This window comes from Macrotis lagotis, chromosome X (assembly GCF_037893015.1).
Source record: "Macrotis lagotis isolate mMagLag1 chromosome X, bilby.v1.9.chrom.fasta, whole genome shotgun sequence".
NCBI classification, from domain to species: domain Eukaryota; kingdom Metazoa; phylum Chordata; class Mammalia; order Peramelemorphia; family Peramelidae; genus Macrotis; species Macrotis lagotis.
Genome location: NC_133666.1, coordinates 327,947,206 through 328,019,294, shown reverse-complemented (window position 1 = coordinate 328,019,294; position 72,089 = coordinate 327,947,206). Strand labels below are relative to the sequence as shown.

General features: G+C 35.6%; 1 pseudogene; it reads right to left on the bottom strand.

Moving 5' to 3' along the window:
* Positions 1-25,822: 25,822 nt before the first annotated feature.
* Positions 25,823-58,093, bottom strand: LOC141499083 (corrinoid adenosyltransferase MMAB pseudogene; annotated as a pseudogene).
* Between the last annotated feature and the right edge of the window lie 13,996 nt (positions 58,094-72,089).

The window sequence follows — 72,089 nt, the reverse complement described above, 5'->3', positions numbered from 1 at the left end:
AGAGGAATGGAGGGAGAAAAAATTTGGAACTCAAAATCATAAAAAAAATCTTCCATCTTTTCTTCTCTACTGCTTGCTTCCCTACTACTTACAAATGTAGCTATATTTCTCTAATGTCAAAAATAAATCTTTACAAAAAATGTAAACAGCAGGAGCGGCTAGGTGGTGTAGTGGATAAAGCACCGGCCTTGGAGTCAGGAGTACCTGGGTTCAAATCCGGTCTCAGACATTTAATAATTACTTAGCTGTGTGGCCTTGGGCAAGCTACTTAATCCTATTTGCCTTACAAAAACCTAAAAAAAAAAGTAAACTTAGATGGCATGACAATTAACTCAAAGAGGTAGAAGATACAAAATTTTCTGTGCTACTTTTGCTCATATAAGCACCCTTTTGATTCAATAGAGCAAAATACCTCTTCAAGGCCTTCATCCAACATATCTCTTTTGTATGTGTCAATCATTCAATCAGTAAGTTTTTCTATGCTCCAGGAACTGTGCTGAATAATAGAGGAACAAAGGGCAAATAATAAACAAGCAAATAAATGAATGAATATGCTATTCCTACTCTCAAGGAGGTATTGGATTATATAAGCTTCCTTGAAAGATGTAAAAAGAGATAAACTTGTTTGAGAAGCTTTTGACTATCAACTTCAACCAAAATATAAAATAGGAGAGCATAAATTCACTTAGAGATTTTTTACTAACAAGTAGATATAAAAAAGTCCAAGTTCAACAGTGGTTCCCTACAGATGAAGGGCCCTTCCCAATGCTCCTATTTACAGATGATATGCCAATTGTATCAGATCCCAGAATACTGTAGCATCTCAAAAATAAGATCCATAAGTATTCTAAAAAGTTTCATCTAATTATTCCCATAAGAAAAACTAAGAGGACAAAAAAATACCTATTGTCCAGATTGTGATTTGCAATTGAAATCATCCATTAATAATTATCTCTTGGACAAACCTTTGCAGTGTCAAGGAGTTGGGCCCAAAATTGATCAAGTGAATGTGAGAGGGTTGATTTGCTTTGGGGAAATTACAAAGTTTATATAATTATCTCAAGTCTCTTTTTTGAGACAGAGATATCTTTTTAATACCAATATTCTTTTGGCAATTTATAGCTGTGAGTCATTGAAAAATAGATTTCCCCTTCCATCATTCCCATCCTCTCATTTATCTTCCATCTTTTCTTCTCTACTACTTGCTTCCCTATTACTTACAAACATATCTATGTCTCTCTAATCCCCCAAAACCTTCCCTTGATCTATCCATTCCCACTTGCTGTTATCCCATTTAGCTTCTCTTTTTTTTTGTGACTAAATTCTTTGAGCAGACTGTCTTGACTTTCTTTCCTCAGTTTTTTTAGTTTTCTACAGTATGGCTTCTGACCTTATCATGTACCTCAAAATGCTCATTCCAAAGTTCCAATGATTTCCATTGCCAAATAGAATGAATAGTCTTTTCCCAGGCCTTATCCTGTTGACCTCTGATCTTCTGACTTTCAGACTTGAATGTTCAATTACCTCTCAGACATTTCAAACTGAAAGTATTATGACCATCTTAAACTCAACGTGTCCAAAACTAAGCTCCAATTTTCCAAAAATCTTTGTCTTCCAAACTTTCCTATTAGTAATCAAAGGTTTTATCATCCTCCCCATCACTTAGGCTTGCAACCTAATTGTGAACCTTGATTCCTTTCTCTCTTACCCTCCCCATCCCATTCAATTTGTTGCCAAATCCTGTCAACTTGACCTTTAAAATTTCTCATGAGAATATCCTTTTCTGTCCTCTGATACTACTACTTTAGTATGAGGCCTATTTTCTTCACACCATGTCTATTTTAAATAGCCTTCAGTTAGGTTACATTCCAATCATTATCTATGGTCTGTCAAAGTGCTCTTCCTCATCATGTCATTGCTCTATTCAATAAACTACAGTGGTTCATTATTATTTCCAGTCTCAAATATATTATCCTTTGGAATTCAAAAGGTTTCAGCTCTTCTCTTGTATCACACTCTCATCATCTCTGATAGACATAATCAATGATTCAGTGACATTGGCCTCCTTGCTATTCCTTGAAAATATGAACGTTTTCACTATCCCCCATGCCTAAAACTTTCTTCCTCCCTATATCCACCTCCTGGTTTCCCTGACTTTCTTAAGGTCTCAAGTAAAATTCCATGTTCTATAAGGTGTTCCTTGATCCCCCTTAATTGTTACTGCCTTCTCTCTTTTATCTCCAATTTATTCTATGCATCTTAATTGTTAGCATGCTGTCTCTCCTCTCCATCCATGAGTTCCCTGACACAGGTACTGTCTTTTGTCTTTCTTTGTAACTGCATTGCTTTGTGTCCCCAGTGCTTTGTATCTCCGGGCACTTCCTAGGCACAATAAGTCTTCATTAATTGATAGACAAATTGAAGTTGATGATCCCCCAAAGAGCAAGAGAGAAGGAGCATGGTAGGTGTGAGCAATTGTAACATATTGATGATGATAATGTTTGTCCTTTGTTCTCTGTATATTTTAGAAATGAGTCCTTTGTCAGAAACATTAGTTGTAAAGATTGTTTCCCAGTTTATTACATTTCTTTTGATCTTGGTTACAGTGGTTTTGTCTGTGCAAAAGCTTTTTAATTTAACATAGTCGAAATCATCTAATGTCCTTTGTTCTCAAAGAAGGTCAAGAAATCAGGGAGGTGATGTCATGACATGCACATTGGATTGGGGGGGGAGGGGGCTGTGCTAAGTCACTAGCCTTATTTTCTCCTCCAGAGCCCTCTGAATCCAGTGGCCAGAAATGAATTAGAACAACTGGAGATGACCCTGGATACAAGGCAATCAGGGTTAAGTGACTTGCCCAAGGTCACACAACTAGTTAAGTGTCAAGTGTCTGAGGCTGGATTCAAATTCCTATCCTCCTGATTCTATCTATTGTGCTACCTAGCTAACCTAACAAGAAGTATTGTAAATGATGTCATCAAAGAATTATATGATCAAAATGTTGAACTGTCACATAGTGACAGGAAGAAATAGCCAATGGAAAGATAACCTGTGTGCTTCACTGGCATCTTCATGACATCTGGAGAATCTGAGGATATTTGGTGCCTTCTTTTAGTGGTCAGCCTATAGGAGGATATGGACAAGGGTCTCATGGAATGAGAGGCTTGAAAGGATGTCTAGAGAATACCCAAAGAAATGAGACCAGTGATCAGCTGGAGTATTGAGCTATTGAAGCATATAGTTGAATGGATGGCCTGTTGAATTAATCCATCATATCATTTATCTTTGAAAAGCACTCCAGATGCATAATGAAGTACTTTCTGTGTGTCATGTACTGTGTTAGGCATTAGAGATACAAGTATTAAAAAAAAAATTCACTAGTGACATGAAGCTTGCCTCCTAATCAAATAGGCCACAAAATCTTATGAAAATGTATTCAATATAAAATTAACAAATATATACACATATGTATGTATGTATACATATATATATTAGATGAATGACATATATATTATATCTACATATACAAAGTAGCTAAATACAGGGTTGTTTGGGTGAGAGGACCTTAGCAATTAGGGAATCAGGAAAGGCTTCATGAAGAAAATGGTAGCACAGCATTTTAAAGGAACAGAGGAACTCTGTGAGGCAAGGTAAGGAGGAAGTACATTTCAGGTATGGAGTATGGCAAAGACATGGAGACAGGAAATGAAGTGTTTTGAGTGAAAAGTAGAGAATAAATTTTAGCTGGATCACTGAGTGCAAGATGGGGGCAGGCATTCAATGAGAGGAGAAGGGTAGGTTGGTGCCAGGCTGTGTAGGGATTTAAAAACTAAATAGCAGAGTTTTTATTTTATTCTGGAGGCAAGAGTAAGTTATATGATTAGACCTGCACTTAAGGAAAATTACTTTGGCATCATTGCACAGAATGGACTGAAGTGACGAGAGGCTTAAGGCAGGATTATCAATTAAGAAGCTGTTGAAACCATCTAGGGAGACAGTGTTGAGGGACTGAACTAAGATGGCAGCTGTGAGTGGGAGAGAAAGGGTCAGGTGTGAGAGATGTTGTGAAGGTAGAAAAGCCAGCTTTGGCAGCTGATTTAGTCCAAAGTTGAATAGAAAATAAAGCAGGCTGATACACTTAGGAAATTTCATAACACTTAAAATGTGCTCAACCTATTTCCTATCTCAAAAACCCTCATTTAGTATCAGAATTTACCAAGTATGGGGTGGCTAGGTGGTGCAGTGGATAGAGCACTGGCCCTGGAGTCAGGAGTACCTGAGTCCAAATCCGCCCTCACTTAATAATTACCTAGCTGTGTGGCTTGGGCAAGCCACTTAACCCCATTGCCTTACAAAAACCTAAAAAACAAACAAAAATTCACCAAGTAATATTATACTTTTGCAAATCATGAAATACCACTTTCTCAAAAGATCAGAATTATAGGTGACCCCAAAACAGCAGAAAAATGCATAGTAGGAACAAGTGGGGTGCAGCATATTGCCATCCATGAGCTACATGTAAAAAGTAATGTGAAATACATTGCCAAGGACACGTATGACTAGAAGAAGTGTGTCTGTAATATAGTGAGAACAAGGGATAATAAATGGACAATTACATTGTACAAATATTAGAACCCCCCAGAACAAGACTTGAATCAAAGAAGTAGATTTATACAAGGAGGTTTATTGAAAGTCAAAGACAAGAATTAAATAAGATGAGTAGTAACAAAATTCATCTGGAGCAACAAAAGGGCAAGAATAGCAAGGGAACTAATGAAAAAAATGTAAAGGAAGGTGACCTAGCTCTATTAGATCTAAGACTATACTATAAAGCAGGAGCCATCGTAATTGCCTGGTACTGGTTAAGAAATAGAGTAATGCATCAGTGGACTAGGATGGGTTCAAAAAGAACTGCAGTAAATGACTAAAGCAATCAACTCTTTGACAAACCCAAAGACATCAGCTCCTGGGATAAGAACTCACTATTTGACAAAAATTGTTGGGAAAACTGGAAAATAAATCCACATCTCACACCCTAGACCAAAATAAAGTCAAAATGGGTACAGGATTTAGACATAAAGAATGATACCATAGATAAATTAATAGACCAAAAATATATATATACTCTATCTGACCTATGGAAAAAGGATAAATTTATGACCAAACAAGAATTAGAGGATATTAAACTACAAAATGAATGATTTTGACTATTAAATTAAAAAGTTTTTCCACTAATTAAATCAATGCTTAGAAGGAAAGCAGAAAGCTGGGAAACAATCTTCACAACCAGGAGTTCTAATAAAGGTCTTATTTCTAAAATATATAGAGAATTGCATCAAATTTATAAGGTCACAAGTCATTCACCAAGTTAATAAATGGTCAAAGGATATGAACAGACAATTTTTAAATGAAGAAATTAAAGCTATATACAAGCATATGAAAAATGCTCCAAATCACTATTGATTAGAGAAATGCAAATTAAAACAACAATAAGGTATCATCTCACACCTATTAGATTAGCCATGGTGACAAAAAGGGAAGATGTTCAATGTTGGAGAAGTTGTGGAAGGATTGAAACATTAATGCATTGCTGGTGGAGTTTGAACAGATCCAACCTTTCTGGAGAGCAATATGGAACTATGCCCAAAGAGCAATAAAACTGTTTATACCCGTCAACCTAGCAATTCCAATTCTAGGTCTATATCCCAGAAGGAAAAAAAATGGGAAAAGTCCTACATGCTCCAAAATATTCATAGTGGCTCTTTTTGTAGTAGCAAAGAACTGGAAATTGAGGCCAATCAATTGGGGAGTGGTTAAACAAGTTATAATACATGAATACTATGGAATATGATTATTCTATAAGAAACCATAAATGGGGGGTGGCTAGGTGGCGCAGTGGATAAAGTACTGGCCCTGGAGTCAGGAGTACCTGGGTTCAAATCCAGTCTCAGACATTTAATAATTACCTAGCTGTGTGGCCTTGGGCAAGCCACTTAACCCCATTTGCCTTGCAAAAACCTAAAAGAAAAAAAACAAAAAAAACATAAATGGTCAGAATCTAGAGAAGCATGGAATGACTTACAGGATCTGATGCTGAACAAAGGAAATAGAACCAAGAGAACAACAACATTATGAGATAAACAATCTCAAAGGAAGCAGCTTCTCTCAGCAGTCCAGAGATCTAGGACAACTGTATAAGACTGACTATGGACTATGTTATCCCATCCAGAGGAAGAAAAACAAAACAAAAGAAAACACATACACAAAAAAAAAAACCCTTCTGAACCTGATGAACTTTATAAAAAATTACCTCTTCTGTATCTCTTTCCCTTAATCCTAATTCCTCATGCTGAAAATTACTAATTTGTAAACATGTTTATCAAAACATGTATGTAAAATGCTAACCTGTTTCCTGCTGAGGGGAGGGGGGTGGGAAGGGAAGGTGGAGGGAAATTTTGTAACTTGGAAATATGCATATGGATAAAAATAAATAAATTTATAAAAATTAAAAAACAAAAACAAAAAATAAGATGAGTAAACATAGACCAATGATAATCTGTACTAATGCAGGAAGAAATCACTCTGATGAAATTATGAATCCACATGGTTATCCACAGTTCTCATCAAAGAACCCTAATTCTGGGCTCAAGCAAACTGAATTCAATCCTGAGGAAACCTAATGTATAAATGGAGATTATGCTTTACTTATATTATCTGACTCATTGAGCCCTCACACCAGAATCCTGGGGATATTGCTTTAATAAAGCTTAAATTCGACTCATTTGAATAAAATTGGTTCCCCACAATAGGGATTAATAAAGTGGATCCCTTCTAGGAAAGTTACTCAAAGTACAAAGTAGTAGATTATCAGGTACAGTTATAGGATAGTTATTTATTTCCATTATAAGAGAAATGATTAAAATATAAAAGACATAAATACATATTGAAAAATACTTAAAACATGAAACAGAAACAGTAACTCATATATTCTCCTTAAAAGTAATGACTCCTGAGAAACTTGTAAGATTGATGAATAGGCATTCTTTTCCCCGATTTTACAGTGTGATATTTGCTTCAAAGATATTGCAAGATAGAAGTATAAACATTTCTTCATTCTCTCACCTATATAAGATCAGTTCCTGAGTGGTATAGATACAGATTTATACAGTTACTGTTTCACATATGGCCCATCAACTTCACTAACAAATGTAGCATAACTAAGAAGTTGAGTCCCTATCTCTTCTACTACTACCAAGGAGGTCACTAGGGCCTATTCTTTACCATTTGGCTTCTGATAAATTTGAATGCTGACATGAATTTTGCCTCATCAAATCAATTGTCTTTCTCTCCTGACATTTCAAAACTCACAATCATAGTCACATTAAAACAGGAAAAGACAAAGCAAAGAGGCACAAGACAGAAACTCATAATTATAGGTCACTTATAGGCCTCAAATGGAGCATTCCAAAGACCACTCCCTTTACACCATTGTCATTCTCATGGAATGCAGGCTGGCAAGAAAAAAGAAGTGACCAGTAAACTGCCTTTTGAATACACTCAGTGTATTCACACAATCCACTCTCATCTTGGTTCTAAACTGTCTGAGCAACTCATTCTAGATCCTTATCATTTGGCCATTCAAATATACATGGCTCTTCCTTCTTCTGGAATAGTTATAGGTGGTATCTCTCATTGATAATGAGCAACTGATCTGCACAAACTAGGAAAATAAATCTCAGGATCATTATTCAGTTACCTGTGCTCAGGAAAAGAATCCAGATAGAAAAAACAGAGAGTTAAGAGCAATCTTAGATTCATTTGGACCTTCAGAAAATCCAAAGGGAAGGAAAGGGAAATATCCTCCCCACCATCTTGGAAGAAGTCTAAAAGAGAACTGTCAGCATTCAGAGGACTATATATATATATTTTTTAATGGTAGAAGAAGGGGAGGAAGAAAAAGAAAAAGAGTAGAAGTTCATTCTCTTTTTAACAGTCAGAGGCTCTTTCTGCCCAATAAATCTTTGGTGTTTTTTGGTGTGGGCTTTTGTTGTTGTTTTTTTTTTTTTTTTTTAGGATTTTGCAAGGCAAATAGGGTTAAGTGACTTGCCCAAAGGCACACAGCTAGGTAATTATTAAGTGTCTGAGGTTGTATTTGAAATCAGGTACTTGTGACTCCAGGGCCGGTGCTCTATCCACTGTACCACCTAGCCACCCCTCAATAAATCTTTGACTCAATCCCCAGGGGATCAAGTAGGAGCTCTGGTTGCAAATGTGCAGGGGTCCAGAGAAATGAAGGCATCACCACATATGCTACATGAGATGTCACCTGTTATTAAAAAGGCAAGTCATTTAGCTCTAAACTGTAGCTTGTCTCTTCCCATGAAATGAAAAATTTAATCCATGGATTTGTCTCTGTTAGAGAATTCTCAAAGTAACTCACTGATCCTGCTGAAATTTGATATTGTATAAAGAAGTTTTCATTCAATTTTGCTTTACTATTCTCCAATTTCTCCAACAACTTTATTGAATTCTATTCAATATGAATGGATGTATCCAAGAGTGATCTTGCTATCCTGTACTCTTTGGTTCTATTTGTACCACCTATTCTATTCCATTAACTTAAATTTTCTCTTTTTTGTTCAGTACCAGATAGTTTTAGAAAATATTGCTTTATAGTATGCTTTGAAAACTGATAGGGCAAGTCTTCATTTATTTTTTCATATTTCCTGATATTCTTCTCTATTGATTTTTTCATATAAATTATCTTAACATTTGATCCATTTCTATAAAGTATCTCATTGACTTTTTTGTATTGTATGCATAAGTTAATTTTGAAAATATTGACATTTTATTATGCTGTAGCATAGCAATCACCTGCTTTCCCTAGTTGTTCTTCCTTTGTTTCCACCAGACTACTTGTAAATCATTTTTATAAATGCCCTCTATGCTGAGTTAATAACTAAATATTGTTTTTGTTATCATAAATAGTATATTTTATCAATCTTCTTTGTCCTCTATAAGTAATATGTGAAAATATAATTTTATGGGTCTATCTTATACCTTGGTAAAGTTGTTTATTATCTCAATTAATTTTAGTAGGATTTCTTAGATACTCTAGGAATATAATTATGTTATATGCAAATATCTCCATCTATTCATTATTCATGATTATTCTTTTCATTTTTTATTCATTTTTTATTGCTAGAGCTAGAACTTTTAAAACAGTAGGAAATTAAACTTTCTGAGGTAAAAACCCTGCTGCATATCTGTTTCTGATGGAAATGTTTCTCCATGATATATAATATTGCCTCTTGGTTTCAAATAAATGGTCTTCTAATCATACTAAGGAAAAATCCTTCTATTCTCATATTTTGAATTTTTTTCTCTTCAATGGAGACTATGTTTTATCAAAGGTGTTTTCCCATCTACTGATAGAATCATATTATTTTCATGATTTCTCTTGTTCCACAGTTCAATAAATCAAATATTTATTCAGTATTTATTGTATGCAAGACCCTGGGGATACAATAAGAAAAATGAAGAACTACCCTTGACCTCAAGAAACTTACATTTTAGTGGGAGAAGAATACAGCCCATACCCACATAAATAAATGAAAAGATAATTCAAGGAAGGTGAGAGCACTAACAGCTAGAAATATCAGGAAAGGTTCCAAGGAGGAAGCAGCACCTGATATCAGTTTTAAAGGAAGTGAAGGACTATAAAAGGGAATGGTTAATAAATTATACCTTTCAGCAAAGAATAGCCTGTGGAAAATTGAATGCTGTGTTCAAGGAATAGCTATTTGACTTGAAGCAGGTAGGTGGTTCAGTGGATAGTGTTGGACTTAGTGTTAGATGAGTTCAAACCCTACTTTTGATACTTGCCAAGTGTCTTATAAGTCTCTTAACGTCAGTCAACCTTAACCTCTCTCATCTATAAAAAGGACATGATGATAGAACCTCTCTAGGTTGTCATACCATAAATAAAATATTTGTAAAGTGCTTTGGAAACCTTAAATCATGACATAAATGCTGGTTATTATAATAATAATTATTATTAAGTGCTCTCTGATCTTACATTCCCTAAATGAAGTTGGCAATATCTCCCATCTCATCATTCTAGAGATATGACTGAGTAAGTAGTTGGGTATCTTTTATCAAGTTCCCAACCTAAACCCTCATCCTTCTCTTTAAAGACACCTTGTAATTTCCTATCTGGCTATAAATTTCCTCACTCCAGGTACTCTAACTCCCTTTTTATGCATTGTCTTCTTTCCTTTGATTGTGAGCTCCTTGAGGGGAAAGACTATCTTTTGCCTTTCTTTTGTCCCTGATAATTAGCATAGGGCTTGGCACATAGTAGATGTTCAATAAATGTCTATTGACAAGCTGATGTAGTTCTTCCCTTCACCCACTCTTAGTCACCATTTGGTGATTAATGCCTCTGTTCTATTTAATCAATTATCAAAAAATTAGTTTTTGCAATGGTATATTTGCTTTGAAGGTATACCAAGAAGAGAAGCAAAACATGATCTACTCCCAGCTACATTTTCCCCTATGTTGCGTCAATCTCTAAGGAATGTGAGCTGAAACCTAAAGCAGTTTTTGAATGGTCATGGTCTCATCAAATTCATCTCCAAATTCATCATCAGTTCTGGATGAACCCTTGTTGCATCTACTGCTGGTCTGGATCCTAACTCCTCATCCCTGGAGCTTCAAAACTGAGTTGATTCCAGAATCTTCCAGGGATTGACTTTTCTCCTGGACCTCTTAAAACTTCAGGTGATTCGTTCTTTTGACCTTTTGAAACTCACAGTCATAATCATCTCCAACAAACCCTGTGTTCACAGATCATATGTTGGTCTGGAATAGGTAGAATCTTAGACCTCTCACTTAATGAGTGAGCACCTTCTGGTAGGAAGAAGTCAAAAGATAGAGAGGGATGGTATCAATTAGTGCTATTTGAATGCATCCTCAGTTCCTGCTATGTAACTGGAGTCAATCAAAGAAGCTCTTATTTCTCTACGAGGTTAGCAGAATGTCTTCAAAAACTCCAAAATCCATGTGGTAATTGCATCATCCAGGCTCTCAGCACAAATCTATAATAACTGATTCACTCACTAGTCAGTCCTGCAACACTCTGAGGTTCTGGTTGGTTTAAGATAAGAAGAGACCAAACTGACCCATTTGCATCTCAGATCAAAATCTTATTTAGTTGTGTTAAGTGACATATATACATATATTGCTATATTCCTTTTTGCTATTCTTTATTATTTTTATTATTATCTTGCTATTCTTGCCTCTGTCTTTCTGTAAATTCTCCATATGGTATTCAACCATCACATTGAAGGTCTCTTGTTCTTAATCTGAAAATCTCAGACCTACTAATATCATATTCAGGATGTCTTTCTTTTGTTCCTTGATCTCACTATATGACTAGTCTGTCTTCTTTCCTGGTCATAGGATAATGGGATGGATAGTGAATTTTTGATTTCATTGGTATAGAGAATTCTCAAATAAAAAGAATCTTCTCTGCAACTTGTAGTCTGTAGAATTTAAGTATCTTACCCAGAGTCACATAGTATGTGTCAGATTTGGGATATTAAACTGGGTCTCCCTGACTTGGAGTCCAGCTTTCTATTTGCTATTCTGTGCTGACTTTCTCTGTTGATGTATAGCTTAAATATGTCCTTTGACATACTTCTCATTTCCAAGTGATCATTTGTAACATGGCTTGGCTTATTTACATTTGCCATGTGTTTTTCCATTGTCATTTGGGCTACCTGTAATTTTAAATTTCGTGAGGCTGTAGAATTCCATGATCCACAGCTATATAACATCACTGGGAGAATATCAATGTCGAAATGATGGATGGACTTTGATCACAGTGGACACTTTGGCATAATTAAAAGTAGTGCATAGTTTCTCAAATTCAATGGAGTCTGATCTCTTTGGATTGCTCAATTCTATTCCCAGTATTTGTCCCTTATTGTTTTTATCTATCCTTCATTCTCAAAGAGGACAATGACATCAGGGATGTGATATGATGTGTAAATGAATGGGTTCTAAGTGGGGGAGGAGGAGTGGAGGGGGCTGGTCAGTGTTGTGTAAAGTCACCAGCCTCACTTTCTCCTTTGTAACCATCTGGGTCCAATGACCAGATATGAATCAGGAAGGCTGAAGATAGGAGTTGGGGACCTTGGACTTTTTAAGCTAAGGACTTTAACAAGTCTCACTTTCACTTGTCTCTTATAATCTGGATTGTATATATCTCATAGATATACCTATGTACATATTGTACTTCCCTCTTTTTGGTGGAATGTAAGCTCCTTGAGGGGAAAAAAATTTCTTTTTTGGTATCTTAGTGCTTAACTCACATATTTTTGATTTTGATCCAGATCTATTGTTTTCATTTATTTGGGTAACTACCACAAATGCATTATCAACAGTGAGAATACATAGCCTAAGAAAGATTACTAGATTATGTGATTTGCCTATGTTCATGTGTGTCAGAAACAGGACATGAACCCAGGTCTCCTAGTATTCTTAACTCAAAGAGTTGACCTATATCTACTATGCCATAATGACTGGGGTTTTTTTGTTCTTTTTTCTTAATAGATGATATTTAGTAAATGTTTGTTGAATTAGTAAATGAAGGTAAAAATAAAAAAAACTGATGAACTAAGGATGGACTCCCAATCCTATTGTATATTATAGTCTGTGTAATACCTGTTCTTCATTCACTTTGTCTTTCTAATTGAGTCTTTTGTATGTTGTGGATTTACTTAGAGAATTTTTGTAGTTTGCTGGATCTCAGGGATTTTTACAGTGTTGTCAATGATAGGAATATTTACAGAATTCTATCACTGAAACTAAATGCTTCTTTTGGTGAAATACAAGGGAACTTCCATAACATTGGCAAATACCTTAAGTAAGCATATGTTTCTTTTTTGTACCTTGTTTGATGAAAATACGTGGTAGATCATTAATAAAGTTATATTTGTTACTAAGTGTCCATCATAGTGATATAATTTTAACATGTATGGGAGCTTCTTTGCAGGAGAATTTTCAAGGCTACATTTTATTCTTCAAACAATAAACAGCAGATACATTGGAAACCTTTTATTCTCTAAACTTTTCAAGCAGTTATTTGATTGTAAAAATGTTGGGTATCTAGGTGGCTTAGAGTGCCAGGTCTGGAGTCAAGAAGACTCATCTTCATGAGTTTAAATGTGACCTCATGTGTTTTTCCATTGTCATTTGGGTTATCTGTAATTTAAAATCTCTTGATTTGGCAAAGAACTGAAAATTGGGTAATGGCTGAACAAATTGAGGGATATGAATGTGATGGAATACTATTATCCTGTAAAAAATCATGAAGGCTATTTGATCTATATTGATAGCTAGCTATCACTGAAACTAAATGCTTCTTTCACTGAAATACAAGGGAACTTCCATAACATTGACAAATACCTTGGGCAAGTCACTAAACTGTTTGCCTCAGTTTTCTTACGTATAAAATGAACTAGAGAAGGAAATGGCAAATCATAACAGCATCTTTGCCAAAAAAGAAAAAAAAAAACAAAACCCAAATGGAGTCTTGAGACATAACTGAAAGCAATTGAACAAAATTTTTGGTACCTTTTAGGAGGATAAAGTTTCCTTCCTTATCTCTTTTAATGCTATCTATTTTTGCTGCTGCTTTGTCTGAGATAAGGATTGCTACCCCTGCTTTTTTTACTTCAGCTGAAGCAAAATATATTTTGCTCCAACCTTTTACCTTTACTCTATATGTATCTCTCTGCTTCAAATGAGTTTCTTGTAAGCAGCATATTGTAGGATTCTGGTTTTTAATCCACTCTGCTATTTGCTTACATTTTAAGGGAGAATTCATCCCATTCACATTCAAGGTTATGATTACTAATTCTTTATTGCCCTCTGTGCTATCTTCCCTCTGTTTGTATTTTCCCCCTTTCCCCCCTTTTATCCATATTCCCCAGTATTTTGTTTCTGAATACCACCCCCTTCAGTGTGTTTGCCCTCCTTTATCACACCCTCCCCTTTCTTCCCCCTTTCCCTTTTCCCCTTTTCCCTTCCCTTCCTTTTGTTATTTTCCCTTATTTCCCCCACTCCCCTTTCCTTTCTCCATCCCCCCTCCCCTTTTCCCCTTTTAATACTTGAAAGGTTAGATGTTTTATAAGTTAACTGAGTATGTGTAGGTTGACTTTAAGCCAAGTCTGATGAGAAGAAGATTCAGGTGTTTCTCCTCTGCTCCCTTCTTCCTCTCTATTACCATAGGCTTTTTGTACCTCTTAGTGTAATGAGATTTGTCCCATTCAATCCCCTCCCTCCTCCCATCTCTTTCCTGTCCCCCTTTTTAGGGAGGTAGTGTATTTTTAGATCATTCTAAGTCATAGAAAATTCTGAGTGTCTGTCCCTTCTAGTTCAGTATATTCTATTGAATAGAGTCAAAATTCCTGAGAGTTATTAGAGTCTTTCTCCCAAGTGGGGTTAAAGCCAGTTACATCCCATTAGCAGTCTCATGGATAGGTCATGAATGTCCATCATTTCTGGCTAGGTGTATTCTCTCTGCTAGAGTTACATTTCTCAAGATTTATGAGAATCTTTTTCCCCCCATGCTGGGATATAGCCAGTTTCAACTTACTGGATTGCATTTTTTTTCTTTTACTGCCCCCCCCCCTTTTTAACCTTTTCATGTGTCTCTTGAACCTCCTGTTTGATGTCCAAATTTTCTGTTTAGCTCTGGTCTTTTCATCAGAAATTTGAACAAAATTTTAAAAAAATGGCATGCAGTAGAAAATCATTTGTAAAAGCCCACCTTGTTTCTTTCTAATGTTTTTATCAAGGATAATTTTGATATGTGTGTAGACCATTCTCATATTGATTTTGTTGAAATGTGAAGTAAAAGTCTTAGTAGCTAACATCTTTCTTTTCTATTTATTGCTTCATTAAGTTTATGTTATCTTTCTGACTTTATCTTAAGTGCCAGTTCCATTTCCTTACATAGTACTTTAGGTAACAAATGTCAAACTACCATTGCTAATGAGAATAGAAACACTGTGGCTATTGGTTATCTCATAATTTTATCCACAGATTTTCCCAGTGTTGGATTTAAAGGCTAATGGACTCAAAAGGCAGTCATGCATAGAAAATAAAATGGGTTTCCAGCTACTTGAAATTATTAATTACTTCAAAAATTATAAAAATGTCAAAATGTTCCTTTCATTCTTGTGAACAAATTTTGGGGGATAGAGATACAAGTCAATTCAACTCAACAAATACTTGTTAAGCACCTACTTTGTGTTAGGCACTGTGCTATTTATTAAAATTACTATTGAAATATGTTATTTAAAGTAACTTTTTTATTGTACCTTTGTCAGTGATATTTCCTTTTTTCTTTTAATTATACATGTAAAGATAGTTTTCAGCATTTATTTTTGTAAGCTTGTGAGTTCCACATTTTTCTTCCTCCCTCCTTTTTCCCCCCTCCCCATAATAGCAAATAATCTGATATATGTTATACATATACAATCACATTTAACATATTTTCATGTTAATCATGTCATGAAAGAGGAATCAGAATAAAACAGAAAAACATGAGAAAGAAAAAACAAAAGCAAATTGTAACATTGTAAAAAATGAAAAATGCTATGCTTTGATCTACATTCAAACTCCATAGTTTTCCCCTGGATGTGATGGTGTTTTCTATCACAAGTCTTTTAGAATAGCTCTTGATCACTGAACTGCTGAGAGTAGCTGAGTCCCTCATGATTGAGCATCACACAATTTTGCTGTTAATGTATATAATATTATGCTCACTTCATTCAGCATCAGTCCATGAAAGTCTTTTCAGGTTTTTCTGAAACTTGTTCATGATTTCTTAGAGAACAATAGTATTCCATCACATTCGTATCCCTCAGTTTCTTCAGTCATTACCCAATTGATAAGTATCCCTTCAATTTCCAGCTCCTTGCCAATAACAAAAAGAATCTGCTATAATTATTTGTGTACATGTGGGTCTTTTCCCCCTTTTTATGATCTCTTTGTGATACAGATCTAGTAGTGATTATGATGGATCAAAGGGCATGAACAGTTTTATAGCCCTTTGGGCATAGATCCAAATTACTCTCCAGAATGGTTACAACTCCACCAATAATGCATTAGTATCCCAGTTTTCATATATCCCCTCCAACATTTATCATTTTCCTTTTATGTCATATTATCCAATGTGATAGCTGTGAGGTTGTAACTCAGAGTTGTTTTAATGTGCATTTTTCTAATCAATTATGCTTTAGAGCATTTTTTGTAGGATTATAGATAACTTAAATTCTTTATCTAAAAGCTATCTATTCATATCCTTTGACCATTTATCATTTGTGGAATGACTTATATTCTTATTAGTTGACTCAGTTCTCTATATATTTTAGAAATCAGTCCTTTATCATAAATGCTAGCTATCAAAATTGTTACTCAGATTTCTGCGTTCCTTCAAATATTAGTTGCATTGATTTTCTTTATGCAAAACTTCTTTTAACTTAATGTATTCAAGATCATCCACTTTGCATTTTATAATGTTATTTTTTTGGTTTGGTTTGGTTTTTGCAAGGCAATAGGGTTAAGTGACTTGCCCAAGGTCACACAGCTAGGGAATTAGTGTCTGAGGTCAAATTTGAACTTAGGTCCTCCTGTCTCCAGGGCCAGTGTTCTATCTACTACATCAACCCCTATAATATTCTTTATCTCTTGTTTTTGGTCATAAACTTCTCCCCTCTCCAGATCAGTGGTATTTTAAGCACAATGTTGGAAGTTCTATAAGTAAGGATGTTATTTTACTAGATTTTTCTCTCTGTACTCTTTTTTTTTAGCACAGTCTATGTTATGAAGCAAAAGCATACATATACAGTACTTTGTATATTAAAAATTATAATTTTAAAAATTAAACTTCCAATATGGAAGAGTAGAGACCAAAATCTTTGCAAACTCCCAATGCTGGAGAAAGTACTTTACTTAGAATTGAGATACAAATTCTCTGCCAATATCTTTGAAAAGAGAAATCCATAAACACCTGGAAAAACTTTAATACTCATTCAAAAATTGTTTCCTATCTTAAGGCATTAAAGAGGAATGATGGATTCATAATCCTTTTCTTTCTGATATGAGCTGTATTGGTAGTGACCTAGCCAAAGATGAATTTGTTATAAGAAACTTAGAATTTAACTCAAATTTAACTCAAAAAGCTAAAGAGAATTCTAAAATTTCTTGAGAGGAGCTTAACCTCACCTTGTAAAGAGAAATATGGAAATTGTAATTTCATTTTAGTGACAGATCTTTGCCTCTTGGAATTAGAACAAAAAATCAAAATCAATTGGATGTCTAATGTTGATATGCATGTTACCTTGTGAAGGATTGCCCCATGATTTAATGTGCTTATTCAAACTAACAATAACATTTAAACTAATATTTTTAAATTTACATTTTACTTATTATTATTTATTATTTAATTATTAAAAGGCTTTTAAAAAATAGTCATAAGAATAAATGTAATCCTCCCCCTCCCAAATAAGAATTTCATGAGAAATAAAGTGAATAAAAGAGGAAAAAAATGTGCTTCAATATGTGTTCTGATAACGCCTACTCTGCCTCTGGGGTGGATCATAATTCCATCAGAGATAAACTAATATTTTTAAAATAAAATTTAAGTTTAATTTGCCTATATTTTAAATGTTATCCTATTATTCAATTGCTCATAAATAAGAATACATATTATTATATCACAAATTTTAAAATATTTGATCATTGTATTTTAATATAATTAGGGGTTTTTGTAATTCTGTGTATTTTATTTTATTTTTAGGTTTTAGTTTTTGCAAGGCAATGGGGTTAAGTGGCTTGCCCAAGGCCACACAGCCAGGTAATTATTAAGTGTCTGAGGTCAGATTTGAACTCAGGTACTCCTGACTCCAAGGCCAGTGCTCTATCTACTGCACCACCTAGCTGCCCCTATGTATTTTATTTTATGCATTAAAAACATAATACTGAGAATAGTGCCACAAAGGTAAGATCAGACTGTCAAAGAAGTCAAATGTTAAGGACCCCTAATTTCAAGTGTTTTATAAGCAATAAGGAAAGAATTCCAATGGTGCTATTCCTGAATGTCTCCATTCTAAGTCATAATAGTCTACAGGACACAAAAAGGATAAGAAATTCAGGGAAGTGCCTTGAGGTGTATAAGGAGAGCAAAGCTTGAAGAGTGATAGAGATTTATTGTTAGTAAATGGGCCATAACAGGGCTTTAGTCTAATTTAGCAATGAATAAATCAAAAAATGAACAAGAATTTATTAGTTAGCTAATAATGTTTTGTGTATAATGACCTTTTATTCTTTTCTTAATGTCTTTTATATTTGTTTTAATTTACCATACCTTATTTCTACTACTGGCAAAATGAACTATTTCTTTAAAAAAATAAATTTGATAATGGATTTTAAATTATATAGGTTTTTGAAAAGTTTATTTTTGTCTATTTTATGTCAGTTGTTCTTTTGGTTCATATATTATTATTTATTGCTGTAGTTCAAATATCACTCTTTCACTCTCTTTTGGCTTATTACTTTGCAATCTAAATTTATTATGTTTTTCTCCTTAATTTTTTATCAAGATAGTCTACTAATAATGCTAATTTAACTCTGAGAACTTCTCTGGCTTAATTCCACAGATTTAAAAAAAATTATATTATAGGGATTAAGAAGTATTAGTTCTATTATTGTAATTATATTCTTTCAGGCAATCTGTTAAACTTTTATGACTTTTTTCTTTAGTCAAGGTAATATTCTATAAATAATAGTTTAATAAATATTATCAAGAAGGCTACAGCAACAAATTTAAAAGATAATATATTATGACTTGGTTTTATTTATACCAAGATTTCAGCATTAGTTCAATATTAGGAACACCATAAATGCAATAGACTATATTAATATTGAAGGCAATAAAATCATATGATTCTATCAATAAATACAAAAAATCTTTTAATAATACAATATCATTTATGTTAAGAATACTAAAAAAATGAAAATTATTATTTATCAATGTAGTAAACATTATTTACCTAAAGCCAAGAGTTAATATTATCTACAATAAAGAAAAACTAGAGACTTTTCCAATAAGAACAGGCACTCTCCATTGACAATATTTGGTATAGTTCTAGAAATGCTAAGTATTAAAATATGACAAGATAAAGAAATTGGGAGATAAATACAAGCAAAGAAGAAACAAAATTAAAACTTTTTCAAATGTTATGATGGTTTAAAGACATCTAGAGATTCAACTAAAAGTTAATTGAAGTCATTCACTAAAGTAGAAGGATGTAAAATAAAGCCACAGAAATATTCTATCTAAACTTTTTTTTACCCAATTTAACAGAAAGATATAAGAAAAAAATTCACTTCAAGATTATTATATAATAGATAAAATTTTCAAAAATATGGTTATCAACAGACAGTAACTAATTGAATAATAATATAAAAGATAATTTAAAGAAATATAGATTAAATAATTGAAAAGATAATAACTGTTAATGGATGGACAATACAAATATATTAAAATGAAAATAAAACCAAAATCAATTTATAGATTCATCAACATACCAATCAAATTTCCAATGAATTATTTATAGAAATAGGAAAAAGCAGTAATGGAAGTCATCTGGCAGAATGAAAGTCAAGAATCTGAAGGGAAATAATGTACAGAAGGTAGAAGATGGGGAAGGACCTAGTAATAGTAATATCAGATCTTAAACTTTAGCATTAATATTCCAAACATATAATGTTTAAATGTGTTGGTCTCAAGAGTTCTTTACACTCTAAAAAATTATTGAACATCCCAAAGAACTTTTGTTTTTTGTGTTATATCTATTGCCATTTTAGAAATTAAAAAATTTTAGTACAATTATGAAAAGTTTTTATTTTTTAAAACTCCAGGGGCCTCTGGACCCCACTTTGAGAACCATTGATTCAAATTATTTGGTACTGATTACAAAAAACAAAGAATGAGCTGTAGAACAGTTTAAGATATAAGATCCAGAAGAAATCAAGCAAGTAGCATTATTCTGGATAAACCCAAACACTCCACCTGCTTGGGTGAAGAGACTACATGACAAAAATTGTTAGGGAAATCAGAAAGCAGTCTGGCAGAAATTGAGTTTAGACTAACAACTCATTATATTCTAAAGCTCCAAATGTATACATAAACTAGATATAAAAGGTCATATCACAAATAAATTAGAGGAATATAGAAAGGGAACCTTTCAGAACTATGACTAAAGGAAAAGCTCTTAGAGATAGAAATGATCAAAAAGATAAAATGGATCATTTTGATTGCATAAAATTATAAAGCTTCTGCACAAACAAAATCAGTATAATTAGAATTAAAAAAGAATTAAGTGGGGAAAATCTCTGTAACAAACTTTTGTAACTGAGATATCTAAGAAATTTAAATGGACATTTAAAGTAAAAGAGAAACTGGGCAGCTAGGTGGCACAATGAATAGAGCACTGACCCTAGAGTCATGAGGACCTGTGTTCAAGTCCAGCCTCAGACATTTAACAATTGCCTAACTGTATGACCTTGGGCATGTCACTTAACCCCATTGCCTTAAATAAATAAAATTTAAAAAAAAGAAAAAGAGAAACTCCAATAGAGATATATGCAAAAGATAAGAAAGGCAAACAACTACCACATGAAAAACATTCCAAATTACTAAAAATAAGAGAAATTAAAATTAAAACAACTCTGAGATTCCAGTCAATGCTAGGCAAACTGTAGGAATTTAAACAAATATTTATTCAGTGATTAAAATGTGCCAGGCACAAAGTGCTAAATATTAAAGATTACAAAGAAAGGCAAAAAAATTTCTCTCAAGAAACTCATGTTTAAATGGAGAAAACAACATGTAAATCACTGGGTACTGGGTATGTGTGAGAAAAAGAATAGCTAGGTGGAAGATCACCAGCAAACATGATACGAAAAAAAAGAAGGAAACAAATTTATTTATTTATTAAATACCTACTATATAAAAGGCACTGTAATAAATACTTTAAACCTATTATTCAATTTGCATCTCAAAACAATTCTGGGAGATATGTTCTATTATTATTGTCCCTATTTTAGAATCAAAGAAACTGAGGCAGACGGATGGACAGATGTTAAGTGACTTGCCCAGGGTCACAGGTTGGATCTGAACTCGGTTCTTCTTGATTCCAGGCCAAGAGCTCTTTGCATTGCACTATCTACATGCTTCTGGTTCTTTTAAAATCTGTATTTCAACCTCATTAACTCAACTGAACCTGCTTTATCAAGATTTATACAGGAGAAATGTGAAAGAATCAACAGAGATCAGAATCACTAAAATTAAGAGAGATTAGGAATTAAATTAGGAATAAAATTAAGGGAGATTTCCTAGAAATGGTGAGATTTTATATTTCTTTTATGAACATGGATGTTCTTTAGAGAATTTAATGAATAACATTTGTTTTGTATGTACTTAAAATTAAATTTGGGGCATTTTTTCATTTTAGAATAAAATGCTACTTTTATCTATCAATGTAATCTGTGTGATTCAATTTTTATCTGCTAAAATTGCTACTATTCTGATTTTTTTTAAGGATGGCTATATATTAGACAAACTTTTCTATTTAAGTATGTGCAGATCTTTTAAAAAGGGTTAGATATATAATAAATAAAATATTTTATTTTCAAAATATTTCATAACTTTGTTTCTTTTTACAGGGATAATTCCATTTATATACTTTTATAATTATTAGATTTTCTCCTATATCATTTTTGTTATATTTATTATTTATGTTGTTAGAAGACAATGAAAATACTTCATTATAACTATTTTTATAACAGGGCAACACAATGAAATATAATTCTGATATTCTGTAATTTTCAAATACCTTGAAAAATTATGGAAGTTTTACTTTTGAATTTTTAATTCCTCCTCTTTACCCTATCCTAGTTTTATTACCTGTTCTTTGGTAAGTCATTTTGATTTCATATTTACATACTGTATTCTTTTTTCTCCTTTATTCACCTTTTTTCTTTTTCAAATCCAAATGTAATATTCCATTTTTAAAATCAATACAATACTATATTTCTAAATCTTTTTTTAGTGGTGTGTATATTTTACATTAAGATTTCAACAAGGAATGTTACCAAATTCTAAATTTTGATTCTTCTGTTGGGTTAGTTGTTGTGTTAGCCCAAATGACCTTTGTAAATAGGACTTTCTACAGTAGTGTGGTAGACAAGTAAAACAGGAATTTGGTTTGAGTCCTGGCTCTGCCATTTACTAATTTACCACTCTGGAAAAGCCATGTAACCTCTTTAATCTATTTCAGTGATTAATCTCTATTTCTTTTTTTTTTAATTTTCCTTTTTTGAAATGGTTTTGATTTTTGTGGGTTGGGGTTGAATGGTCAATGGGGTTGAATGACTTGCCCAAGGTTATACAGCTATTAACTATTAAGTGTCTAAGAACATATTTGAATTAAGGTCCTCCTCACTCCAGGGCTAGTACTCTACCCACTGCACCACCTAGCTGCCCCACAACCTCTATTTCTTAATCAGCATATAATCATCTTGATAATTATTGCTTTGTTCTATATTTGAGATCTGGCACTACTAACACCCTTTTTTTTCATTATTTCCCTTGATATTCTTGACTTTTTCCCTCTAGATGTTCCAATGTAATTTTTATTTTTTCTAGGTCTAAAATATAATACTTTAGCAACTTTATTGGTATGCTATTGAATAAGTAGATTAATCTAAGTACTATTGTCATTTTTATGATAGTGGCTCAGTTTACCTATAAGCAATAAATATTTCTCCAAAAAAGAATTTTGTAGCTTTATTCATATAATCCTTATGTGCTTGAGCTCCCAAGTATTTATAAATATTCTATGATTATTTAGCATGAAAATTTCTCTTTTTGTTAGATTTTGATGGTAATATTCAGAAATGTTAATGATTCAAGTCCTACAATGATTCAGTATTCTGAAACTTTGCCAGAATTTTATTTGAATTAAGTTTTAATTCACTTTTAATTTTCTCTAAGAAAATTACATTATCTGCAAAAAGGTGATAATTTTGTTTTCTCTTAATCATGTATATTCTCTAAATTTCTTTTTCATGCTTTATTGACATATCAAATGTTTCTACCTTTTAATAAAATAGTAGTGGTCATAATTCACATCCTTACTTTACCACTGATCTTATTGGAAAGAGTTCTAGTTTATCCTTAGTACATAAAATACTGAATCTTTTTTTTAATTACTACTTAAAATTAGGGAAAAGAACATTTATTCTTATGTTTCCTAGTGTTTAATGGAAATATGTATTATATCTTGTCAAAGGAATTTTCTTCAATAATTGACATAATCATTTAATTCTTGTTCTTGTTACTAATACAATCTACTATTTTTACAGGTTTTTTTAAACATTGAACCAAGCTTGCATTCCTGATATAAATCGCACATAGTCATAGTGTTTAACCTTTGAGAATTATTGCTCTAACTTTTCACCTAATACTTTATTTAAAAATTAAACATCAGGATATTGATGTATAGTTTTGTTTCTTCCTTCCTTCCTTCCTTCCTTCCTTTCTTTATACCTTCTCCTCTTTCTTACTATTCTCTTCCTCTTTTCTTTCTTCCTTCCTCCCTCATTCCTTCCTTCCCTCCCTCCTTCCCTCCCTCCCTCCCTCGCTCCCTCCTTCTCCTCCTCTTTCTTCCTATTCTCTTCTTCTTCTTCCTCCCTGTTCTTTTTCTTTCCTACCTATTTGTACCTCCAGGGAAATTAAGACAGGGAAAGTGAAAATAAGTTGTACTTCCACTTTACTGATTTCAAGTGTGGAATTATTAAGAAAAAAGTCAGTCATACCACACTGAACAATCAGACTTTTCTAGAGAGGAAAAGAAATATGAAGAATACTTCCTTCTTGGCTAAAAAATACTTATACTTTGCTTCCTACTCTCTTGGCAGCCTATTGTATTCTGGCTTCTCTTCCACTGTACTAAAATTAACCATTCAGATCACCAGTTACCTTTAATCACAAATTACAGGAATCTTTTTTTAAAAGGATTCTTCATTATTGACCTCTTTAAACTTTTGACTCTAGCCCTCATTTTCTTACTTGCCTTCAGACATCACATGCTCCTCTTTCTCCTGCCTCTCTAATCTATCTTTCTTTGTTGCCTTTGTTTACTCTTCCCATAACATTTGTGTCCCTTGTCTCATTTCTTCCTACAATCTTTACCTATGTTTCTACACATTCTTTCTCTTTTAATTGCATTCAGTCCTATGGTGTCAACCACATCCTCAACTCAGATAACTCTCGAATTTGGATCTTCAGCCCCGAACTCTCTCAATTTTAAGATGCATGTCTGCATGTCTACAGGATTTCACCAGTACCTAAACCTCATTATGTCCAAAATACAATGTATAAATTTTCCTCTTAAACTTGTGCTTCCTCTGACTTTGTCTTGACCTGTCTCCCATGTTCAAAACCTTGAGATTATCTTGAATCTTCCTCTTACTTTTCATATCAATTCAATTACCAAGTCCTTTTAATTCTACCTGTACATCTTTCTTGTTTTTTTCCTCATTCCCACTTTAATCACCCTAGGATATGCTCTTTTTTTTAAAGAAAGAGTTTATTTATTTTGAGTTTTACAATTTTTCCCCCATTCTTGCTTCTCTCCCCCCACCTCCCACAGAAGGCATTCTGTTAGTGTTTACATTGGTTCCATGTTATACATTGATTATAGATTCTTTTTACCAGTCACCTGGATAAGACAACAGGCTTCTATTTGTTTTTCCTATTTCAACTCCCTCCCCTCTCCAAACTATCCTTTATGCAACTGCCAGAACACTAATTTTTATGTAAGGTCTGGTCATGTCATACCAACTCAAAAATTTTCAATTGTTTCACTTTATTACTTCTAGGGAAAATTCAAATTCCTTTTCTTGCCCTGGAAGGCCTTCCATGTTAACCTTTCTCCCCCCACAGATTTATTTCATATTCCTTTCCTTTCAATCAGTCTTTACTCTAAATTTATTGTACTTCTCAACACTGTTATATGCATTGTGGTATAACTCCTAATGTTCCCCTCACCTAGAATATCATTTAGCTCCCCTTTGCCTATTGAAATTCTAACTGTCTTTTGGTTGATTTTTGTCCTTCATTCTTGAAGAGGACCAAAATGACATCACTATGTTGGGATCAAGGTACAGTGTGTCCAGCTGTGGTTGATTAGTACACAAAGCTCAGAATTATCTGCCACAGGTCAGATACAAATAGTTATATGAATATTTGGGATAAGGATGTTTCTAAATTTGTGCATATCATGTTAGATTTTTTTATTGAGCTACTATAATTCTGCTTTGCTCATAGAGAACCTGGGTGGTCCAGGGCCAGTGTGATCCATATCTCATAACTGAATCCAAAATTCTTTTTTTTTTCCTCTGGCATTCCTTTTATTCTCTGGCCACTTCAAGTGTCGGATACTTCCGCTTTCAGAGAACTGGGCTTCCCAATCTTGGGGGGGGGGGGGGGTAGGGCACTGGTCGCTCACAGAGTCAATGAAGGTGGGTCGTGGAGGGGACCAAGAAGCAGCTTCAAGTGGATTTGAAGTAAGCCGGGGTGAGGTGAAGGGGTAGGTGGTTCAGGCTTTTCCACAGAACAGTCCTGGGTCTGGCCGTGCTGTGATGTGGGGAGGAGGACACCAGCCTCACTCTTTACAGGCTTTCCCTAGCATGCCTCTCAGTGCTCCAGCTTAGGGGCAGGGGTCCTGCCTGCGGTAAATCTTTTCTTCCTCTCCCTCCTTCATGGCTGTATATCGGGCCAAAGTGAAGAGATAGTCACTGAGTCTGTTCAAGAATTTAGCCACATTTGCATCCATCTGCCCGGCCTGGACTAGAAGAACCACACTTCTCTCGGCTCTGCGGCACACAGCTCGGTACGGGTGGAGGGCCGCACTGCTCTTGCCTCCTGAAGTCAAAATGAAAGCTGTGAGGGTTGAAAACTGGCTTGTGTACACATCTATCCAGCGCTCCAGGTCCAGGATGGCGTCCTCACTGAATGCTGTGCGCTTCAAATGAGCCTCCCTGGCCGAAGCCCGCGGTGTCGCAGTGGCTGAGCCGGCATCCTGCAGCCTGCACTGGATTTTCTCAAGTTCCTGCACAAATGGATGGCCTTTTTCCTGTCAGGACTTCGATGGCAAGCCCGATAACTGAACTTAATTCATCAGTGGTTCCCAAAGCATCAAATACTTGGTCATCTTTAAGTCTCCTTTCCCCAGTGAAAGTGCTGGAAAAACCTTGGTCTCCCGTTTTGGTGTAAATCCTGGACAACCTTGTGTCGTCTCTGATGAAGGTCGCCCCCTCTCTGCGCTTTCCCCGAAGCCATGGCTCTGCCCGCGGGAGCACCGCAACCCCTGCGCGCAGGCCTATAGCCAGGCCCCAGCCCATTGGGCCGCCGGACTCCAGAGAGCCATCGCCCAGAGCATGACCCTTCTCGGTTCCCCTACGGCTCCCTGAATCCAAAATTCTTAAGAGTGTCTTTGTATCACTTCTTCTGGCTTCCATGTGAGTATTTACCTTGTGTGAGCTCTCCATAGAATATTCTTTTAGACATATGTACATTTGATATTCAAACAATGTGGCAACCCATAGAATTGACTCTCCCTGAAGTAGAGTTTGAATGCTTGGCAGTTCAGTTAAAAAAAAAAAAGACCTCAGTGTCTGGTACCTTTTCTTGCCAGGTGATCTTCAGAATCTTCCTAAGAAAATTCAAATGGAAGCAATTCAGTTTCCTGGTATGGGAGATTTCAGAGGCATACAACTTTGAGGTCAGCACAATGGCTCTGTAGACCTTCAGTGTGGTAGGCAGTCTAATATTTCTTCTCTCCCACACTTTTCCCCCCAAGTCTCACAAACACGAAGTTATCCTTTAAAGCCTAAAACAAGTGTCAATTCTCCTGTTAAGTGTTCCTTACTCTCCCCTTGTCAGTAAATACTTCATCTCCTACTATAAACTCCATGACACCCTAGCTTTTTCTTTCTATTAATCTTTTTCCTTTCAGTAATAACAGATATTCTGAGTTCAGTCTGTTACCCTTTTAATTTAAATTTTATATTTTCCCAAGAATCCACCACAGTCTTCTGCACATAGTAGTTACTTAATAAATGCTTTTAAAATAAATGACTATAAATTAAGTGGTTTTTGTTTGTATCTTTTTAGAAAATCCTTTTGGACCTGTAATAAGGATAAAAGCTTTCACTCAAGTAAACCATTAGGTGGAGAGAAGGAAAAAAAATCAGATACAATCTACCAATCAATTTATACTACCCTTTCAAAATCATTATCACCATTATCTACAATTCTCTTAGACCCACTTCCTCATTCTTCAGTGACGTTTTTCCCTTTCATCTTGTCCTTTGCTATAATTATAGATACTGTGACCTCACATTTATCACCTTTCTCTACTTTACTAACTTTTATCTCCACTTACTCCACATCATTCAAACACTAATACAAACACTCCTTGGGCTTATTCATCACACAAATTTTTTCCACCTCTTTACATCTTAAACTTGTTGCTCTCCCACTCCAACTACAATCTTCACTCAATGGAACTGCTCTAATTTTCCTTGAAGGACTTCAGTCATTCAAATCTTACTTCATTTTGTCCATTAACTCCCTTCTAGTTATATTGAAGACTATGCCTAGGAAGGTGTGGGATTCAGTACAAACCACTGCATATATGGCACTACCCTCTAGCTCCCATAATTTCCTCTCACAACTTGAAATTTTTTTTATGAAATCTTTTTGAAATGAGTATCAAATACAAGGTTAAAACATAGAGAAAATAAAAAAGGGCAGCATGAAGAAGCCTTTCCTTATTTCTCTCCCCTCCGGAAACTAGTGCTTTCTTACAAATTACATTGCATTTATTTTAGATGTATTTTTATGTAAAGCTATTTTCACCCTTGTTTGCTTGTAAGATCTTTGAGGTGTGCAACTATTCCAATTTTCTTTTTGTATGCCAAGAGCCTATCATAGTGATCAATAAATAATGCTTGGTGACTTATCAGGAATAGTGCAGAAGAAAAGAAGCATTTAAAGATAGTGGGGTAGTTAATCAATCAACAGGTATTTATTAAGCCCCTACAATGACTGGGCACAGAGTTAAGGACTAGGTGCAGGGGACAAAAAAAGCAAAATCAAACAAACATAAAACAACAATTCTTCTCAAGCTCAGTCCAGTGGTTGAGATATAACTATGTACAAACAAGATATATACAGGATAAATTATATACAATTCACTAACTTTATGGAGTTTCAGGAAAGACTTCTTGCAGAATATGGTGTCTGAGCTTAGACTTAAGGGAAGGTGATAAAAATCAGGAAGCAGAGATAAAGAGATAGAGAACTCCAGGTATAGGTGATATCCAGTAAAAATTCCTGGAGCTGGAGCTGATAGAGTAGCTTTGCAAGATCAGCAAGTAGACTAGTGTTACTGAATTGTAGAGTATATGGAGTGGAGGAGGTTGAAAGAAGAAAGGAGGGTGGGAGTGGTGTGGGAGGCAGGTTAGGAAGTGAAGGATTTCATATTCTTCTAGAGGTTATAGGGAACCAATAAAGTTTATTATATATATATATATATATATATATATATATACACATGTGTGTGTATACATACATTATATATATATGTATATATATATATATATGAGACATGTTTTAGGAATATCAATTTGATAGAAAAGTAGATGATGGACAGAAGTTAGGACAGACTTGAGGGAAGAAGGTCAATCAGAAAATCATATAGTATATAGATAGGTGGTGATGAGAGCCTGCACCAAGGTGGTGACAATATCAGAGGAGAGAAAAATATCTTAAATATGAGATATCTTATAAAGTTAAATTCAACAGGACTTGACAAGAGATTGAATAAGAGAGGTAAGAATCAAAAATCGATGGGGGGGGCGGAGCCAAGATGGCGACAAGAAGGGATCCAGTCTTAGGAGCTCTCTGATAAAATTCATCAGCTAAGGACTCTAACTAAACTTTTGAGAGACAGAACCCACAAAGAGACCCAGTGAGGCAGTTCTCCTACTCAAGGTAACCTGGAAAAGAGCAGAAAGGCTCTGCTCCCCGGGATCGGAGAGGCAGCCTGCCAGAGGGGTGGCCCGCCAGAGCAAAAGAACTTCAGCCTCCCGGAGGCAGCCCCAGGGCGCTGGGAGTCTCAGCTCACAGCAGCAAGGGAGTCCCCTGAGCTGCACCCTGAGGAGCACTGGGCACAAAGTGGGGGAACAGCAGGGGACCTCTGCCAGAGCGAGCACATGGAGCCCAGCCCTCAGGGCACACAGCAAGCAGCATGGTCTTTCCCCAGCCCAGATCCAGGAAACAGAAGCAGGCGGAGTCGGTAAGCAGGAGCCCCCAGGGCATGAGCCCATTGAGCTGAGGGAGGGGAGTGAAGAGAGAGAGAGAGAGACTGCTGAGTTCTGTCCTCTGCCCCTGGAACAGGACTCTGGGGCTCTGACCACATTCAGATCCTGATCACAGTCTAGGCCCCCCCATAGAACAGCAGCCCCCCCCACCTCGGCCCTGTGGCAGAGGGAGGTGCTTATGGTCATTCACAGACCAGGAGGGAGGACAGAGCCTCACCCAAAGAGACCCTTGTGGGAGTGTCCCAAAAGCTCAGGAAGCACCCCCAAACCAGGCCCAGGCCAGGAAAATGAGCAAGCAAAGAAACGAAAGGAAGACTATTGAGAAATATTTTGCAAATGAGCCCAAGAAGGATCAAAATACTCAGTCTGAAGATGAGGAAGCACAAGCTCCTGCATCTAAAGACTCCAAGAAAAACAGAAATTGGGCTCAGGCTATGACAGAGCTCAAAAAAGACTTTGAAAATCAAATGAGGGAGTTGGAAGAAAAACTGGGAAAAGAAAGGAGAGAGATGCAGGAAAAACATGAAAATGAAGTCAGCAGCTTAGTCAAGGAAATCCAAAAAAATGCTGAAGAAAATAGCATGCTAAAAACCAGCTTAGGTCAAATGGATAAAACAGTTCAAAAAGTTAGTGAGGAGAAGAATGCCTTAAAAAGCAAAATTGGCCAGATGGAAAAAGAGATAAGAAAACTCTCTGAGGAGAACAAATCCTTCAGACAAAGAATAGAATTCAGGGAGATTGATGAATTTACCAGAAATCAGGAATCTATACTTCAAAACCAAAAAAATGAAAAATTAGAAGAAAATGTGAAATATCTCATTGAAAAAACAACTGATATGGAAAACAGACTTAGGAAAGATAATTTAAAAATTATTGGAATACCTGAAAGTCATGATCAGGAAAAGAGCCTTGACATCATTTTCAAAGAATTACTACGGGAAAATTGCCCTGATATTCTAGAAGCAGAGGGCAAAATAGAAATGGAGAGAATCCACCGATCCCCCAGAGAAAGAGATCCCAAAAAAACAACCCCTAGGAATATTATAGCCAAGTTCCAGAACTCCCAAGTCAAAGAGAAAATATTACAAGCAGCCAGAAGGACACAGTTCAAATATCATGGAGCTACAGTCAGGATCACACAGGACTTAGCAGCAGCTACATTGGAAGCTCGTAGGCTTGGAATACAATATACCGGAAGGCAAGAGAGCTTAGAATGCAGCCAAGAATGAACTACCCAGCAAGGCTGAATGTCCTCTTCCAGGGAAAAAGATGGACTTTCAATGAACCAGGGGAATTTCAAATGTTCCTTTTCAAGTGGCCAGAGCTGAACAGAAGGTTTGATCTTCAGATACAGGACTCAGGTGAAGCATAGAGATTGGAGGGGGGGGGGGGAAATATGAGGGACTTAATGAGGATGAACTGTATGTATTCCTGCATAGAAAAATGACACTGATAATACTCATTTGAACCTTCTCAGTTAATAGAGCAGGTAGAGAGAGCTTTTACAGTTGAAGCACAGGAGAAAGCTGAATTCGAAGATAAAATATGGTGTAAAAATGGAGTCAATAAAAAAAAGGGAAATGGAATGGGAGAAAGAAAAAGGAGAGGGGGAATAGTCCAAGATATTTCACATAAGATTTTTTTTATTACAATGAGCTATTGCAATGATATGGAAGTGGGGAGGCAAGGGGGAATGAGGGAACCTTTGCTCTCATCAGAGATGGCTAGGAGAGGAAACAGCATATATACTCAATGGGGTATAGACATCTGGAGTAAGAAGGAGCGGGGAGCAGGGGGAAGGGGTGGGGATGTGAATAAAGGAGGAGAGGATGGACCATGGGGGGAGAGTGGCCAGATATAACACATTTTCTTTCTTACTTCTTGCAAGGGGTTGGGATTGGAAGGCCTGCCCAGGACCACAGGGCCAGGTGGATTCTGGGCCTAAGGGGTGGTATGGGGGCTCAGGGCTTCTTGGCCCTAGGACCAGGAATCTGTCTGCTGCGCCACTCAGCGACCCTACAGCAGAGTCAGAGTGAAAGGAGAGAAAAAAATATAGTACATGGTAGTGGAGAAATAAGAAAGGAGGGAGTTGTGATCAGCAATGGCAAGGGTGGAAAAATATGGAAATAACTTTTGTGATGGACTTATCATAAAGAATGAGATCCACCCATGACAGAGTTGTTGGTGTTGGAACAAAGACTGAAGCACATTTTTTGTTATTATTATTTGGGGGAGGGTGCAGGGCAAGTGGGGCCGGATGGCCTGCCTGGGGCCACAGAGCAGGGTGATCTTTGGGTGTCTGGGGCGGGATTTGGACCCAGGTGCTCCTGGCTCAAGGGCCAATGCTCTGTCTGCCACCAAGCCACCCCTACTATTATTACTATTTTATTTTATTTTGGGTCTTTTTTTTCTTTCTTTTTTTTTTGGTTTTTGCAGGGCAATGGGGATTGGGTGGCTTGCATGTCACACGGCTGGGTGATTGTTGGGTTTACGAGGCTGGATATGGACTCAGGTGCTCATGGCTCCAGGGCTGGTGCTTCATCCATTGCACCACCTGGCCATACCTACAATTATTACTATTATCTTTTTTATCTTAATTTTTTTTCTCTACCCTTTACTTTTTTTCATCCAAGCAAGTCTATCTATATTCATGGGGGAGGAGGGGTATTTTGCTTACTTGTAAACAAGAATATTTTATTAATGTAAAAAAAACATTTGTACAAAATGAGAATAAAAAAATAAATTAAAAAAAAAGTATCAAAAATCTACCTAAATTGTGATCTTGGGTGACTAGGAGGATAGAGGTAGCTTCCACAGTAATAGGAAATTTAGGAATGGGGAGGGCAAAAATGTTGATTTTGATATTTTGGATATATTGAGTTTAAGACGTCTATGGGATATTCCATTCAAGATAATCCAAAGCAGAGGTTTGAGTTTGGCAGTTTGATAGATTAAAGCCTGAGGGAAGTCAATAATTAGGAAATGGAAGGGGAAAAAAGGAAAAGCCAAATAAGATGAAGAATTAAGGGTTGAACCAAACTAAAGTGATGTAGTGTTGTGAGGAATATGGCGGTGTTTAGGTTCCACAAGAATGTGAAGGGAAAATTGTTAGTTTACATTACAAAAACTGGGGTCTGCCTATATTGCTGCCCATGGGCATGTACTGAGTTAAAACAAAAGATTTAGTCTCAATCTGATCAAACACTGAGATTAGGCCAGGTTTGTCCCATCTAGTTCTAAATTAACCTAGGCTCTTCAATCTTTTCCTTTGATCATACTCAAGGAGATAGCTGTTCTTGCTCATTAGTATAATGAGCAGGGTGGGGGGAAACATATGGGGACCAATGTACCAATTAGAGTATGACCCTAGCCTATGATTGGCAAAAGAGGCAGGAACAAAATCTTTCAAACTGCATATAAAACCTAACATTTCTGGGATTCTTTGCCCCTCCCCCCTTGAGAGAGGTGTGTGATTTATTAATATGTCTTAATAAAAAAAGTTAATCATTCTGGCCTAAGTATTCATGAGCCATTTATAACAGTGTCACAGAAACCAAGAAAGGAGAATTTCCATGAAAGGGTTTGTTGACATTAAAAAGAGCTTTGAAAAATCAAGGAGAAGGAAGACAATTAAAAATTGTAGGTATGTTAAAAATATCTTGCATAAGTCTTTTTTAAAATTTTATTTATTTATTTTGAATTTTACAACCTTCTCCCAATCTTGCTTCCCTCCCTGCCACCCAGAAGGCAGTCTGTTAGTCTTACACTGTTTCCATGGTATATATACAATGATCTAAGTTGAATTTGATAAGAGAGAAATCATATCCTTAAGGAAAAAAATAAAGTGTAAGAGATAGCAAAATTACAATAATAAGATAACATTTTTTAAAAAATTAAAGGTAATATCTAATTTAGAAAAAACTGATACCATATTGTCTGATATTGCTATCTCTTATATTTCAGATTTCTTCCTTAAGGATATGATTTCTCTCTCATCACATTCCATTTGGATCAATATATACCATGGAAACACTGTAAAGACTGGCAAATTGCCTTCTGTGGGGAGTGGGGAGGAAGTAAGATTAGGGGAAAAATTGTAAAACTCAAAATAAATCAAATCTTCATAATTAAAAAATTAAAATAAATTAAAGGTAATAGTCTTTGGTCTTTGTTCAAACTCCACAATTCTTTTTCTGAAATCAGATGGTATTCTCCATTGTAGATACCCCAAAATTGTCCTTGATTGTTGCACTGATGGAATAAGTCCATTAAGGTTGATCATCACCCCCATGTTGCTGTTAGGATGTACAATGTTCTGGTTCTGCTCATCTCACTCAGCATCAATTCATTGCATAACTCTTTTATGCATGGTGGAACTATGATCACTACTGTTACTTTTGTTTGTTAATGTGTTCAGCAAAGATTGTTACATAATAATGAACTTGGTACCAAAAAAGTGGGATGTATTTCAATGTTTTCTGGACTTGACATCAGAAATGTCTGGGTTTGAATCCTGCCTTTGATAACTAGCTGTGTCTCTTAATCTTTGAGCTGCAGTTTCCTAATCTGTAAAATAGAGATAATGATAGCTGTAGTGTCTACCTTACAGGGTTCACAAATACAGTAGCAGTAAAGTGCTTTGCATATCTTAAACTACTTTATAATTGGAGGGTTTTTTTAGATTTTTCAAGGCAATGGGTTTAAGTGGCTTGCCCAAGGTCACATGGCTAGGTAATTATTGTCTGAGGTCGGATTTGAACCCAGGTACTCCTGACTCTAGGGCCGATGCTTTATCCACTGCACCACTTAGCCACCCCTTATAATTGGTTATTAATACAAAGGTTTCACATAAGAAAGTTACAAACTAGTTAGGGGTTCCCAATCTATGGACTTTGGACCCTGGTTTAGGGGAAGGGGTTAAAAGGAAGAGATGATATTACAAATGGTCCACAAACTCATATGTGCAAAAAGACTTGTAATTTTTGTTTTCATATAGTACCAACAAAATATGCAATGTGAATAATGGGTATTGTGTTAAAAGTTTTATATTGTCTATATAATAGGAAAAAGTATGTAAGACCAGTCATCAAAGGTACCTTATATGTCTCCTAGCTACATATTCATTCTGAGTACACAGAACTATCTGATTGTTGCTGCATAATAATGTCTTTTCCTAATGCTTTTTCCTACTACTTATGTCTGTGAAAGAGTGTTTTCTGCACTTGGTGCATTAATCTGAATAAATGAAAGAAGTTAGAGTTGCAACTACATCTAGGTTGGAACTTTCTTCATTTGATCAGAACTGAAAATTATGAAGCTACAAAATACTACCAATTGCTCATTCAACAATTAAATAAGCAATGTAGATATGGTACTCCATCTCATTTCCCTCCATTTGCACTGGTTGTTCACCACTGCCTGGCACACTTTGCCTATGATTTCCTACTAGATTTATGTCAAATCCTATCTGACTTTTCCTGGTTACCACAACTGCAAATGCTTTCCCTTTCTAAGGAACCATCTATCTTGTCTATATGTGCCTAAATATTTACATGTTGACTACCCATCAAAATGTGAGCTCTAAGAGGGGAGGGACTTTTTTTTTGCCTTTCTTCACTCTACTAACCCTTAACATCAGCTCTGCCATAGTAAATACTTATTTGACTGATAAGATACTTAGTATTCTAAACAAATCTTCTGTAGATAAAATGTATCTCGCATGTATAACATTACTATTTTTCAAGTCTATATAGATATTGTCAAACATATACTTATTCAAAAGTATTACAGAATTCATATTTACCTTTAACCATATATTTATTGAATCAACAGATATTAATAAAACAATTAATATGGAGGGAGAAAGGAGGTCACAAAGTTTTTTTATGTTAAAAAGAAACTCATATACTGGAATAGAAGAGGAAACACTGAGCCATCTAAAAGCTAAGACTGAGAGTTGAAGATTACTTCTCCCCGGAGACAAAGAAAAGCAAAACAAAGGAGAGAACATTTTAATACTAATAGAGGAGCTATTCCTAACACAGAAAGTTAGATTTTGAAGATTTAACCTGCCTCCAGAATTTCCTTGGGGTATTGGCTTGAGATTTAGAGAAGAGAGGACATGAGAGGAAAAGAATTGAAAAAGTAGCAGCTAACTCCTTTCATAAGGAGAAAAAAACTGAGGTGATTCAGCAGGACAAATTGTGTTTTTAAAAAGGTTGCTTAATGTTGCAGTTAGGTGGCTCAGTGGATAGGGAACCAGGCCTGCAGTCAAGAGAACCTGAGTTCAAATCCAGATTCAGACACAATAATATTCGCTAGCTGTGACACTCAAGTTACTTAGCCCCAATTGCTAGGGGTGGGAGGGGTGAGTTTTTTTTTAATTAAATGTGAGACCCCATTTATCTTAGGGAGAGCAGTTGCTGATTTGCAATAGTGGAGTTTCTATACTAGGATTTCCCAACGGAGATGAAACTACAGGGATCATCCCCAAATAATCATTACTACCCAACACAGTCCCAAGCACTTAGCTAATGAATTGATTTGAAATTTTATGACATTTCATTTTTCTTGAGGAGTGGTAGAAAGACTCCCACAGGGTTATTGATCACTGACCAGTGTGTATGGGGCTTATAGTATTTTTTATCATTTTGGCTGTTTCTTTGGACAGTTTATCAGTCAATATGCAGAATGAGACATGTTTGGGGGCAATGCCAATGTGAGAATTCGTTTTACTTGATTATATGCTTATTTGTCATAAAGGTTTTGATTTGTTTTATTTTTCCAGTGGAGGAGAGGAAAAGAAATAAACGCTTGTTAATTGAAAAAAATAAAATCATTTAAAAAATTTTAAGAGTCTATCTGAGCTAGTGGACACCTTTGAAAATCATTTTATCAGTATACCTTTGAGAACTGGAGTCCCTCCTCAGGACGTTTTTTTTTTTAAAAAGGACAGTGAAGAAAAGAAAACAAAAGAAAAAAAGGTATAAAAAAAAAGAAAAGAAAGAAATGCTAAGGAAATGTGACAGATGTAAGATGTGTTTGTGACCCTAATAGTAACATGGGGGTGATCAACCTTGATAGACTTGCTCATTCTATCAGTGCAACAATCAGGGACAATTTTGGGCTATCTACAATGGAGAATACCATCTGTATCCAGATAAAGAACCGTGGAGTTTGAACAAAGTTCAAGGAGTATTCCCTCTAATTTAGGGGAAAAAAACCAGATATCATATTGTCTGATCTTGTTATCTCTTTTACTTTTTGTTTCTTCCTTAAGGATGTGATTTCTCTCCCATCACACTCAATTTGTATCAATGTTCAACATGGAAACAAAGTAAAGACTGACAAATTGCTTTCTGTGGGGGTGGGGGGTGGGGGAGGGAAGTAAGATGGGGGAAAACCGTAAAACTCAAAATAAATACAATCTTTAAAGATGTGTTTGTGAGACAGAGAGAGAAAAACAGAGGGAGACTGAGACAGAGATAGAGAGACAGAGAGAAATTCTTTCCTCTACGCCTTTCAAAAAACTGATTTTCCAGGAGATTTCTGTAAAAATGAGGCAGCCTTTGATTTAACGTCTCATAGTGCTGTCAGTAGAGGCCGGGGCCTCCAAACAGGCTAGCAGGGTCAATGACAAGGATAATTCATAAGTATTAAATAAATACTAATTTAATATTACCAATAAGTTCCTAAAGTGCAGACATATGACTCCTCAAGTGGTAAGCTGTTTAATCACTTGATACTCAAGGAGGTGATTTCATTCCAAAGATAAGGATAGTACTTCCAAGATAGTGTTTTACTTGCTCTGCTTACAATGGTGAAATGCCATCTTGAATATCTGTTTTATTTTCTCTAACTTACTATATGCTCAAGCCCATACTTTAAAAAAATTATAAGCTAAACACCTACTCTCTGTGCACTCTGGAGAGCAAGGGAAACTCTGGAATTACTATAATTTGATCCTCCCAGGAATTCCCTGCCTATCTTGCTCTGCCAAAACTTCAATTTGCTAATCTTCAGGATTTAGTGAAACTTGTCTTTTTATGTTGGCTGCCCTTAATGATGTGGCTATTTGCAGCTAATGTTTGCATAACAAATTTAACTGTTATTTAAGCTGTTTAACTGTTACTGCAATGTAGTCTTTTTATGTTCCACTGTAGTATAATGGAATGGCATGTAGTATAATGGAATCAAGAGGCCTGGATTCAAGTTTTTCTTTTACTTTTATGTAACCTGTAACCTAGAACCATAACTAGGAATCTTAGTAAGAAGGGAAAGGAATGAGGACACAGAGAATAAATCCACTATAATCAGATGTAGTCCTCCTGGGAGAGGAAAACACTTATCCTATAGAAAATCTTGCCCAATCCTCTGGGATAAAGTAAATATAGAGGAACAGGGAGAAAATATGCCCCCCCCCCAATATCAGCATCCTGGGGAAAGGCTCCAATTGCTCCACCCTAGTTGTGATTTTGACATGATCTTGGGAAAGTCAATTGACATCCTTGGGTCTTGGTTTCCTCATCTGTAGGTTATTTCTAAAGTTCTTTATGATTCTAAGAATCCAAGATAAAACTATCTTATTTCAATCAATTTTAATAATTGCTTGGAGGCAATGTGATTTTTTGGGGGAAAAACAGAACAAAATATTGGACTTGAAGTCAGAAAACCTGATTTTAAGTCCTACCTCAGCTTTGTACTATCTATGTGACCTTATGCTTATTGTGTTACTTCTCTAATTGACTTTGCTCATTTCTATCAAACTAATGATTTCATAGGTTCCTTCTAACTGATTGATTCAGTGATTTTAGAGCTATTGTGAGGATCAAGTGAGAACATAAAGAACCTCTTAATTGTAAAGTGCTATATTACTGTGAATTGTCATAATTATTGATAATGGTACCTCAACATAATTCTTGCAAAAGGAATTTCTAATTGCTAACATTTTTGCAAGAACATGAACAGTTTAGAGCACATAAAGAAGATGTGAAGAGATTCAAACTCAGGGCTGTGAAGCTCAGTTACAGATATTGAGAATGCTTCACTTAGAAAAGAGAAAATGTGTTAGTGGAAAGAAGATTGGGAGATGGGGGCTCAGAATTTAATAGGTGTCTACAGTATTTGAAGGACTGTCATCAGGAAAAGTGTTTCAAAGTATTTTTCATGTCTTTGAAGGGCACAACTAGGATTCAAGGGAAGAAGTTTCAGGAAGGTGAGGTTCCAACTAGATGGCATAGGAGATAGAATACTAAACTTGGCATCTGGAAGAACTGGGCTCAAATGTTATCTCATTACTTACTAATTGTGCTACCCTGGAAAAATCACTTAACTTCTCAGCGTTAGTTTCTTCACCTGTAGAATAATAGCATCTACTTTGAAGCTGTTGTGAAGACTAAATGATGTAATACATATGTAAAGCATTTTCCCAATCTTTAAGTACAATTATATTAGCAGTGAAGATGGTAGTGATGATGATGTTTATGAGATGGTGATGATGATGATGATGATGATCTGAGGAAAAACTTTTGCCACTTAAGATTATCAAATAATAGAATGGGCCACATTGAAAAGTAGTGAAATCTCTAATATTGTAGTTCTTCAGTTATTCTAGAAGGAATTTATAGGTTTATAGATTTATACTTAATGATCATAAAATCCAGTCCTCTCATTTTACAGATGTCTAAAATGACAAGCTAAGAAGTACTTTCCAAAAATTGCAGAATTTTTACTCAGGTCATCTAGCTCTAGAATTAATACTCTTTACCACCATATTATTTGTTTTACTCTCAAAACTGGCTTAGACTGGATAGCCTTGAGTTTCCTTTAAATTCTGCAATTGAGGGGCAGCTAGGTGGCATAGTGGATAAAGCACTGGCCTTGGAGTCAGGAGTACCTGGGTTCAAATCCGGTCTCAGACACTTAATAATTAATTAGCTATGTGGCCTTGGGCAAGCCACTTAACACCATTTGCCTTGCAAAAATCTAAATAAATAAATTCTGCCATTGATTTAATATTTGAAAAATCCAGTGAATGTCCATGACACAACAACAACAATGAGATTTACAGTTTTAGAAACATATTCGTATAGTTCCTGGAAAAATGTTGCCTCCCTTCTAATCTTCTACTCCCATCTCAGGGGGAATCTGTTTCTCCTTTGTTATAAGAGATCAAGAGCCCTAAACATTTTACTTGAGTCAGTCTTGCAGCTGGATCAGTTAGCCAGTCATATATCCAGGCTACAATCTCTTTACCAGTGGAAAATATAGTCAAATGAGGAGATACTACAAAGAGACAGCTGAAGAGTGTGATGGAATGAAGCTGTACTGGACACTCCTCTTCCTTTGCCTTCAGTGAACCCCAGGTGAATTTCTGGGACCTATGGGAGGGAGTTGAATGAAGAGGATGTGGGTAATACTCAAATGTTTGTTTTCTTATTTACCAAGTTTTTTATTTGTCAACTGTCTTAGATTTGTATGTCAAAAATGACTATTCATTGTTCCATTAAAAAATGCTTTGTTTTACAGAGATCTAAGAGTTTTTGAGACACCCCTCATGAGTAATTTCCCCCTCTTTTTAATTCTTATTATGGTTGACTCCTTTTTGGACTATATGACCTAAAAAAATTCCTTTAGGCTATAAATCTATGATCCCTAGAAAAGCATCATAGTATTGGGTGAAATGAAGGAACAAACTGGTTTCAGAAATACTTGGCTCCTCCTCTTTGACTCTTCTGAAACTAGCCCCACCCTCTAAACCTCTAACTACAAAAAAATCACTCCTTACCTTATATTTTGTAGCCCATTAACCTCTCAGATTTCTCCTTGGCAAGGGAGCAGTCAAGACCAGCATGTCATGGAATGGAATGAAAAAACATTTAATAAATATTTATTAAGTTTTATGCCCTAAGTTCTTGGACTACAAATAGAAAATGTAACTGGTCCTCCCTCTTGAAGTGCTCATATTCTAATTGGGGAGTTAGTGCTGAACTGAGTATCTGGCATTTAGTTAAGCTTTTGATAAATGCTTATTGTTTGATTAATCATATATAATGAGGGATTAGCAGTGCCTGGGGACAGCTTCCATAAATGTGTGTTGATGAAGGATGGACAAGTACAACTTCTAAATTCAGAGCTGGCCCAGGTATTTGACTGTTTCCAGTTGTGTGTGTGTGTGTGTGTGTGTGTGTGTGTGTGTGTGTGTGTGTGTGTGTGTGTGTGTGTGTAGAGTAGGGAATGGGGGGCTACTGCATTCGGAAGACATTAACAAACCAAGCCATTTTCTCTTTCTTGTCTGCCTGTGTCTGTGTGAGAAGATAAGGACTACTGCAAGTGACCTCAGATCCTTATCTTACCACTTCGGCTGCTGCCATATTGCCTATAAGTGCACAGCCCTGCTGCTGATTTTGTCTATGCTGTGTCTATCTTTTCCTGCCTTAGGTGAAGGATTATTGGAGACAAAATGGACTAGGTAGCAACTTGTGACATTCAAAAGATGAAGAGAGTGAATCCACCAGAGTTTGCAATCTGCCAGCATAATCTTAAAGAGCAACTGGGTCCAATCCCAGTGGTAGATGAAGTGTTGTTGGGTCTAGCAGTTATACTAAATTTGGAAGTGAATTTGGTGAGGGTAATTTGTAGAAACTGCTTTAAATTTGAGTCTACTTTAAGAACTAAGACGGTATGGAGAGAGTATGTATGTACTTCGGCATTTGAGGGAAGTGTTTGCATTTCTGTACTTGCTGTTTTCTCAGTAAATATCCCTTTATAAAAGCTAAATGATGTTAACTGTTTAAAACAACATAAGTATTTATCACTGCAGATGAATCTGATTGGAATGGGGAGTGCATTAAAGAAGAATTACTCTAAATCCTTTGAATTCTTTGAGAATTATGAGGGAGAGATACACCCTTGTTCAGAAACCAGACTCATCTGTGAGGATGGAAGGTGGGAAAAGCATCATCAGTGCTAATAAGAGCTACATATGTTTTACTAAATGCTGTACAAAGTATATACATATAGATTTTTTCAGAGGTTCTTTGATGTTATAAAGATAAGATAAACTAAAACAGATATCTGTATTCTTTATTATATTTCATTTTATTTAAGACTGGGTTTTGACCTGGTTCATTTTCAACTGGGTCAGTTCACCCTTCCTTAGATAATACGGGAGCATTCTTGCTACTAAAGACTCACATAATGATGATGAACTTACTGTGGAGCTCTGATCTGAATAGTTCATTGCATCAATTTTTTATAGTCTTCACACTTAACATGAGCAGTTTCAATTATCTAGAAAAATCATTCATGTGGAAAAATTCAATGAACTGATAACACTTCACTATATTTGTTTCAGAAGACTGTTGGGTGTGGTGGCAGTTTCTTCTTTTTATTTATGGGTTATACTACTAGATGTCAGATAAATGAGTCCTTATTTTTGTAGCACAAAGGTATGTAACTGTACCTTAATTTGTGAAATGTGTTCCTGAAAAATTGCAAGCTGAGTTATCACAAATAGAATAATTTTAAATGTACTGAACTTACTATTTTAGAATACTATTATGAATCTTTTCAAAACTGAAAAAAGCTGTTTATAAATCGAATATTAAATTGCCTCTTAAAGTACCTACTTTATATTTTTGAATTTTCTTACATCAAGTTTATTTATTTATTTTAATTTTTCTTTAAGACAATGGGGTTAAGGGACTTGCCCAGGGTCACATAGCTAAGCAAGTATTAAGCATTTGAGGTCAAATTTGAACTCAGGTGCTCCTGACTCCAGGGTCAGTGCTCTCTAATCCACTGTACCACCGAGCTACCTCCCCTTCAAGTTTATTTAATCATATTGAATTTAATCAATTGAATGAAAAAATACTTAATAAGCCTTAACAAATGTGCCAAAAATTGTGCTAAGATTGGAATATGTAAAAGGAAAAACAAAATCTTTCCTTATCCCAGGGAGCTCACACCATACTGGTATAATAAATACAAATAAAACAATGTAGTGCAGGACTAATGGAAAGCCCTCTAAATCCTAAAGATCCAGCAGAGGGTGAATGATAAGATCCAAGGGAATTTAAGGTTTACCAGACAATCAGCTGTGAATCAGCCGTGACCAAGCTGGAAGGAACAGCATTGGAACAGATAGTAAGGCCTGGTGGTTCTCTGTCTCACTGGAAGGGTTTTATTGGTCTCTCCCAATTCATCCAAGTATGTAGTTCTTCAGCCAAGCAGCCCTTAGAGGGTCTTGCTTGCCAGAATTTTGGAGGGAGGGGGGTCAAAGGAAGGCACTAGAATTTATGGCAATTGTTTTGTCATATTTTCTAGATTTTCTGAATCTCACTTTTTTAATTCATCTAGTTTAGCAAATTGGTTTGGCCTGTTACCATAGGATAATGCCAGGTGTACTCTCGCACACATCTTGCATTTTAGTTGTATATTCTCTTTTAATTTTAAAATATGAATTGTTGTATAAATCTATCTTCATTAAATTTTAGTTTATTTTGGTGAATAAAAATAATGCCCTTTATAATTAAGTATTCAAAAAATGTTCGCCTTTAAAAGACATTCTTTTGGTATACACCCTTAGGAAATGTGTTGTGTATGCCTTTACTTGGTAAAGGGCAGGGAATTTGGTAGGAGGAAGAATCTTTTGCCTGGACCTTTCCTTCCACTGTTGATTTTGTTTCTAGGCAACAGGGCTGGGTTAACAGCATGGGGCTGCACCCAGAGTTTTAAAAAAAAGCAAACATTAAAGAAGAGAAAGTAAAGAGGTTAATTAATAGATCTTTCCCAGGCTACCTGATTAATTTAAACCTTTGCCATTTAGGTATAAACTCTGTGTCCTCTTGGGCAAAATAGCTTTCAAGATAGACAACAAAAGGTGACATTGAGGATAGAACTTTAAAGTGAAGGTGTTTATAATTAACGTCAGTCAGTCAACAATCATTTGATAAGTGCATAGTCTGTGCCAGGCACAGTACTAAGTTTTATGGGTTCAATGAAAGACAAATACTGTCACTACCCTCAAGGAACTCACATTATTTTTTTTAAATTGAGATTTTATTTATTTTTCCAATTACATGCTATGGTAGTTTTTCAACATTCAACCTTTTGCAAATTTATAAGTTACACATTTTTCTGCCACCCTTTTTCCCCCCTCCTTTCTATTGGCAGTGAACAGTCTGTTAAAAGGAACTCACAGTCTAATGGAGGAGACTTTGTAAATAACTAGATATGTGCAAAATATACACAGTTAAATCCTGAATAATGTGAATAGATCCCATGAAGTATGCAGGTTGTATGGGGGAAGGTATCAGCAGGAGAACCAGGAAAAACTTCCTGTAGAAAACAGAATTTGAACTGGTTCTTTTTTTTTATTGTAGGTTTTTGCAAGACAGTGGGGTTAAGTGACTTGCCCAAGGACACACAGCTAGGTAATTACTAAGTGTCTGAGTTTGGATTTGAACTCAGGACCTCCTGACTCCAGGGCCAGTGCTCTACTCACTATGCCACCTAGATGCCCCTTGAACTACTTCTTGAAGACTAGGGAAATTTAAAAAGGGAAGTGATGAAGGCACCAAGGCAGGATATGGCATGTGCATTTATGAGTGCCCACGTGAGAAAGACAGAGACAAAGACAGAAGGACAAGAGACAGAGTGATAGAGATAGAGACTAACTCAGGTGGAGAGACAGAGACTGAGAATGAAAGAAACACTTAAAATGAGTATGAGCATAAGCTCTTTAATAAAGACTTTTGTAATAGTCATCTAGAAAGGTTGAGGAAGCACATGAAGATTCTGAAAATTATACTCTTAGCATCCTTTTTTTAGTTGGGTTTTTTTTTTACTCTTAGCATCTTGGTAAGATTAGAAGCTGACACAAGATCAGGACTGGAGGACATTGTTTTCAAGATCTCAAGAGAAAGGACAAGGAGAGGAAAAGAGTGAAGTGGTAAGCATCTGTGGTGGGTGTCTTCCCTGCCTCCTCATATGGAACAGTAGCAGACTATGGTTGGTGATATGGACATCTGAAGTTCCCTTTTTTGAACTCCAAGACTCTATGGAAAACCATGGGAAGTGAACTAACAAGTGGAAAGGTAGTTAACAGAAAGAGGTAGATGACTTTTGGTTTTTTTGGGTTGTTTTTTGCTTTTTAAATCTCAAATACTAGCTCCTGTAGCCTGAAAGAAAAGCAGAAAAAGCAAGACCTGGTGGTCTTCATTTTCTCCTTCTCTTCCCCAACCCTTGAGTTACTTCATCTAGATGGGATAGTTACCTACTTATAATTATGTATTTAAAAAAAATTCTATCAAAGAGTACATTTGATGAATCTAGTCTTCTCATAAATACTTGTGGTTGACCTGTCCTTACATTTCATGATTTCCCTTTTGAATTGCTAATTGATTTATAGAAGTATGTCTGGCTCATTGGGTGCTAGCTAACCAGGTCCATGATGAAGGTGGAGATTGATGCTTCAATTACATTTTAATAGTACACAGAGAAAACTGGGGGAGCAGAAAGTACAAAGATAAGCATTGAAAGGTTGAGCAATATAAAGTCAGATGGTACAGGGAACAGAAAGCAATGGTAAAGTGAGGTAGGTAGTATGGAAAAGAGAATGTAGAGGGGGGGAAATTCACTTACATAGCATGAATCCTTAAGGGATGGAAGGGTGTTTGGGGGGGAGGGGCAGGAGCTTGAGGTCTCATTTTTATAGGATTTTGAGGGCAACAGACTAACTCTTATCTGTGCCACCTTGGGATTAGTTCATTAACATATCTAAAGTTTACACATCCACATCATCTCAGTTATCAATAACTTTTGGTGTTCTGTTGGCCTTATTGTAAATGTCTGAAACTAATCTGAGACATCATAGGACCAAAAGGCTCTGACGGAAAAGCTTACTTGGCTTCCCCTGACTTAGCAGATAATATCAGGATATGAATTTTGGTTAATATATGATACATTTTGGGGCGGCTAGGTGGCACAGTGGATAAAGCACCAGCCTTGGAGTCAGGAGTACCTGGGTTCAAATCTGGTCTCAGACACTTAATAATTACCTAGCTGTGTGGCCTTGGGCAAGCCACTTAACCCCATTTGCTTTGCAAAAACCTAATATGTATATGTATATATATATATATATATGTATATATATACATATATATATATGATACATTTTGCAAATTATGCTCCTTTGATGTTTAGGATAGTCTATGCATGATTTATAGGTTCCCCTTTGCAATCTTACTTCCTGCTATTGTTACTTTATGCTAGTTACTTATAAACTTAGTATACTAACACGAAGGGAGTGGGATGTGGTCAGGAAATCAGAACAAGATATAATTTTCACACACCTTTTTTTTTTTAGGTTTTTGCAAGGCTAATGGGGTTAAGTGGCTTGCCCAAGGCCACACAGCTAGGTAATTATTAAGTGTCTGAGACCAGATTTGAACCCAGGTACTCCTGACTCCAAGGCTGGTGTTTTATCCACTGTGCCACCTAGCCGCCCCTTCACACACCTTTGATTGAGGAATGAGGTATAGGATAGCTCTGGGAGTTTCACAGGAGTAAATTACCTTCCCTATAGATTTCAAATCCCCTGACTGTTCATTGTTGGGTGAATTTAGGTGGATCAGTGGATAGCGTGCCAGGTCTGGAGTCATGAAAAGTCATCTTCCTTAGTTTAAATCTGCCCTCAGATTTGCTAGTTATGTACTGCTGGACAAGTTGCTTAACATTGTTTACCTCAATTTCCACATCTGTAAAATTAGCTGGAGAAGGAAATGACAAATCACTCCATTATCTTTACCAAGAAAGCCCCAAATAGAATCACGAAGAGTTAAATGTGACTGAAAATGACTGAACAATTCATTGCTCAGGTTTTGTTCTCTAACTTGAGACATAATCATGAGTCATTTCATAACTAACACTTTTAAGGGCAGAGAGTTACTACACATTTGGGTCCATTTTAAAATCTGCCTCATCAGACATGAGCCTAATAGGAACTGAGAATTATATTTCATTTCTCATTATTGTTAGTCCCAATTTTTCTCCCAATATTTCCTATCAATTGCTTTATTGATTCAACCAAAAGAAACCCACAACTGAGAGAGATGCAGGGGCAAACTGGTATAATATATGCAGTTGGATTTTTTTTCCTTTTAACAGAACAAAGGTCAATAAATATTCTCATTTACCTATGTGACCTTGGACAAATCACTTAAATTTCCTGGGTCTCATTTTCCTCATCTGTAAAATGGACAGGGGTTGGAGAACAGTCTTTAGAATTCCTTCCAACTCTATCTTATATATATATATGTATATGCTATTATTTATACCAACACCTGGTAAAATTATAAGCTACAGAAATTTTCTATTCTTTGACTAAAGGATTTTTTCCAGAGGAGGTGATTTTTCAATTGGAAATCTGGGTGGAATACATCCAATTGACACACATTTTGAGATAACATCAGTTCAGACGCACTAAACTTGAGGACATCATTTGTCATGGTTTATGTGGGTAAATATAATAAATGCCAATATTACCTAAATTAATGTACATATTTAGAGTTATACCAATTAAACTACCCAGAAGTTACTTTATAGAACTAGATCAGGATTGGCAAACATCCAGCCCCAGGACCATCTAAGTTCCCTGAAATCATTTGGTCTGGAGCTGCCAAAGCATCCACAGATGGGACTCAAAACTAAATAAATCTAGAAGCTTTTTTAGGGGTGAATTAATTAAATGTTTGACCAAATATAGAAGGCTAATTGTCAAGTTTAAGTTTTGGCAGAAAAAAAGTTTCCCACCCTTGAATTAAATAATAACCAAATTTGGAAGAGAGAAAACATTAAAAATCTCAAGATATATACATTTCTATCTTTCCATCTATATACACACATATGTATTTTAAGTAAGAATTAATATCTTATTATGAAACATTAATAGACAAATAGATCAGCGGAATAGACTGCAAACCTACAGCAAATTTTATAGAATTCTCAACTATTTATAGCTAGATCTTGCGAATGGGAAGGGATCATGTTAGTGCCAACTAGCAGGGCTGTCCATGATAACTCCACATAGGACTGGTCCTATACAAAATTATAAAAGTGTCTTGTTAACATTTCCTTAATTCCCCTTTCTAGATACCTTTCAGCATTTTTTCTCTCTCTCTCCCTTCAAGTCTAATAGATAACATCTTCATTTTCTCAACTGAAAGTAACCTCTCCTGATTCAAGTTTCTTTGAGTATATTTTTTCTTGACCTCTTCTTTCTCCTTATCACATTCTTCCTAGCAATTTTTGACTGGAGTGGATACTCTCCCCAAAAGTAAAGATTACAACCCATCCTTATGTCTCATTGTATGAACCTCTTGTCCTTATCCTCCTGTAAAATCAATATAATCCAAATAACATGCTGCTCATCTGTTATTCCTCTTTACCTTCTTTTCCAGTCATACATTTCTTTGATGATATTTATTCATGTTGACTACTTTGTACATAGAATTAATTATTTATAACTTGCTTCAATTTAATTATGCCCTCTATTTGCCTCTCCATTGTCCCTTGAGGGACCATAAATTTTGATTACTTGCCAATAATGAATCAAATGAGATATTTTAAAGATGTTTAGCATAGAGCCTGGCACACAGTAAATGCTTATTTCCTTCTATTTCATTCTCTTCCTCATGAGATTTTCCATGATTCATAGTCATATAGCAATACCAAAGAATACTGGTGTTAGGAAGATGTGACTTTGTGTCAAAGAAAAATATGAGGTCATTGAAAACACCACAAGTTTCCCAAAGACAATTCAGATCCTTCTCTTACTCTTTTTCACAGTTCTGGGTTTAATTCATTGTTCATCCACAATGTCTACCCTGGAGTCAGAAAGATCTACGTTTATGTTAATTCTCTGACATATACTGGTTGTGTCATCCTGGACAAGTAACTCTCAAGTCTCTAAAACTATAAATTGCAGGGTAGACATTACTATGGAAGAGGGAGTTTGCTTGAGGAGACTTCCTTACATCAATGAAATCATAGGTCAAATCCTGAAATTCCAACTCAATAATGACACTAGCAGCATTCTGTTTTTGCTTCTTAATAACAATAACAACAGCAAAAATACAGGGAAGTAGAATGTCAAATATCCTTCCTGATGCTTTATTTGATTCTGAGAAACTTTCACCAAGCTATCACTTCTGTAATATTCTGGAATTTTTATTACATTAATATCACAATCAAAATTTCAATTCAGGGGAAGGATATTGAGTTCTTTTGAACAGAATATTTCAACAAAATCTTCATACAATTCTAGATGCTCTGGGATGAATCTGGGCAGGTGGACTCTGCCTGGAAACAATCAAAACAGACTGGCCGTAAGTCTAATGACAATGTATGATATAGGCATTCCCAAGGTATTTTTGAGAATGAGGATAATTTGGGATCACAAATCTAGGGCTGGAAGGCCATCTAGTTCAACCTCATATAACAATCCAGAAAACTATGGCCCAGGGAGATTAAACAATTTGCTCAAAGATCAGAGGCAGGATTAAAAACCAAGTCAACCCGCTGACACCAAGGTCAATATTTTTCTACTGTACCTCAATGATCTACTTGTGAAGTTCATAGTTCATTGGTATTCCCTCATTCAAATTCTCATTAATAGAGTCTAATAAGCCATTTATGATGAAATTCAATTGTGGTCTAGGTCCTGTTTATCTGTACTAATTCTTTCATGTCTAGTGTGAGATGTTCCCAATTGGTTGGGGCAGGTAAGATAATCAGTCTGAGTTTCCAAAGGATTTTGTGTTTATTAGAATTATATGTTTATGCAGGCATACTGTGAAAATAGTGGTAAACAAAGTCAAAGATTGCAACAAATTTTTCTACTTTGTTATGTTTTTAAAAATCAAGTGTTTATATTTAAATTAATTAGATATAACTTAATAATTGCATAGAATAAATAGAATAGAATAAAAATAAAATAGAATAAATCATAGAATAATTTGTATCTGTGTAAATTTAAATGGATATTTATTTCAGAACATGATTTCAAGAAACAAAAATACTTAGGTATTTCCATTAATATTTAACTATTAACAATTCCAGTTTAAATTCAAACTTGCATTTTACCCTTTTGGGGGTTTAATAGAACATTTCATAACTTTTTCTGATTGTTTTTTAGCTTTGGACCCTTCTGAAACTTATCCACGAGACAAGTTCATAAGACTTGCAACAGCTTACACCTGCAGCTGGTCTATTTCATCTCAAAATGCCTTAGGGGAGAATCTCATTTGTGGTTGTTTTCTGTCATTCTCAGAAATGGTTTTAGGTCACCTTTCTAGTTCACCTGCTTAAAGTTCCTTTGTTTTTTTTTTCTTTTTATTGCCAGAAGAAACACACCTACATAAATCCTATGTTTGCAGCAGACTCCCTTGTGATGATACTTCAAATCAGGAAGGAGCAATTTTCTCCAATAGGTTTCTGGTTTCTGACCTTTAAAACCACATTTGATATCATACTAAACTTTAAAATAATGTTGAAATTTATACTCATTGAATTGCTGGTTCCCTTATGTACCTCTATCAGGCTTCCAACTCAAAAAAGTTCTTTTTCAAGTATCCATTCTTCACTAAACAGTACATTTAAAAATACATTAAAACTAAACATAGCAAGGCTTAATCTAACATATATATATATATATATATATATATATATATATATATATATATATGTATATATAAATGTAGCTGAGGTCTCACCCCATGGAGCATACATAGGTCTGTAGGGGTCACCTGAGAGAGCACAAGTTAGAATTCCTTTGGAAACTTCTGGGAACTTCGGGAATATATGTGATTCCATATTAAAGAACATTGCATTTTGAGATGAGAAAGAAACTTCCCCTTATTGGTCATTGAATAAGAATAGCCACTTACTAATTCATGAATCTTCAAAAGAAAGTGACTAGGGGCAGAGCCAAGATGGGGAATTAGAAGTAGCAATCAAACTGAACTCTCCCAATGTTTCCCTCCAAACAACTTTTAAAAAGTACCTCAAATCAAATTTTGTAGTAGCAGAGTCAACAAAAGGTCAGATAAGACATTTTTCCAGTCAAAGAAATAGAGGACTTTCAAGAATTTCTAATGAAAAGACTAGAGTTGAATAGAAATTTTGATTTTCAAATACAAGACTCAAGAGTAGCATAAAAAGGTAAACATGGAAGAAAAATCATATGAAACTCAATAACATTAAAATGTTTACATTTCTATATGGGAAGGCAATACACATAACTACTACAAACTATATTATTAATAGGTCAGTTAAAAGGATTATACATAAACAGGGAATCTGGGGGGTTGGAATAATCAACCAAAAATGAAGGGATGAGAAAAAGGGATTGAATGGGAAAAAGGAGAAGGGAGAAGTAGAAGGGGTAAATTTTCCTCACATAAAAGAGGCATACAAGGAAGAGCTTTTTCAGGACAAAATGAGGGTAGTGTCAGGTAATGCTTCAACCTCACTCTCATCAGAATTGGTTCAGAAAAGAAAGACCATATAAAGACACTTATCTGGGTAAAGAATATCTGTCTTACCCAAAAGAAATAAGAGGGGAAAGGAACAATGATATAAAAAGGAGGGCAGGCTAAAGGAAGAAGTGATTAGAAGCAAAATAAACTTTTGAGGAGGTAAAGGATAAAAAAGAGAGAGAAATAAATGGGAAAAATGAGAAGGGAAATACTATTAGTAATTTTATCTATGAGTGTGAATGGGAAGAGCTCACCCCTAAAAACATGAATGAATAGCAAAATAGATTAAAAATCAGGATCCCACAAGAGACACACTTGATAAAAAATGATAAAAAAAAAAGAAAGAGAAGAAAACCAAATCACAAGTATTAAAAAATACAAAGGGTGAATATACCACTAATGAAGATGAAATCAAAGCTATTATAAGGAATTGTTTTGTCTAATTATATGCTAATGAATTTAACAATTTAAGTAAAATGGAATATTTACAAATATGTAAACTGCCTAGATTAACAGAAGAAGAAATAGAATATCAAAATAAACCTATTTTAGAAAAAGAAATTACACAGATCATAAATGTTTCCTAATGGAAAAAAACACCAGGATCAGATGAATTTATAAGTGAATTCTACCAAATATTTAAAGATCAGCTAATTCTAATATTAAATACAATATTTGTAATAATAGACAAAGAAGGATTTCTATCAAATTCCTTTATATAAAATAAATATGTAGCGATATCTATAGATTAATTTCATTAGTGAATATGGTTATAAAAACTGTAAAAAAAGTAGCTAAGAGACTAAAATAATATATTATAAAGATTATATATTGTAACCAAGTGGGATTTATACCAGCAATGCTATTAACTTAATTGTTTGCATAACAAAAACAACAAATCATATAAGTATATCAAAAGATGGAGAATGAGCCTTTAATTAAAAAAAAAAGGAGCACCTATGTGGTGCAGCAGACAGAGCACTATCCCTGGAGTCAGGAGGACCCGAGTTCAAATTTGATATCAGACACTAAATACTTGCCTAGCTGTGTGACCTTGGGCAAGTCACTTAACCCTAATACTTTAAATAAATTAAAAATTTTTTTAAAATTTTAAAAATTCCTTTATATTAAAAAATATTTAAAGTAGGGTATAAATGGATTTTTCCTTAAAAGGATAAAAAAACCCCTACCTCAAACAATCAGCAATGGTCTAGAAATAAGCTAGAAACCTTTCCAATAAAAATGGAAAAATGTAGTAATAAAACTATCTCTTTTGCAGGTAATATGATGATATGCTTGGAAAATCCTAAAGATTCAACTAAATTTTTATTGGAAATGATTAATAATTTTAGTATAATAGCAGAATATAAAATAAATCCACATAAATCAACAACATTTCTATATATTGCCAACAAAACCCTGCAAGAGGAGATATGCTATATAAAATAACCATAAATAGTACAAAATATCTGGAGGTATGCCTACTAAACAAACCCAGAAACTACATGAATGAAATCATAAATACATTTCTATACAAATAAAGTGAGATTTAAATAATTGGAGAAATAGCAATTATTCATAGATAGGTAGAGCCAATATAATAAAAATGACAATTTTACCTAAACTAGTGTACTTATTCAATGTTTTTCCAATTAAATCACTCCAAAAAATTATTTAACTGAGCTAGAAAAAATTTTAACAAAATTCAATTGGAAGAAGAAAAGATCAATAACGTCAAAGAAATTACTGAAAATTTGAAAGGAAAGAAAGTTTAACAGTATCATATCAAACTATTCTATAAAACAGTAATTATTAAAACTATCTGGTCCTGGCTAAGAAATATAAAAGCAGATCAGTGGTACATCATGGACATACAATACACAGTAGCAAATGATTTTAGTTACCATGTATTTGATAGATGAAAAGATTTGAATTTCAGGGTAAGAATTCATTATTTTGTTGTGAAAGGTAAGAAAGCACTTTGGCAAAAATTGGGCATAGACCATTTACCAAGATAAGGTCAAAATGATACATGATCTACACATAAATAGGAAGATCATAAGAAAATTAGAAGAAAATGGAACATATTATCTATCAGACTTGTGAATAGGAGAACAATTTATTAATAAGCAAGAGATAGAGAGCAATGTGAGGTGTAAAATGGATAATTTTTGTACAATAAATTTAAATAGTACAAATAAAACAATGTAGTCAAGATTAGAAGAAAACAAAATTGGGAGAAAAATTTTATATATAATTTCTCAAATAAAGGTTTCATAACTCAAATATATAAAGAACTTAGTCAAATTTTATAATAACACAAGTCATTCTCCAGTTGATATATATAGTCAAAGACGATGAATAGGCAGTTTTCAATGAAGAAATAAAAAGCATATATACTCATATGAAAAAATACTCTAACTTACTATTGCTTAGAGAAATGTAAATTAAAACTTTGAAATAACATTTTATACCTATGAGACTGGCTAAAATGATAGAAGGGGAAAGTAAATGTCAAAAGAAATGTGGAAAAATTGGGACACTAATTCGCTGTTAAACCAAATATTTTGGAGAGCAATTTTTGCTCGAGTTATAATTTTTTTTTTATTTTGCCCAAGAGTTATAAAACTTTGCATGCCCTTGTCTCTATAATATCATTACTGGGTCTATTCACCAAGGAAATTAGGAGAAAAGGGAAAAAAAACTTATATTCTAAAACATTTGCAGCAGCTCTCTTTGATGGTAAGAACTGGAAATTAAGGGGATCCTAATCAGCTGGGGGAATGGCTTAACAAATTGTGAGATAAAATTATAATATCATATTGTGGGAACTGATGGGAGGGATTTTGGAAGGACAAAGCAAGACCAATGTGAACTGATATAGAGGGAAGAGGGGCGAACTGGGAGATCATTATGCATAGCAACAGCAATGAAATGATGATCAACTGTGAAAGACCTGGCCACTCTGATCAATGCAAGTATCCAGGACAATGCCAAAGGACTCATGAACTAATTCTATCCACCTCCACTGAGAGGACTGATGAATTTTTGTGCAAATTGAACTTATTTTGCATTTTTGTGATACGGCTAATATGTTTTGCATGATTTCACATGTATAACTGATGTCATATTGCTTGCCTTTTTTACTGGGTAGAAGGGGAATATGAGAAGTAGGAAGAGATTTTAGAACTGGAAATTTAAAAGGAAAAGAATATTTAAAATAAATAAACAATAAATTTAAAAGACAAAACCAAAGAAGTGACCTATTCTCTGCTTTCCCTTTTTTTTCCCCATCTTCAGGTTCTGCTAAGACTGAGCCTCTTCTTCGAGGAGTTGGAAATAGTTCTATTGACCTTATCCTATTCCAGTCATGAAATAATTATAATCATATAACAGCTAAAGTATAGATTTTTCTTGAGTTGCAAACTGGACAGAGACTTGGTGTCTTCTAATTTGTGTTTCTTTGCTTTAACATAACTGACCAAGCAGTGATTCTGAAATGGCCATCTGCAGTCTTGTAGATCACCTTGTGAGTATAAGAGAAACAAAGATTCTGGGTTCTTAGCTGGCACATGAGGTGCTCTCTCAACATCTACTCACTCACCAATAGAATAACCTCAATCTCTGGCCTATTTTGCCAGAAAACATGGACCTAGAGGGAATCATTTGAACAATATAGAACAAAAGCCTATTCAGCAATTTCTCACAATGCTTCTTACCCTGATGATTTCAGCATCAGTCTCCTAGGATAGTATAACAGTAATTGTAAGTTATTATTTCTGCTTTAAGTTTTTCTATCAATATGGGTTTGCATCTGTTTAGTGTTTAGCATTTCTTTTGTGCATAGGAAATAAGTAGATGTCCTATACATAATCTACATTATACATTGAGTAACCCTTTACTCCTCATTTGGGAAGATTCTAGGCATAATGATCCAAACCTAAGCTTTAGGTAATTCCTAGAGCTCCAGGATGATATAAATTCTAAAAAGTTCTAGACCTTTGACCTTTCTCATTGGAGACCAGGCTTTCCTATGTCTGAACAGTCCTAGCACTAGCCCAGAGCTAAGAGATCTTTAATAGAGAGGGAGGGAGGGGGTAGAGTGTTTGACAATTGTTATTGTTAGGTATGTTTGGAGTTTTTTTTACATCTATACAGAAGGTGTTTTCCTTGATATGCCTGACATATTTGTCCCTATTTGGCACCACAACTTATATTTCTTACCTGGGCTCCTATGACTTTTTTTAATAGAAATTTTATTTTGTTTTTCAAATTACATGCAATCATAGTTGGGTTTTTTTGGAAGGGGAATATATATTTTTTGTATTTATTTTTATTTACACCTTACTAAAATATTCTTGTTTAAGTATAAACATAATACCCCTCCCCCACAAAAAGATAAAACCTCATGAGAAATAAAGTGAAAGAGGAAAGAAATGTGTTTCAGTCTGTGTTCTGATACCATCAGCTCTGTCTCAGGTGAATCACATTCTTTATCTTAAGTCCATCATAGAAGTTACTTCCATATTTTTCCACAGTCGCTGTTGCTGATTGTAATTCTATCCATCCATTCCTCCCCACTACCATCAATTATATTTTCTCTCTCCTTTCACTATGTCCCTCTTCAAAAATGTGCTGTGCGGCAGCCAAGTGGTGCAGTGGACAGAATACCAGCCCTGAGGCCAAGAAGTCCCAAGCCCACATCCCACCCCAGAGACCCAGCAGCCACCAGGCCCCATGGTCCTAGATAGGCCACCCAATCCCAGCACCTTGCAAAAAGTAAAAAAAGAAAATGTGTTATATTTGACGATCCTCTCTTATGATCTACCCTCTCCTCTCTCATTCAAATTCCCGCCCCACCTTTCCCCTGTCCTCCTTCTCTCCTTTTTCCTCTAAAAGTCTATCCCCTATTGAGTGGGTATGCTGTTTCCTCTCTGAGCCATTTCTGATGAGAATGACGGTTCCCTCATTCCCCCTCACCACCTCCCCTTCCATACCATTGCAAAAGCTACATGAAATATCTTTTATATGAAATATCTTAGCCTATTCTACCTCTCCTTTCTCTTACTCCCAGTACATTTCCCTTCCACCTATTGCCTCCATTTTTACAATATATTATATCTTCAAATTCAGCTCTCTCCTGTGCTTCATCTATAAAAGCTCCTTCTACCTGCTCTATTAAATGAAAAGGTTAATATTATCAGTATCATCTTTCCTTGCAGGAATACATTCATCATTAAGCCCCTCATAATTTACCTTTCTCCTCTACTCACTATGCTTCACATCATTTCAACAGGAACATTTGAAAATCCCCTGTTTCCTTGAAAGTTGATCTTTTCCCCTGGAAGAGGATGTTCAGTTTTGCTGGGTAGTTGATTCTCAGTTGCATTCCAAGCTCTTTTGCCTTCTGGAATATTATATTCCAAGCCCTAAATGCCCTTAACATAGTTGCTGCTAAGTCCTGTGTGATCCTGACTGCAGCTCGACAATATTTGAATTGTGTCCTTCTGGCTGCTTGTAATATTTTCTCTTTGACTTGGAAATTCTGGAACTTAGCTATAATATTCCTGGTGGTTGGGGGATTTTTTGGATCTCTTTCTGGGGGAAATGAGTGGATTCTCTCAATTTCTATTTTACCCTCTGCATCTAGGATATTAGAGCAATTTTCATGTTGGAATTCTTTAAAAATGAGGTCAGGGCTCTTTTCCTGATCATGACTTTCAGGTATCCCAATAATTTTTTTTTAGGTTTTTGCAAGGCAAATGGGGTTAAGTGGCTTGCCCAAGGCCACAAAGCTAGGTAATTATTAAGTGTCTGAGACCAGATTTGAACCCAGGTGCTCCTGACTCCGGGGTCAGTGCTTTATCCACTGCACCACATAGCCGCCCCAATCCCAATATTTTTTAAATTATCTTTCGTGAAACTGTTTTCCAGGTCAGTTGTTTTTTTTTCAATGAGATATTTCACATTTTCTTCTAATTTTTCATTCTTTTGGTGTTGAACTACTGTGTCTTATAAATTCATCAGCTTCCTTTAGTTCCATTCTACATCTGAAGGATTTGTTTCCCTCAGAGAGCTTTCTTATCTCCTTTTCCATCTGGTCAATTCTGCTCTTTAAAGCATTCTTCTCTTCAGTAACTTTTTGAACTGTTTTATCCACTTGACCTAAGCTGGTTTTTAACTTATTTTCTTCAGCATTCTTTTGGATCTCCTTGACTAAGCTGCTGACTTCAATTTCTTGTTTTTCCTGCATCTCTCTCATTTTTTTTTCCAATTTTTCTTCTATCTCCCTTACTTGATTTTCAAAATCTTTTTTGAACTCTGTCATAGCCTGAGCCCAACTTCTGTATTTCTTGGAGTCTTTACATGCAGAAGCTTGTACTTCTTCATCTTCAGATTGAATTTTTTGATCCTCGATGGGATCATAGACAAAGTAATTGTCAATGGTCCAGTTCCTTTTTTTTCCTGTTTACTTATTTCCCCAGTCTGTGACTGGTTTGGGGATACTTCCTGAGCTTTTGAGTATTATTGGGACACCCCCACAAGGACCTCAGTGTGTGAGGCTGGTCTGTGAATGACTACAAGCTCACCTCTGTCACAGGGCTGTGGCTGCTTTATGAGGGGCCTAGAATGCAACCAGGGTCTGAATGTGGTTAGAGCCCCAGAGTCCTGTTCCAGGGACAGAAGACAGACCTCAGCCTTCAGTAGGCTGAGCACTCAGGGTGTAGATACCTGAAGGCTCCTGCTGGGCAACTCCACAGGCCTGTTTTGATTTTCCTGGATCTGGGCTGCTGCAGTACCATGACCATGCTGAGGGGCTGGGCTTCACAGAGTGCCATGACCACGCTGAGGGCATAGGCTCCGTGCTCACTCTGGCAGAGGTCTCCCTGCTGGTGCTCCCTGGGATGTAGGTCAGGTAACTGCTTCTGCTGCAGGGAGCTGGCACTCCCAGGTACCCTGGGGCTGCTCCTGGGAAGCTGAAGCTCCTTCCCTCTAGCACAGTGCTGCTCCTCCAATCCCATGGAATAGAACTTCCCACTATTTTCCAGGTTACCTTAGGTCAGAGAATTGCCTCACTGGATCTTTCTGTGGATTCTGTCTCTTGAAAATTTAGTTAGAGTCATAATTTTAAGGTTTTTTTTAAATATTTGGAGAGAGTACCTAAAAGAAGCTCTTCTCCTGCTCTGCCCCCTCTCCTATGACATTTTAATTCCCTAGATCTCCTCCTACTTCTCAAGTCATTTCTTCTCTACATCCTTATTCTTAACTGCTAATTGTAGCTCTCCTTTAAACTTCTTTATTTTTCCCTCATTCACTGACTTGGATTGTCTTCTCATGACTTCAGATGTCATTCCTCTGCTTATATCTCCTATATATGTTTTCCAAAAATCATGATTCATAGGAGAATTTTGTTACTTTCAGAGAATTTATTTCTGAGCAATTTCTATTCCCTGAACAATGTGATAAAAACAATTTATTTGAGTATATTGATACTTTCCATTTTCTACCAGGTATGCACAAATTAATTGCCCTTGGGTTTTTGAATAAGAACAAGCTGACTTTTCTTGCATATGTATTAGAGAGCTTCAGGTTCCCATAAAATAAATCTTTTATGATTGATAATTTCATCATCCCAGTACTTTCAGAATTGCCACATATTTGTTTACCAGTTGCCTAATGTATAAAATAACACATGAATTATATATCTAGAGTAGGAATGAACCTTAATGTCCAAATGGTTTGAACCTCTCATTTGACAGATGGGAAACTGAGGTCAAGAGACATTAAGAAATTTGTCAAAGGTCACTCAAGTGAATTTGAACCCAGGTCCTCCAACTCTGAAGGCAGTTCTCTTTCCTCTGTACATTTCTATGGACTAGTTCTGTAATCTTTTTTTATCCCTTTGGAGAAAGATCATCTCAGAACTGTTTTAGAGGTGTACTCCTTGGCTAAGCTATCAAAGATCTCATCCTGGGGAAGCCAAGTTAGTTTCTGCACTTATTCATCACTATCTTCCTCCTCAGTATTCAGGATATGAAATGTTATTACTAAAGAGATGAGAAAGTTGATCTATTTTATAGGCTCTTCAATTTCACTATAACAAACATGCAATATTTAATGTCTTTGCCAAGCTCTTTTCAGAACTGAATATTTAGAGAAGTTTGGAAAAACTTGGTCTGTTATACTGGATAAAATATTATTTTCTTCTTTTGATTATAATGATCATGATGGTGTTGTTATTGATGATGATGAAGAGTTTAGAGCAAATTCTTACATGAAAACGCACTAAGGCAAATTCTTGAAATGATGAGGGCTACACTCTAGGAACTAAAGATGAAAGTAAGATAGAAGAGTGAATTGAAACTGATAAAGAGAAGTTGATCATTGATTATGCTATCAGTGTTGCAATTATGTGTGCCTGTGCATCTGTATGCTTATGTGCTTGATTGTACATGTGTTTCAAGTGGCACAAGCAAGTCATGGCTAGCATGCCATCTCCATTAAAAAAATGCTGTCTCAAGTTACCTGGGAAATTTGAAAACATGAATTTGTCAACACTATTGTTCCTTTCATAATAGCTTTACCTGACTTTCTTGATACTGATTTCCCATGTTTGGGATTTATATTTCTTTCCCAGACTTTAGGTCTGGTTCATCCATGGTCTTTGGCTTGACTCAACACTTTTACTATACTCTGCTTATTCTCTGGAATCTAGATTTAGACCACTCACTCCCTTTTCCTTTATTTTCTCTCTTGGTTTATAACTACTTCTAAGTATTGAATTGCACAGAATAAGAAGCCATTAATAAGTTTTAATAATTAACCCACAGAGGGACGGCTAGGTGGAGCAGTGGATAAAGCACGAGCCCTGGGTTCAAATCCAGTCTCAGACACTTAATAATTACCTAGCTGTGTGGCCTTGGGCAAGCCACTTAACCCCATTCACCTTGCAAAAACCTAAAAAAATATTAACCCATAGCTATGTATTAATTCCCTCCTTCCTCTTCCCTTCAAAGCTATTCATTTTTTTTTCAATTGTGTCTGATTCTTCAAGACCCATTTGAGTTTTTTGGCAAAGATATTGAAGGAATTTGTCATTTCCTTTTCCAACTCATTTTACAAATGAGGAACTGTGGTAAATAGGATTTGGTGATTTTCCCAAAGTCTCATATCTAATAAATGTCTAAGGCCAGATTTGAACTTGGGAAGAGAAGTATTCCTGATTTAGGACCCAGCACTGTAACCACTATGCCACTTAATCTATTCCTTAGGCTGTGGAAAACCTCAGGCATTCATTGTTTGAGTACCTCAGCATAAAACAACCACAGCAAGCATTTATTAAGCACTTACTACAATGGCTCTACTAGGTACTGGGGCTACAATGATTAAAAAACAAAATAAAACATGTCATGCCCTCAAGAAACTGATATATACCTAGGAGAAAATACTACTAATAATAGTGTTTTTGCCCTTCATTTTCAAATAAGACCATGACATGAGGGAGGTGACACCATGACAAGCATATAAATTGATGTGAGTGAGGGGGAGGGGGTGCTATGCTAAGTCTTCAGTCTCACTTTCTCCTCCAGAATCATCTGGATCCAGTAGATTCAAGGCAATCAGGGTAAAATGACTTGACCAAGGTAGCTAGCAAGTGTCTGAGGCCGGATTTGAACTCCTGTCCTCCTGACTCCAGAGTCAGTGCTCTATCCATTGTACCACCTAGCTGCTACATGATTATTTGAGGAGTAAAGAACACTAATAACTAGAAAATGAGGAAAGGCTTCCCATCAGAATGCCTCCCATCTGAAATGAACTCTGAAGAAAGCTGAGGATTTTGAGAAGCTGTCATGAGAGGGGAGTATAAAGTAGAGATGGAACACCAGGTTAAGGGGAAAACCCAGGAGGCCACTTTGCTGGAACATTGAGTCCTTGAAGGAGAACAATAGGAAATAAATGGAAAAATGTAGGCTGGAACCAGATTGTGAACAGGTTTACATGTCATGCTAGAAAATATGTATTTTAACCTAGTGTCAACAGTAAGCTACCACCAGTTTTTTGAGCAGGAGATTATATTTTTACTTAAAAAATTATTTTGTCCATATTAGGACCAAAAGATGAATTAGATCAGGAATGAATCCATGACAGTTTTGAATAAGTGATGTGATTTGGAGACATAATTGCACTGAAAAGCAAAGAAAGAATTAGAAAAGGAGGAGACTAGAAGGTGGGAATGCAATGCAAGAATCTGGGTGAGAGGTGATGAGGAACTAAACTAGGATGTAATCCTAAAACTAGAGAGGAGAAAATAGATGGGAAAGATGTTATAGAAGTAGAATAAATTAGACCTAGCAACTAATTGGAAATTAATGCTGATAGAAAATAAATTATTCTAGATTTTAAACCTGAAAAACTGAAAAGATAGTGGCATTAATAGAAATCAAGAAATTTTGAAAGGACTTTGTTTTAAATTCTGATTATTACTGTATAGTGGAACTGATGCAAAAGATCATAGAAATGTTCATCAAAACAAGGTAATAATGATATTAATAAAAACCACAATGATATTAGTTTATATTTATATAGCACTAGTCTTTTTTACACAATAGCCATGTTATAAATATAAACATAATCTCCTCACACATACAAAGAAAAAGAAACATCAAGAAAAATAAAGTGAGAGGAAAAAAACAGAGCTTCAGTCTGTATTTAGACACCATCACTTCCATTTTGGGGTTGTACAGCATTCTTTATCATAAGTCCATTAGAGAAATTGCTTCTATATTTTTTCCCACCATTACTATTACTAGCTGGATTTTCCTCCATCCTGTTCTTCCTCACCCTCAATTATTCTATTCTTTGAATCCTTTCACCCTGCCCCTCCTCAAAAGTGTGTTTTATCTGACTACTCTCTCCCACAATCTTACTCTTCCTCTATCACCTATACCACCCCTTCCTCTCCCTGTTTCCTTCCTCCCATTCCTTTTCTCTACTATTTTCCTTTAGGGTAAGATAGATTTCTATACTCAATTGAGCGTGTATGTTATTTCCTCTCTAAACCACTTCTGATGAGAGTAAAGGCTCACTCACTCTCCCTTACCTTTCACCTCTTCCACTCCACCACAAAAGCTTTTTCTTGCCTCTTTTATATGAAATAACTTAGCTCATTCTATCTCTCCTTTCCCTTTCTCCCAGTACATACATTTCTTGCCCATTAACTCCATCTTTTAATATATATTATACCTTCAAATTCAACTCTCATATCTTATTTATGTAAGTTCCTTCTACCTGCCCTTATAAATGAGAAGGTTCCTATGAGTTATCAGGATCATCTTCCCATTCAGTAATAAAGGCAATTCAACATCATTAAGTCCATCATAATTTACCTTTTCTGTCCACGTTTTCTATACTTCACCTGAGATCTGTACATGAAGATCAAACTTTCTCTTCAGCTCTGGTCATTTCATCAGTAAAACTTGAAAGTCTTTTGTTTCATTAAATGTCCATCTTTTCCCCTGGAAGAGGATGTTCAGTTTTGCAGGGAAGTTGATTCTTGGTTGTAATCCAAGCTCTTTTGCCTTCTGGAATATTCCAAGCCCTATGAACCTTTCTTGTGTTGTTCTGACTGTAGCTCCTTGATTTTTGAATTGTTTCTTTCTGGTTGTTAATAATATTTTCTACTTGACTTGGGAGTTCTGGAATTTGGCTATAATATTCCTGGCAGTTTTCATTTTGGGAAATTTCTTTCAGGAGGTGATCAGTAGATTCTTTCAATTTCTATTTTACTCTCTGCTTCTAGGATATTAGGGCAGTTTTCCTGAATAATTTCTTGAAAAATAAATGAAGTCTAGATTCTTTTCCTGGTCATGATTTTCAGGTAGTCCAATAATTTTTAAATTATCTCTTCTGAAAAAAAAATTATCTCTTCTGGATCTGTTTTCCAGATTAGTTGTTTTTCCAATGAGATATTTCACATTTTCTTCTAGTATTTCTTTCTTTTGGTTTTGTTTTATTGCTTCTTGATTTCTCACAGTCATCAGCTTCATGCTACTTTTTAAGGAATTATTTTCTTCAGAGAGATTTTGTATCTCTTTTTCTGTCTGACCAGTTCTACTTTTTTAAGGCATTCTTTTCCTCATTGGCCTTTTAGACTGCTATTTCCATTTGATCTAAACTGGTTTTTGAGATGCTATTTTCTCAAGTATTTTTTTTGTATCTCCTTTATTAAACTGCTGACTTGGTTTGGAAAGGATTTTAAAAACAATAAATTATGTTTAGGAAGTGATGATTTTTGAGATGTTCAGAGGACCTTCATTTAGATAGGATCAACCTGGCGATGCAGGACTGAATGTTTGGAGATATATCTACAAAATAATTTGGAGTAATCCAAATTATCCAAAGAAAATAAATGCCTCCATGGAAACAGATGAATTTACCATGCAAGAGCCAAGGATACTCACTTTTAAAGGGGGGGGCACAACATAGATGATGATCTAGCAAAAAGAGAGTTAAAAAGGAGCAGTCAGAAAGGCATTACAAGAACAAGGAAGAGACAATATGAAGAAAGCTGAGGGACGAAAGCATTTTCAGAAAAAAAAGATGTGCAATTCATGGCAAGTGGTAGTTTTAAAAGGCTAAGAATGAGAGAAAAACATCAGCTCATTGGGTAAGCTGAGAGATAATAGTTTTTAATGAGTAGTGTCATCTGTAGGCATATTTTAATGTGCCTGGAAGTGAGTGGTAGGTGTAAAAATTTTAGCAATCATTGTAGATGGTTTTTCTAGGAGTTTACTTAAAAAAGGAAAGAAACAGGATGATAACTTGAGGTGATTACCAGTCAAGTGAAGGATTTTTTTTAAGGATAAGAAGACCTGGGTTTTGTAACAGGTACAAAAAGAATTGAAGATAGAGATTGAGAAATGGGGTGGGAGAGGGAAAGAGAATAGGAGTCATTGAAATGCCAACCAGAGTCCAGAGAAGATGCAATCATAGGCTCAACTAGAATGGCTAGCCTTGGTAAGAAGAAGGGTCATATTTTCATCTAAGACTGTTGTTTGTTCTTCATTTTTGAAGAAGACCATGACATCAGGGAGGTGATGCCATGATAAGCCATGAATTGGATTTGAGTGAGGTGCTGTGCTAAGTCACCATTCTTACTTTTTCCTTCAGAGCCATCTGGGTCCAATGATCAGATATGAATCAAGATGACTGGAGATTATCCTGGATGTGAGGCAATCAGGGTCCAGTGACTTGCCCAAGATCACAGAGCTAATAAGTGTCAAGTGTCTGAGGACAGATTTGAATTCAGGTCCTCTTGACTTTAGCTGCCCTCATTTAAGATTAGAGCAAAGAAGGAAATAATGGAGAATGACATTAGAGAGATCTGAGTTGTAATACAGGTAAAAAGGAGAAACTTACTGTGGATGGCCTCTATTTTCTTAATTAAGTGGGAGGAAAGGATTGAGGGAAGGGAAGGATGATGAAGAAGGTTTAAGCACAATGGTTACTGTGAGGTAAAAGATGGAGAGTTAATTAGGTAAGAATAAAAGGATTATTATGCAGCAGTGAAAGACTTATTAAAATAAGATAAAAAAATTTGCAATGGACTCACTGTATCTACTCTTCCAATAGTGTTCAGAAACATTCTGATGGGAATGGAAAAAATGGATAGTGGACATAATCCAGGGTTGAAGTTTTAATAAAGCACAAAGACAAGGGGACTAAAGAATACAAGAACTTTTGTAGTCTGTTTCTAATAAATGATCTCTTACCTTTTTAACAAATCCTTGCTTTATACTCCAGCCTCAGTATATGGATATCTGAATTGGAGTTCTGCTTAGAAATCCAATCCTTTGGACAATACTTTTCATCTTATCAGCTTCCTAGAGATTCCTTTCCTGGTGCTTGATCTCCTACAATTCCTGCCATCTGTTACTAGACCTCTGTGATATGATCAAGTCTCTGCTTGGCCCTTTCCACTTGACCACTGTCACACTGTCACCTACATGGTCACCATCAGCCTAGCACTATACCTCCCTAATGCTAATTGCTGACCTATTCAGACCTCACCCACCCCTTATCTTTCTCTCTCTCCCTCTCTCTCTCTCTTTTGTTTTTTTCCCCCCATTTTTTGCAAGGCAATGGAGTTAAGTGCTTTGTCCAAGGTGACACAGCTAAGTAAGTATTAAGTGTCTGAGATTTGAACTAAGGTCCTTCTGAGTCCAGGGCCAGTGAGCAATCCACTGTGCCTCTTAGCTATCCCCCACCCTTTATCTCTAATTCAACTTCTATTATACTCTAATCACAAAATTTCCAAATTGGAAAGGACCTCAGAAGCTATTTAGCATAAATTACCTATAATAAGAGTTCTTAACCTGGGGCCCATGAACATATGAATATATACATATTCATATATACATAAGTGTGAATATATATTTTAATAGGCTTGATACATGTGTGTGTGTACTCACACATCTATATAGGCATATACAACTGTAGTTTGGTATATTTGATTCTCTTTGTAATCCTATAATCTCATGTGTTTTATTTTATGTTTTATAAAAACATTATTCTGAAAAGAAATTCCTAATGGGATCTCTCTCTCTCTCTCTCTCTCTCTCTCTCTCTCTCTCTCTCTCTCACACACACACACACACACACACACACACACACACACACACACAGAACAGAGACTACAAGTCATCATTGGGGAGTTGCTTGAAGAGGTCCTGATGATGGGATTTACTACTACTTCCTATGGCACTCCTTTCCACTTTCAACTCCCATCATTTAAAAGTTTTTCCTTTAATTAAACTGAAATTTGCCTTTTTATAACTTCCACCAATTACCTTCCTCAAGACAGTCTTTTAAAAACTTGAGGGCAACTATCACATATTTCCTTAAATCTTTTCTTCTCCAGGTTAAACATCTGAAATTTCTTCTGCTCCATTCCCTCTTTTCCCTAAAAGGTGGGATAAACAATAGAAGTGCCAGATCACCTATCACTGGTGTTGCCCACTTTACAATCACATAAACTATATTTCTCTATTATGTCCATTTTTATCTCAAAAGTAAATGACTTTCTTCCCTAATTGATAAATGGTCCAAGGATATGAACAGGCAGTTTTCAATTAAAGGAATTAAAGCTATTTATAGTTTAATGGGGAAATGCTCTAAATCATTTTTGATTAGAGAAATGCAAACTAAAACAACTATGATTGACTGAGATGACAAAAAAGGAATTGGGATATCATGCATTGCTGGAGTTGTGAACCAATCCAATCATTCTGGAGAGCAATTTGGAATCATGCCCAAAGAGTAGTAAAACTGTTTATACCCTTTGATCCAATCATACCAACACTAAGTCTATTCCAAACAAATCTTAAAAAAATCAGGAAAAGTTTCATATGTTCAAAAATATTTAGAGATGCTCTTTTTGAAGGAGCAAAGAATTGGAAATTGAGGGATGCCCATCAATTGGGGAATGGCTAAACAAGTTATGGTATATGAATGTTCTGAAAGTATTATTTTTATGTAAGAAATCAAGAGTAGGACAGCTAGGTGCATAATGGAGAGAGCATTGGCCCTGGAGTCAGGAGAACCTGAGTTCAAATTTGACCTCAGACACTTAATAATTGCCTAGCTGTGTGACCTTGGGCTTGTCACTTAACCCTATTGCTTTAAATAAATAAAATTTTTTAAAAAAGAAATCATGACCTGTTGGACTTTAGAGAAGCATGCATTAATGTTGAGTGAGGTGAGAAGAACCAAGAGAAGGTTATACACATTAACAACAACATTGTGAGATGATCAACTATGCTGGATGCAGCTCTGCTCAGGAGTTCAGAGATCAGGGACAACCCTAAAAGATCTGCTATGGACAATAACATCCATATCCAGAGAAAAAGCTATGGAGTACGAATAGAGAACAAAGCATACCATGTTCACTTTTTTAAAACTTCTTTTATGTTTTTCCTTTCTTTCTCAGAGCTTTTTCCCTTTGCCCTTGGTTTTAATTCCTCTTTCACAACATGACTAATAAGAAAATGTTAAACACAATTGTACATGCACAACTTTTACCAGACTGTTCACCACCATGGAGGGGGGGGGCAGGGAAGGAGAGTGATAGGAAAATGTGCAACTCCTAAATTTGTGAATGGAGGAATGTTGAAAAACTACCTTTGCATGTAACTGGTAAAAATAAAGTAAAATTACGATTGAAAACAAAAGTAAATAACTTTCCTTTTCTTTCTGTTCTAGGGTATCATTACCACTATTAGTGCTTATAGGATATGATTAAAGATGTGTTTTGGCTCACAAATTTTGTAAAGAAAGGAAAATAAAGGGAGAAATTTCCTAGATAAGGTTTCTTGGAAAAGAGAGAAAGAAGACATGTATATGGCAAAGATTACCTGAAGTGGAATTAACTGAACTGTGAGTGGTAAAGACCAGAGGAAAAGTATAGATGGGGAGTGGGGAGTGTTGAAGCAAGGGTAGAGTAGGGACAGAATATGGGGGAATTACTGAATTCTCAGCTGCCTAGAAATAGCTAGGTGGCAGAGTGGATAGAGCACTGGGCCCAAAGTCAGAAAGATCTGATTTCAAATCTGGCTTCAGATACTTACCTAGCTAAGTGAACCTGGACAAATCAATTAACTACTGTCTTACTCAATTTCATCAATGGTAAAATGGGAATAATAATAACATGTAAGGTAGATTTTTGGGTCATAAGAGCAACAAGATGAAAGATTAGGCATTTTTTCTGATCCCCACAAATTCTCAAACCTCTCCAAAATAGAAATTAGGGACCAAAGACAAAACAACATCAACTTTCTCCATGATCTAAGTCACTTGGAATCTAAAATGAAATGAAAATTTCATGACCTGATCTCACATAGTACTTTACCCCCATTTCTCATATTACCAACAGAGAGGCTACTTTAACTAACCAAAAAGACCTGATAAACCCAACCAAATTCTCTGGTTCTCCGCCATACGCACACTTTCCAGTGTTAAGGAAACCCCAACTTCAGGATAAGGTAGGGCTGGAAGGGATGGGACAGAGCACCATGAATGAAGGCAGACTGGGCCACACTCTATGCAGCCTGAGGGAAAGAGCACAGAATCCAGCTGAGGCCAGTTTTCTCCATTCAAAATTCATTTGGGGAACAGACCCAAGCTTTTGAACTGTGAATTGCCTAGTGTGGGATGTAGCTGAGATGCATCCAGAGCCAGGCCACAGTGAAATATGCTATCAGAGGGAAGAGAGTCAGAAAGTGAAAAATAATGGAAAATTAGTAGGGGGCAGGGAGAGATTGAAATTAACAAATATTTCATGAAGAAGGAAACTCAGAGGCCTTGAACATAAAGCAGATAAGTCAAGAGAGAAAAGAATAACAACAGAAAGAAAATTGGCCTCAAGATCTAGTAAATCAAGGCATTTATGAATATTGTAAAACAAAAAGAAAATGATCCAATACTTGATGAGACAAAAGACCCTGTGGAATATGACCCTGTGGAGCATGGAACTACAGCATCCTCCTCTTGAGTGACTCAAAAGAAAATTAGAATTATGAGAGAATATATGACCTGCCCAACAAAAATGATGGACAGAATAGAAAAATGAATCTCTAATAACAAGCCTCACTAAAGACACAAAAGAGAAAACAATAGATTAGAAGTGTAAATATAGAAGTGAAGGATAGTATAAAAGAAGATAAGCAAAAAAAATTGTATCAAAAGAAAACAGTGCCAGCAAAACATCGATCTTGAAGAAAGAATATGTAGAAACAACCAAAGTATCATAGAGATCTCAGAAGAATATGACAGGATTAAAAACCTGAATTTCATAATGCAAGAAATAAAGCAAATGGGACAGTTAAATGGCACAGTGGATAGAGCACCAGCCCTGGAGTCAGGAAGACCCAAGTTCAAATCTGGCCTGACACTTAATAATTACCTAGCAGTATGACTTTGGTCAAGTCACATAACCCATTGCCTTGCAAAATACAAAAAAGAAAAAAAAGAAAATAATACAAGATAACTGCCAGAAGTTCTGAACACCAAAAATGAACTACCAATTGAAAGAGTTCATAAATTGTCTCCAGAAAAAAAATCTAAAAACTCAATGCCACAAACTACAAGACATATAGTGATTAAATTTAGCAATTAAATTTAGAAACAATAAGTTTTGCAACAGAAGAAATCCTTTCAAATCCAAAGGAAAAGAACTGCAAATAATGCAAAATTATTCTGTACTCACCAAAAAAAATATGCAGAAGGGAATAGAATAATGTGTTCCAAAAAGCAATGAAACTCAGGATGAAACCCAGGATGACCTACTCAGCAAATATGAGCTTAACTATAAATGAAAAAAAGATAGATTTCAATAATAAAGAATATTTGAAACATTTTTAGAAGGAAAAGCAGAACTGAAGATGTTATTTGTTTTTCAAATACCCAGGCAACAAAAATGAAGGAAGAATGAATAAATTCAGCAGCTAAGAATGGTAAAAAAAAAAAAAAATCAGTAACAGTAGAGAGACCAATAAGAGACTTCTTTCTAAATGTATACAAGAATACAGGAATGAAGGAAGAGGTTTGATGAAGATAAAAATAAAGAAGTAGGCCTGAAGCATTATGAATAGAACAGATGACAACCTTCCTTCAGGTGAATCAATGTGGGATTACAGATTGGAAAGGTCCATGAAAATGGGGGAGAGGAGTAAGGCAATAAAGATTCCCAGGTTAAAAGGTGAGTTAACAATGAAGGGAACATATTCCTTCAGGTTTCAGTAAAGGTAAAACCTGCACAGAAGGGAGTGAAGTGAAAGTAGAACCAAAAAGGAAAAGAAAGGAAGGAGGTCTTGCTTGCTTTTAGGGTTGGGGAGTTGATGGAGTTTCCCACTGTTTTATGTTCCTAAGAGAGATATTTTGTGAACAGATGGAGAACTTCCACTAGGTCTGGTCTGGTATATTTGGTAGTTGAAAAGTTCACTATTCCATCTTGAGAGTTTGAAATTGAAATTTCCAGGGGTCACTGCCACCTGAGTGAGTTGGTGAGTATGGATCCAGGGAGGAGAGTATGGAATATCTCAGGAGGTAGCAGATTGCTCCTTTACTTTAGGTCTTCAAGAAGAGGTCATGTTATCATTTGTTCAGAATTTTTCTAATTGTTATTGTTGTTCAGTTGTGTACAAATCTTCATTTGTACTTCTACTGACTTTTGAAGTTTGTACAAGTTCATGTTCATTGCTTCCTACCTCTATCCATCTCTCCTCTACAATTCCTTTTTACCTTCAAACTTTTTCAATGTCAGGATCCTTTCCAGAGGGTCCAGTCTTCTTATTATGTGACTTAAATATTTAAGCTAAAGCTTTAGTATTTGACCTTCCAATGAAAAGTCTGAATTAATTTCTTTAAGTCTTGATTGATTTGATCTCCTTTCTGTCCAAGGGATTCTCAAAAAAATCTTCTCCAGCACCACAATTTATAAATGTTAACTCTGTGGTGTTCAAACTTTTTTAGTCTAGCTCTCACATACAGTGCTCCTGGAGAATTTCTCTAGAGTCCAGAACAATGCCTGGCACATGATAGGTATTTTAAAAATGCTTATTAAATTGAATTATAAAAAAGTAGCCTCTGTTAATTATTAATTGAACCACAGTTAGAATTCAGTTTCATATAGTTCCTAGATGAGTGACCATAGACATGTTATTCAACCTCCCAGAGAATCAGTTTCCTCTTTCTTTTTAAGTTTTGGGTTTTTTGCAAGGCAGTGGGGTTAAGTGACTTGCCCAAGGCCACACAGCCAGGTAAATTATTAAGTGTCTGAGGCCAGATTTGAACTCAGGAACTCCTGACTCCAGGGCCGATGCTCTATCCACTGCACCACCTAGCCACCCCAGTTTCCTCTTTTATAAATAGTAATAATAATCTCTGGGCAGTTTCATGGTGTACATGGATAGAATAGTGGGCCAAAAGTCAAGAAGACTAAGCTTCATGAGTTCAAATCCAACCTCAGATACTTACTAGCTATGTGACCCTGAGCAAATTACCTCACTCTATTTGTCTCAGCTTCCTCATCTGTACAATGGGGTATCAAAGAAGATGATCTATCACTTTCATATATTTGCCAAAATCCCAAATAATGTCATAGTCAGAACTTAAAAACAACTGATCTAATAATCAACTTAATATGATCTACCTTTAAAGTAGTGCTATGTAAATGTTGGCTATTGTTTTGGGGAGGGTTTTTTGGTTTGCTTGTTTGGTTTTTGTACTGGATCTCTTATTTCACTGGGATAAGAAATTCCCAGAAAGGAAACTATCTCTCCTAAGGGAAGGTACCACCTTATTTATAACTTTTAGTCTTAGGGAGTTGTCTATAGTTCTGAAAAGTACTTACACAAGACCATAAAAACAGTCTGAATCAGAACAGGACTCTGAACCTAAGGCCAGCTTACTACCCACCATACTACACTGCATCTAATTATTATTTCCTCAAGCAAAAATGTGCTTTTTTGTTACGTCTACTTGCTGAATCGATCTATTTTCTCTTTTATACAGCAAGTCTTTAAATATTTGAAGATGACCATCATGTCCCTAAGTTATCCTTTTTCCAGGTTAAACACCCCAGTTCCTTCAACCTATCTTCAAATGACTTGAATTAAAGCTCTTCACCACTTATTTGACCTCTTCTACAAACTCTAAATTATCAGTATTCTTCCTAAAAATGTGATACCCAGAATGAAACAGAATTTTCAACTGTAATTCCCCCCATAGCAAAGGAGAGAGGGGTGGTACCCTATTATTCCTAGCCACTGTGTCTCTCTTACCACAGTCTGCTGGGAAGGAAAAGCATTACTTCCAATGGGAAGGAAAAGACCAAAAAGGTCAAGGGAAGGAGTGTAAACTGCCTTCCCAAGTTTTCATGTGATATATTGGAACCAGTAGATAATATTGCACATGCTTTCAAAATTGAGCTTTATTGGCCAGTTCATACATTACATTTACTTA